This window comes from Aedes aegypti, chromosome 2 (genome assembly GCF_002204515.2).
Source record: "Aedes aegypti strain LVP_AGWG chromosome 2, AaegL5.0 Primary Assembly, whole genome shotgun sequence".
Lineage (NCBI taxonomy): Eukaryota > Metazoa > Arthropoda > Insecta > Diptera > Culicidae > Aedes > Aedes aegypti.
This window is the reverse complement of record NC_035108.1, coordinates 413,674,521-413,745,665: the sequence shown is the minus strand read 5'-3', so window position 1 is coordinate 413,745,665 and position 71,145 is coordinate 413,674,521. Positions and strand designations below refer to the sequence as shown.

Below are 71,145 nucleotides of genomic sequence, written 5' to 3'. Positions count from 1 at the left end.
TTAGATAGATGACGCGAAAAGAAAAGAAAGGTAACCTACCTTCTATGAATCCGCATTTTTAAATGCTTATTACTGTTATAATATTAAAAAACTAAAGAACAACAAACGCTGTTTCGTGAATCTAATAAACAAAATTGCAAGAACTTTTTCACCCATTAAAGGGTAAATGGACGGAATATATAAATGGGCATAAAATACCCTTTATTTCAAAAAAATAAAGTACCCTTTATTTGACGTTTCCATATATCAGAAAATAAAGGGTATTTTTCTCACATTAAAGGGTAATGCCGAGTTTACAGTGTAGATTACCGAAGGATTTACCGTTTTGATTCGAATCCCGGACAGCTTCAAATTCCGGACACTACTTTGTATGGGAAAGATTTCACTCGAAATGTTTCAAAATGCGCCGTCCAAAAGTTCCCAATTTGAATGATGAATTTTATAAACATTTTACATAGCAATCCATGAAAATTTACAATGTTTAACTAGTTTTGACGTCTTTCTTGCGGATTAATTAATGATTCGATTATTCTGATTGTGTTTTTCAAGAGCTGTCCGGAGTTCGAAACAAAATGTCCGGAATATGAAGCGAAAGTGTGGTTGTGTCCGGAATAAAAATCATGAAAAGACCTAACATTGTTATTGATTAAAGTGAATTAAAGATGTGAAATCCGAATTTTCGCCCACCAATCGAAATTTAAGTGTTTGCAATGCCTGATTACGCTAATGTTTTGTACAGAACGATTCAATTTATATGTGTAGTGATTAGTTGTACTTTACTGAAGCCTTAAGTGTCCGTAATATGAATCAAAACGGTATTTCGAATGGATATATAATTTTCCATATAATCGAAAGTTGGTTGTCTGTTTTGGGGTAACTTTGATAATGGAGCAAAATTCAAATAAAATTGAATGAATAATGAACATTTGTAGGGCATTGCATACCTCTAGGCGTTTAACGTTATATGGAAATTTCTGACTTGTATTACAAAAATGGTCCCAGTTTGTGAAAATGCTTTTCGCTAAGCGATTTGAGACCATATTCAAGTTCTATGATAACTAGGCTGTCAAAGATAAGTAGCCAACTATTCAAAACTACATCAAATAGTGAGCGTAGAACAGATTGTTTGTAAGCGTTCCGAAAATGCTAAAATTGTGTCAATTTTTAATATTCGTATAAAAAGCCTCAAATGTTCTTGATTCAAACGAAAACCGCTCTTACATGAAGCGTCATACTAATATTATTTAGTTTTGCATTCGTTTTGCTTAACTGATTAACAGAAATTATGATATTTCGTTTAGTATGTGGTGGGTTACGCATTATCAAAGTTACCCGCATTATCAAAGATACCCCGTTTTACGGTAAATGTAAACTTCAAAACTTTAAAACCTTATAACAGCAAGAAAAATGTGCTCTTCTATGAAAAATAAGACATACTTCGATATTTTCCAATTTTTCAACAGTTTAGTCATGGAAATCAATAGTTTTCATTGTTGGAGTAGATTCGTAGAAAAATTTCCAATCGATTGGTACAAGAATCTTGAAAATCTATCCGGGCGTTAGTAAGTTATTAACAGTCAAAATCTAACCACTTTTCGTGACGCGAGCGATTTTCCGTTTTTTGAAATTGTACCCCAGTATGTTGCCGTAAGACGTTATCCAACGTCAAAAACTATGGTCGATTTAGTTGCATTTTTTCACACTGGGTTAAATTTCTGACAACCATTCGAAGTAAACATAGTAAGATTCAAATTCCTTGAAGTGATTTGTTATGAATAAAGTCTTATTTATCACCCAAAATTCTATGAAATTCGTTCAGTATATTTACCTTTTGGGCTTAGTTTCATTACTAAAAATAACTGCTACGTTAGTTGGGATACTGAAATTACTGAATAACACACAGAAGGATATAACAGGATGAGATAATTTCACATTCGTAACGTTAATAATAATCATTGCTTGAAAGATAACTTAAAATTCTACTTAAGAAACTGATCCTTTCACTGCGATAGCAGCAAAGACCATTATCTACGATAGATTCATCTTTCCGCAGCTCTGATTTTCCCACCCATTTCAAAGCATTTGGCTTCCTCCTTAAAATCATTTTCCAAACACTAAGACAAGACGTTACCACCTGCGCGCAAGACGTAAAATCACCATCTCCATCACCATCCTATCGCAAATGCAGCAAACCTACCCTGGCAATGGCTACGAAGAACGCCGAATTGAGATTTTCCCACAATGATAAATTTTACACCTGAAGGAGCACAGCAATCAAAGCTACTACCGGCTTGAGATTGACTCATTTTTATATTCTCCAGAGGGGCTTTTCCATATCAAGTTGGGCAGGGCCCAAGATGACCTCTGCAAATTAGGTATGTACAATTCAAGGCAAGTCGTAATTACCCAAAAGAAAAGGAAGTCTCCCAGGACTTGGGAGGAGATTTTCTTGAGGTGAGGTTTAAAGCGACCAGCGACACGGTCGATAGCCGATGTGCGCAAACATACACAGATAAAAAATAATTAATTATACGTATGTTTTCATGCACATATTTGAGGCATCGAAATAAACGCAAATTTCAACTGCAAGTACTGTAATTCTAAATAGATTTTGATTCAAATTTACACGATCATGTTAAATTTATTTATTGTCAAATTAAATGTTTCTTTAAACTTGGATGATCGTGTAAAATCACATGAAATCAATTTATTTTTACAGTAGCTTTCATTTTATAGTTTGTTGAAATTTAAATATTTTTTTCTGTGTGATGTGGTATGGGTGGGTGACCAGTGGTATGTAGCGCCCTGGATGGAAACAAAACCTGTGCGATAGAGTAGTTTAAAGGGCTGAGAGAGGCTTCTCCTTGTTGAGCGCAGCAAGATGTAACCCAAGACGTTGAAGTGTGTTTTAATGAAAAAGGGAAGAACTAATTTATTTCCATGTGTATTTATGTTTTCTTTCACGCTTCATGAATTTGCCTTATATTTTTGCCAGCGTGGCCGCATTGCGTTCTAAGTGGGAAGTTTGCGTGTGAAAGATACTTCGACGCCACGCCGAATGAGAGAGGACGGGCAGTAGGGGTGTTCAATGGAGTCCTGATGTTTTAGATAAAATCTTGTTTTAATCAATGCCATGCTAGAGCGTATTTTTGCGATTATTTTGGAAATTTTCTTCACAAATAACAAATAATTCATAATAAATTTCAATTTCAAAAAAAATAGTTGAATTTTCCACTACTGGGTTTTAGTACTCCAAGCAGCATGAAGTTTTGCTAGAACAGCTCACAGCCTGAACTCATACAGTAATTGAATTTTTGAGAACCCTAGTCTGTTTTCCACGAGAGACAGGATCTGAAGGCATATTATATTGAGCAACGTGACTGACTGCGGAATTCGAGGCGCGCAAAAGGTTTTTGTTTTTTTGTTTGCTTCTCCCCAGTCTTTGGTTTCTGCATGGCGGTGGTTTCGGGGTTCCTCGCCGGGTTTGTTTATAGATTTATACTACACACATCCATCCAGGTATTATTTGACTCTTTTTCGCGAGATATCAGTCGGCTTTTCGAGGGTGGGGAAGAATGAGGCGGAGATTTTTTTTGCGTTATTTCAGATTGTGGGAAAGTTTTTTTTCTTCACTGGCCCCTGGTCTGTAATGACTGTCAGCTAGCAAGAGTAAGCAGTTTTTTTCTTTCTTTGCATACTCTTTTTTGACTAATAACGAAACAGTTAAATAGGAATTTAAGTTCCAATTATAATTAATTATTGTTCGAATTGTGATACAAAGCTGAACCACAAAGTAAACTATTTCATTTCAAAGAAGTAATACCGTTTTCTTTCAAATTCCGAACAAGTCACAAGTTCTAACACTATACTTTATTGAATAGTAATCCAAACAGAACTCTAATTTTTTCTCACAATGAACTAATACTTTCACATAAAATTCTTCACTTCGAAGAGAATTATAGTAATCCATTAACATAATTGTGTAAAGAATTTACGTGCGACCTTATTTTTTTTTTGTTTAGACGCTTTCTACAATATTTCAACATTGGATGTTGTATGTAGTTCATAGATTCCATTGCATGATGGTACCGTCAAACGGGGTGACTTGCAACGGCGGGGTGACTTGCAACACATTGTAATTCACAACTAAATTTCACTATAAAACCCAAATTTCAAAAGAAAATTTGTTTTAAATCGGTGCTTCAATACGTGTGACTCACAATTCAAGTAACGGCCACGATTAAAGCTGTTATTGTAAATATGTTTATAAATTAAACATAATTCTTTTAAATGTCTTGAAAACTGATACTTGATGGAAGTTCAAAATCGTGACCTGAAAACATGAGTTAGATTTAATTTACGAAAGTAATTATCTACATGGTGTTTCTATAACAAATTAGTGATAATATGACTAATTTTATTTTACTAAATTGTATAAAAAAATCATTTTTATATAATTGTACCTATACGGGGTGACTTGCAACACTTTATTTCTAAGCAATTTAGAGTTTTATAAAAGTTAAAAACTTTTTGTTAAGTCTTCTTTATAATTAAAAGAGTAATAATTCATCAATCAACTACAAATACCCGTCAAAAATATTGTTCAGTTAAGATATTGGACCTTGATGATTTAACGCCTCTTCTTCCCATACAAAAAAGCTCAATTATTTTCTTACAAAAAGGTATTCAGAATGGTCTTGTACTGGTTCGAATGCATTAAATATATGAATAACAATACTTAACAAGTGTGACTAATAAAAAATATCAACATTTTGTTGGCAAAAACTAAATTAGCATTGAGTGTTGCAAGTCACCACGCACAAGGACATTTAAAAAAATCCACCTTTTTGATGACTTTTGATATGACAAAATAATTCGATTCAATCTTCTGTCATTCCATTCTGTGGGCGGGCCGGCCACTCAAAGTTCTACGAGGAATTTAAATTTTCAGATGACGTTTAGATCATGGTTTTGGTTGATTGAAAAGTTGAAAAGTGTTGCAAGTCACCCCGTTTGACGGTAGTTTCAGAATCATCTTCAATTTTTTTTACTTTAAATCCTCTGCAGAGCATTCATTCTTGTATTACAACAGCTAGTTCAGTTGGTTCAGTAACAATATGGCCGGTCTGAAATACAGAAATTTTGTATATTTTTGTAATGTATTGCATGTAATAAACACATAACCATGTATCAGAATTTTGCAATAGTCATATACCATAATGTACAAATGGCGATTCTGGGTGTCTAAATGACCGCTCATTGGGAATTTTCAGACTTTTTTCAAATAACCAAACAACATATCCAAGTTTGAAGCTCTGTATCTTAGCTTCTAGCTGTCCAAATAGGATTCAATTTTAATGACCAATTACGAATAATATGAAGTTTTGTCTGTAGTAAATTCCCTACATTGCAATCATTTTTCAATGAGTTTCAGAGGGTTGTTCAAAGACAAAAGTAAACTACCATAGATTGTTTAACTCTCAAAGCCCCGGGACAGACCTTTTTTTCAATCGACTGGTGCTCAGAAACAAATAAGTTTAGCGAAATGCGGTTTTCACTATGATCGATGAGATGAGTTAGACTTCCTGCGAGTGAGGTTTTTAAACCGGAAATTCAGGTCTGGATATGTTTTTCAACCGGAAATAAGTGTTCCCTAGTCACATTTTTTACAACTTTAACAACAAAACCAATATTAAAAGATAGGTTTTAGCTATTTTTAGACTTTTAGTAACGGAACAAGGCAAGCATACATCATTTGGTTTATTTTCTTGCATAAGACGAAAGCCGGAACCTGTTGTTTATATTAGTTAGGCCCTTTGTTTGGTGTTATTGAAGATTAGGGTGGTCCACGTTTTCATAGAAATGGTGAAACTAACTTTCTTATTTGTAGAAATTTCTTTATACATGCTTCAGCAAAGTTGTAGACCATTAAATTTCAAGCAACTTTGCAAAAAAAAAGTTTTTTTAATATCTCTAAAATTGAACGATTTAAAGCTTTTTCCTACGGTGACACAGGGTGGTCCGAACAAAACTTGTTTTCTGGCTCTAGCGTTTTCAATTCAAATATCTCATCAAAGTAGTCTATAAAACACTTTAAGAGCTTTGAAAAATGCGTAACTTGGTGAGTGAAGAAACTCGCTATCTTCTTTTGTTTGGGAGTTATTGTTGTTTTTCTTACGAAAACATACCTACTTTGATTGATTGATATCTCTGGTTGAGGCAAACATAAAAAAAACATTCTGACGGCATTCAAAAGACAAAAACAAAATAAAATTGTATATGTTCTCAAAAAATTACAGATGTGTTATTTTTGTAACTCTAATGAAATGACCTAAAAACAAAGAATTTTTATCAAACAAAACTTCAATAATCACAATAACCACCCTGTGTCACCGTAGGAAAAAGCTTTAAATCGTTCGATTTTAGAGTTATATAAAACATTTTTTTTGACGTTGGATAACGTCTTACGGCAACATACTGGGGTACAATTTCAAAAAACGGAAAATCGCTCGCGTCACGAAAAGTGGTTAGATTTTGACTGTTAATAACTTACTAACGCCCGGATAGATTTTCAAGATTCTTGTACCAATCGATTGGAAATTTTTCTACGAATCTACTCCAACAATGAAAACTATTGATTTTCATGACTAAACTGTTGAAAAATTGGGAAATATTGAGGTATGTCTTATTTTTCATAGAACAGCACATTTTTCTTGCTGTTATAAGGTTTTAAAGTTTTGAAGTTTACATTTACCGTAAAACGGGGTATCTTTGATAATGCGGGTAACTTTGATAATGCGTAACCCACCACATACTAAACGAAATATCATAATTTCTGTTAATCAGTTAAGCAAAACGAATGCAAAACTAAATAATATTAGTATGACGCTTCATGTAAGAGCGGTTTTCGTTTGAATCAAGAACATTTGAGGCTTTTTATACGAATATTAAAAATTGACACAATTTTAGCATTTTCGGAACGCTTACAAACAATCTGTTCTACGCTCACTATTTGATGTAGTTTTGAATAGTTGGCCACTTATCTTTGACAGCCTAGTTATCATAGAACTTGAATATGGTCTCAAATCGCTTAGCGAAAAGCATTTTCACAAACTGGGACCATTTTTGTAATATAAGTCAGAAATTTCCATATAACGATAAACGCCTAGAGGTATGCAATGTCCTACAAATGTTCATTATTCATTCAATTTTATTTGAATTTTGCTCCATTATCAAAGTTACCCCAAAACAGACAACCAACTTTCGATTATATGGAAAATTATATATCCATTCGAAATACCGTTTTGATTCATATTACGGACACTTAAGGCTTCAGTAAAGTACAACTAATCACTACACATATAAATTGAATCGTTCTGTACAAAACATTAGCGTAATCAGGCCTTGCAAACACTTAAATTTCGATTGGTGGGCGAAAATTCGGATTTCACATCTTTAATTCACTTTAATCAATAACAATGTTAGGTCTTTTCATGATTTTTATTCCGGACACAACCACACTTTCGCTTCATATTCCGGACACTTTGTTTCGAACTCCGGACAGCTCTTGAAAAACACAATCAGAATAATCGAATCATTAATTAATCCGCAAGAAAGACGTCAAAACTAGTTAAACATTGTAAATTTTCATGGATTGCTATGTAAAATGATTATAAAATTCATCATTCAAATTGGGAACTTTTGGACGGCGCATTTTGAAACATTTCGAGTGAAATCTTTCCCATACAAAGTAGTGTCCGGAATTTGAAGCTGTCCGGGATTCGAATCAAAACGGTAAATCCTTCGGTAATCTATCGACTGCAATCGAGAGCTAGAATGCCAGTACTTGTTTTGAAAATATAAATTATAATTCTTTGAATCAGCATGCATAAATATTCAAGTTTTCTTCAAAAAAAAAAACTATCAAAGTCACCCCGTTTTACGGTACACGCAACTTTAACATCGATTTGAGCAAAGAGTGGAACATAGAGTTCGCGGTTCATGGAGAAGTACCTCAACCTCAAACAGGTTCGAAACTCACTAAAGCAACCAAACTTAGTGGATCATGCGTGGACCTGACGGAATCTTTGTTAGGGAGCAAGAGTTACCGCTCATGCTCCTTCCATCGACCGATTCTATCGGTGTTGAAGTGGTAACCGAACCAACACACAATGTCCATAATACGTCAGAATTGACTTGCAACAAATAGTATGAAAATTGATTGGATTTTTATAAGAAGAAATCTTTTATAAGTTCGTAACGGTCTCAAGCCCAGAAATAGAAGAAGCTAACTTTATCCAACGTCAACTTGGCGGTCGTATCTCGGAAACAACCTCTTACTTTTTTTTTTGGCAAAGTTGCTTGAAATTGAATGGTCTACAACTTTGCTGAAGTATGTATAAACTAGTGATCCTTTATAAGAGAGATACGCGGAAGCTGACGTTTCTGTCAAAGTGTGAGCCAATCGAGCAGCGAGAGCTGTCAAAGCGTGAGCCAAACGAACATGCGTTATGTTTGTTTTGAACTTTTCTTGAGGCGTAATGTAATCCGCTTGAAATTATTTCGGTGAAAGTTGTTTAGCATAGAGCAAAATATATGAAATATTCACCTTTTTTGAATGTTTGTCAATGCGATATTTAGTTAGTGATTTTTTCTGTTGTTTATTAGATTGGAAATGTAGCTCAAAGATCTATAACGAAACAAAATACACTTTTTGGCTATGAGAAAGTCATGTTCGTGTTACAATATTATTCTCGACGCCGAGCAAACTCAGCACTGCTGGTCTGTTGCCAAATCATTCCTTTTTACTTCCGCTAATCTCTCATATAAAGGATCACTAGTATAAACTAATTTCTACAAATAAGAAAGTTAGTTTCACCATTTATATGAAAACGTGGACCAAACTAATTTTCAAAGACATCAAACAAATGACCTAACTAATACAAATAAAGTTGTGGAAGACCGTTTTCGTCTAACGTTTCATTCTAAAACTCAAAATGCATCTTTCCACCTAAAACTGCTTGCTGGACCATAGTGCAGTGGCCAAGGGACACATGTATATTTGACTCAAAGCAACATATACGGCGACTTGCACGTCATGAAATCATCTCAGAAAGCCAATGCAAGACATCAACTCTCAATATTGTCAATTTAATGATATGGTCTACGCTGGGTTGTAGGGTCACTTCCGGTGAACCAGGAGACAAACATGAATGAAGCTCAAAACTACGCATGTGACTGTTCAAACTTCATGAAATACCCTCGGCGTTGCTGTAAGAAAATGCTTCTTGCCTATATGGACACCTTGGCTAGATTGCCAAACATTGGAAAGATTCTGAGGTCACCAGGACTGGTATATATGTTTATCTCCTGGTTCATCGGAAGTGACCTCAGAATCCGTTCATTTTCTGGTGATTTGGACGAAGTAACGATTCATGCAGGAAGTATGTTCTAACAACAACGTTATTTCAAAAAGTTTGAGTAGTCGCATGTCTAGTCACACCCTGAATCACCGGAAGTGACCTCAGAAGCCGGATATTGTCTGTTCATCTGGCCGAAGTATCAATACAAACAAAAACATATTGTTATAGCAACGCATGGGTTATTTCATGAAGTTTGAGCAGTCACATGGCTAGTTTGGCCAATGATCATATTTGTTCCTGATTCACCGGAAGTGACCTCAAAATCCGGCCATTGTCTGGTCATCTGGCCGAAGTGTCCATATAGGCAAGAAGCATGTTCTTACAGCAACGCCGACGGAATTTCAAGAAATTTGGTTCAAAATTTCATGTGTTCCTTGGTCTCGGCTCCAACCCGGAAAGTACTTCCGGAACCAAATAATGCAAGAAAATAAACCAAATGATGTATTCTTGCCTTGTTCCGTTACTAAAAGTCTGAAAAACATTGGTTTCGTTGTTAGTTGTAAAAAATTGACTAGGGAACAGTTATTCCGGTTGAAAAACATATCCAGACCTGAATTTCCGGTTTGAAAACCTCATTCGCAGGAATTCTAACTCATCCCATCGATCATAATGAAAACCGCATTTCGTTAAACTTATTTGTTTCTGAGCACCAGTCGATTGGAAATAAAAGGTCTGTCTCGGGGCTTTGAGGGTTAAAGATAATCTTAGAGTAATCTCCGATGAAATTTGTGTGAATTCTAAGTATGCCTTAATAAACTCCTGCAATGATCTCTGAAAGAACTCCTGGATTCATGATGAAAATCGTTCTAGGATTTGTTTGATAAATTGCCGAGATAACTAATTTCTGATAATTTCCTACAATACTTTTTGAACTTTTTTCTAGAAGAAATCCGGATTAAGTTGTGAAAAATCTGTGGAGATTTAGAAATGTTATTTGATTTTTTTTTTTGAGAAAGGTTTGAACCGCAGCAATAATATTTTATTTCATCAGAAAAAAAACCCGGAGAGCTGGAGAAATGCCGAGAGAAATTTGTGAATAATACCAGGTTGAATTTATAAAGCAATTCCCGAAAAAGTTTGTAGTAGATTTCATCGAATGCCTGAAGGATTTCTGGAGCAGTTACTGAGAGTAATTGTAGATGAATTAAAAAAAAACCTTTTTAAAAATGCCTAGAATAAATGAAATAATTAGCGTAGGTATACCTAATTGTAGGGTTTGGAAAAACGTTGAAACGATTTTTTTTTCAAAAATTTTGAAAAAAAAAACCATATTGGATTTGTGGAAAATTTCCTGGAAGTAACAACTGGAAAAATCGCTATTAAAGTCAGTGATAAAAACATCTGGAGGAAATCCTGAAATAATTGAATTCTTCCAGAGATCTCTTTGAAAATAACTGGAGGTAAGGACGCTGGAGTACTTTTGAAGAAATTTCTTTAAGCAGCTTTTGAAGAATGCTACCTGAAAGAGTACCTGGAAGTATTGCTGGAAGGAATCTCTGGAGATATCACTAGAATTCCTGCAGACTTGTGGAATAGTCGCGTAATAGACTCTGAAGGCTTCTCTGGAGCCTCTAGAATTTTGAATCAAGATTCACAGCAATCATATTAAGACAAACCTTACATCAACCTTACATCAAGAATAGGCATTTTAAAGAATAGATGACAAAATAGTTAAATGACTGCACATCGAAAGTAGCGTTTTAGTGGCGCAGCCAAAAAAATATAGGATTGTAAAGTTTTGGAGTCGCAAAAAGGACATATTCTACTATGCATTGCTAATTAAAAATAATTTTCTCGATTGACACTTATTAATAAAGTTCATAATATTTCTGATGCATTAAAGGTATTTTTGAGGCTTTAGAAAAGTATTGTCATATAAAATAAAAGAAGGATTCTGTATGGAGACAAACTAAACCCATATGAAAGTCCTATTCTGTATGCTTGGGGGATTGGATCAGTATTTTATACAACTTTGTCAACCTGTAGCTCAAAATTATGACGTGCTGGAACATTTCTGAGAGCATTTGAATTTGATTATAAGCTAAGAAAAAGTAACTATGATTTCGTATTGGTAATGATTTCGCAGACCTCCTGAAAAGTCTTCACGCCCGTTTGGGGTCCGCGCACCACTGGTTGGAAACCACTATGGTATTCATTACCCTGTTCTAGTTTTTCAACACAAAATGTAGGATCCAGCATTGTATCTTTGAATTATTTCTCTATTAATTCATTAACTTCAATAGTGGTAATACTTATTTTTTTGTGTTCAACTTGATAAAAAAAAAAAACATGAGCTTTTCACTTATCATGAGGACATCTAACTATTTTTTTCTACCCAACCACATTCGATTTCGCTTTGCCAGCATATCAATCAAGAGTATCTGTTGCTACTTCTTCACTTACCGATATTGATTCATGCCCTGCAGCCCATTCCACCCACCCAGCTATGAGGCGCATCCTACCGCACTTGAGTCCACCCCCATTACCCCATATAAGGAAAAGGGGCAAAATATACACGTCAGAGCTAGAGATTGCCACCACAACCCAACATAAATGATGCGATCGATGTGTGGTGGTGGTGGCTCGTATCTCTTCTCTGTTGCCGGCTTTCGGTGCACCCAGAATGTATGTTACCTTTTGCTTCCTTCCATCCATAGTCATACCCGAGCAGGAAATTGACACAAAACGAAAACATATTCTGTTATTGTGTTCTCAGACTGTGATAGCACCGGCTGCGTCCGAATGCAGGTCAATTTGGGGATGGGATGGAAATGTTGACGTGTTACTTGATATATGGAAGCCGAGGATTCCTCTGCACTTCCACAAGAAAACACTGGGAGCTTGGATATGGGGAAGGATTCGTTTTGGTAAATGATGAAGAAGTAATTTGAAATGAATACGTGAGCATATGCACGGATACCTGATGCCGATATTGCAATTACTACGTGAACCGAACATGATCATGATTTTGTTGCTCGCCGCCTTACAAAAGCAGTGAAACTTAGTTGATTGCATTTAATTTTCTTATAAATTTGATATAAAGGTATATAAATTCGTAGTATATGTGATATCGATGGAAAGAATTTTGTTATTTCAACATCTTATCAGCTGATTTTCGAAATCGTAATCAGTTAACTCATTCTGTTATAAACTGCTTTGAAATTAATATCTCAGGCTGTTATAATTTTTTTAACTGATCGGATAGGATTTGTTTGCAACTTCAAATTGTGATATCATAAATCAACTCGAGAAAGATATATCAAACCATATTAAAAACATGTTTTTGACAACATTATTTAATATCATTCTGATAATCTTTCGATTATCGAATCTGCTCGGGCATCCATCGAGTATCGAGCCATCCTCACTCTCGCAACCATGGCCCTCGCCTCTTGAAGAGGAGGAACACATTTACGTCGAAATCGTTTCACAGTTGGCTTCGTGTGGAAATATTCTTGGCCATATAAATTTACATTGTGGGAACCGTGGGAATTTCTGCCAACTGCGTGCTGGCTGATGTGTAAATGTATTGGCTCTGGTGGACCAACTATACCAGCAGAATACAGACTCGGCTTGCGAGCGATGGTTGTTGCATGAGGGACGACAAACGAAAGACCGCTTTGCGGACGGGGGGACGCAATGAGGAGGGTGTTTTTTGGATGAAAACTTAAGAGGACTCTGACAAGCAGTTAAAAGGGCACAGGCAGATATAAATACGTCGTAGTTTTTGAGCTTCCTTTCGGTTCCGTTCCGATGCAGGGAGAGTCAAGTTATATGTATTTATGAATAAGTAATACGGAAAGTGAGGGTTTTTAAAATTTAAATACCTTCATAAGGAATTTGCAGTTCAAGTAGCATCAGATTGCCATATATTCATGGGGATTGGAAACATTCTGTTGATGAATGGGCATTTAAATGAACAGGTTCCTTTGAAAGTAGCATATTGAAACTCAATGAACCGTTTGGACAGTTTTTTCTTAGAATCTGTTTATAAAAACGCAGCTACAAAGTAAGACAGTAACACTATACTGAATGGTAGGTTTCCTGCAAAATTGTTATGAAGGAGTAAGCTTAATCTGGTACAGACAATTTTGTAATCCAACTTTATTATTTAACCAACATTTAAAACGCACTTGTTTCCCTTCTTAAAATATTGGACTTTTTTCAAACTACCTTCTACCGGTTTCGATTGGATCACAATTTTAATTTATGACTCACTAGTCCAATTGGAAAATAAGTTATCAAGCATTCTCAATCAAAAGAACATTTTAGACAATTCTTGGATTAATTTGAAATTTCGTACTATTTTAAGAAGTTTAAACCAAAGGGTATGACAAAATCTTAAAAATCAGAAAAAAAATGTTGTTTGGCCGTAAATCAACAGAAAGCATTCAAAAAATTAGTAAACATGTGTTTCTGGCCTAAGTTTGGTACTAAAATTGGGACAGAGCTTCAGGACTCTACTGCATAATATAGTTTTACAAAATTAGGACGATACTTTCGAAACAAAAAGAGTAGCATATACATTAATACAGCAGACAAATTGTTACATTACCTAATTATGTTAATCGAGGATGACTTCGTTCGAATGCGACAGATTCGTGTATGCGAGGAGAGGCGTGGGAAAATATCAATCTTCTACACTTGTGCACACGCTTCACTCGCGTATATCCCGTTGTTGATTTGTGTTCCTTCCTGTGGCGATGACCACCAATCTGTATCGCCATTGTGGTGGTAGTGGCATTTTAGAGGATTGCCAAACTAGTACTTTTAATTTTCTTTGCATATCTTATATAGTCTTAATCGATTTTTCCCCTATGTTTCGTTAGTGCCAACCAAACCCGGTACACCACCAGAAATTGAATAAATAAACACACATTCCTACTTTGAAAATCGTCTACAGGGATACCAATAGCAAAAGCAATAAAACAGAACTTCTAAGTGTTACAAAACAGCATTGTTCATACCTATTAGCCCCTTTTCGATCATTTTTTGGACCTATACCTTCGATTTTTCGTTGGACCCGTTTTGTGCTTGTGCTTGTTGGACCCGACAATGTGTTTTACCGGAAACTTATAAAGAAAGCAAACTTCTTCTTATACATCTTGAAGAAAAGAAGCACATTTTTTTACTTATGACTACAAAACTGAACGTTTGTTCCAGGTCGTCTTGAAAGGTATCTCAAGTGACTGTAGGTCACCTGAAGAGATCAAATATAGAATATATTATTTTATTGGATTTTCCCCAGTCCAAATATTCATTACGAAAAAGAAAACCCAATCTGTCATTCGTCGGAAAGGGCTATCTCAAGAATGTTATTAAGTTCACTTTATCAAAAGTGATCTAAATAATATTGAAGCTTTATAAAAAGCAAGACTTATGTACGATGTTCGTGTGATATGGGAACATTTCCAGAAACCTGGAGGAAATTTACAGAACTTCAACCAATGCCGCTGGTGTCAAAAGGGGGGTCATGGTACTAAATATTGCCGTATGAATAATAAAAGCATGCTTTGCGGAAGTTTTTCTCACGCTAATGACGTCTGTTTGTATGCCCATATACTGACGCAAGAGGCATTGCAATATCAAAATGTGACGTCAAATTCGAATCCGTGATCTTAAACTCTTGATCCGTCATAAAAAAAATAGATGAGGAGAAGGCAATTCAAACGCGTTCGCTATTCTGCTATGTCGATCTGCAAAATTAAATCAAAAAAAGTTTTTCTCAATAAAGAAATAATATTTAATTTTGAGAATATTTTTTTTTAATTGGACCCTGATCTAAGCCCTTTAGGAGATACTCTAGGATTTAGAAAAAAGTAAGAGGTTGTTTCCGAGATACGACCGCCAAGTTGACGTTGGATAAAGTTAGCTTCTTCTATTTCTGGGCTTGAGACCGTTACGAACTTATAAAAGATTTCTTCTTATAAAAATCCAATCAATTTTCATACTATTTGTTGCAAGTCAATTCTGACGTATTATGGACATTGTGTGTTGGTTCGGTTACCACTTCAACACCGATAGAATCGGTCGATGGAAGGAGCATGAGCGGTAACTCTTGCTCCCTAACAAAGATTCCGTCAGGTCCACGCATGATCCACTAAGTTTGGTTGCTTTAGTGAGTTTCGAACCTGTTTGAGGTTGAGGTACTTCTCCATGAACCGCGAACTCTATGTTCCACTCTTTGCTCAAATCGATGTTAAAGTTGCGTGTACCGTAAAACGGGGTGACTTTGATAGTTTTTTTTTTGAAGAAAACTTGAATATTTATGCATGCTGATTCAAAGAATTATAATTTATATTTTCAAAACAAGTACTGGCATTCTAGCTCTCGATTGCAGTCGATAGATTACCGAAGGATTTACCGTTTTGATTCGAATCCCGGACAGCTTCAAATTCCGGACACTACTTTGTATGGGAAAGATTTCACTCGAAATGTTTCAAAATGCGCCGTCCAAAAGTTCCCAATTTGAATGATGAATTTTATAATCATTTTACATAGCAATCCATGAAAATTTACAATGTTTAACTAGTTTTGACGTCTTTCTTGCGGATTAATTAATGATTCGATTATTCTGATTGTGTTTTTCAAGAGCTGTCCGGAGTTCGAAACAAAGTGTCCGGAATATGAAGCGAAAGTGTGGTTGTGTCCGGAATAAAAATCATGAAAAGACCTAACATTGTTATTGATTAAAGTGAATTAAAGATGTGAAATCCGAATTTTCGCCCACCAATCGAAATTTAAGTGTTTGCAAGGCCTGATTACGCTAATGTTTTGTACAGAACGATTCAATTTATATGTGTAGTGATTAGTTGTACTTTACTGAAGCCTTAAGTGTCCGTAATATGAATCAAAACGGTATTTCGAATGGATATATAATTTTCCATATAATCGAAAGTTGGTTGTCTGTTTTGGGGTAACTTTGATAATGGAGCAAAATTCAAATAAAATTGAATGAATAATGAACATTTGTAGGACATTGCATACCTCTAGGCGTTTATCGTTATATGGAAATTTCTGACTTATATTACAAAAATGGTCCCAGTTTGTGAAAATGCTTTTCGCTAAGCGATTTGAGACCATATTCAAGTTCTATGATAACTAGGCTGTCAAAGATAAGTGGCCAACTATTCAAAACTACATCAAATAGTGAGCGTAGAACAGATTGTTTGTAAGCGTTCCGAAAATGCTAAAATTGTGTCAATTTTTAATATTCGTATAAAAAGCCTCAAATGTTCTTGATTCAAACGAAAACCGCTCTTACATGAAGCGTCATACTAATATTATTTAGTTTTGCATTCGTTTTGCTTAACTGATTAACAGAAATTATGATATTTCGTTTAGTATGTGGTGGGTTACGCATTATCAAAGTTACCCGCATTATCAAAGATACCCCGTTTTACGGTAAATGTAAACTTCAAAACTTTAAAACCTTATAACAGCAAGAAAAATGTGCTGTTCTATGAAAAATAAGACATACCTCAATATTTCCCAATTTTTCAACAGTTTAGTCATGAAAATCAATAGTTTTCATTGTTGGAGTAGATTCGTAGAAAAATTTCCAATCGATTGGTACAAGAATCTTGAAAATCTATCCGGGCGTTAGTAAGTTATTAACAGTCAAAATCTAACCACTTTTCGTGACGCGAGCGATTTTCCGTTTTTTGAAATTGTACCCCAGTATGTTGCCGTAAGACGTTATCCAACGTCAAAAAAAACTTTAAAGCCAATGGATCATGGAAGGTAACTCTTTTTGGCACTCATCGCATCAAAATAGCGGCGCCACCGTATATGGGATTTAACATTGTGACAGCATTGCTGTTCTGCCAAACACACAACACTACGGTGGCGCTATCTATGCTTTTCATAGCGGCCGTTTTGGTAATTTTAATGGTTTTGCCATCACAACATTGGAAGAGAAACAAATTATTACTAACTTTTTTACGAAAAAGCTCATGGTTTGAAATCACACACAATTAAAATATAAGACCCATTAGTCCAAACGATAATCGAATTACTCAAAGTTTCGCAAGCATTCTCAATGAAGAGAACATTTTTGACAATTCCTTGGAAACTGATCATAGGCATCATAGACAAATAGCCATCAGATTTGAGGCGGGTCAAGGCCTTTTATCATTAAAGATAATATATTGTATAGGACTTACATAACTTTACAATGCTTGTTTCCATAATATCTATGAACCGATTATATTGGCGTACTTTCATACAGAGGAATATCATAAGGTACCTCAGATGCGTCCCGAATTGATGGATGATCATTATGTTACTTTCATGAGATTTTGTTTTGTTTTATTTTGCCAAGGTGTTTTTTACCCAATCACATAGAACTCGAAAAAAAAAATACCAAGGAGACTAAATGCAGCATACACGTTTACCTTTCCAATTCAGTTTGCACTTCAGTAACAGAACCATAAAACAGGATGCAGTTTTAAATTTTCATTTGGTTGAATTTAGGTGAAAAATGCATGTGAATATTCAAAGGCAAAAAAAAAAAATAACGGAGCTTATACAGGCTTGAAAACTATGATTATTTGTTACTCAATATTTCAGCAGCAAGTGATTCATTTCTCCAAACTGAACTTACTGAAAAATGCTAATTCTTGAAAAACCATTAGTTTTATTTTTACCAAGATACTGGAATAATAGATGCATGGTCCTTCACATCGAAGGAAATTCATTTTTAGCCAATGAATAGTTCCGGTTCCGACATGGACATTTGACCAACTTTTATGTGTAACGAATTTGATTCGTTCCAACAAACCTAAAGGCTATTCAACTGGTCTTGCTTTTCTAGACCAGGTAAAACAAACACTTTTTTAAATGAAAAAGTTCTAATGTAAAATATTTATATGAATAAGGTAGAAAATAATTACATACTTAGGGCCCATCCACAAATTTGGGGGTGGGTTGATGTCCATCCCACAAAGTTTGTAGAATGTTCATATAAAAGTATTATAAAATTTTTGAATAGCCCTTTTATTTCTGAATACAAGCTGCGTCTGTAATTTGAGGTTTACATAGCATTATAATATTGTTATATATCCCTTATACTGTAATCAGCTGTTAGAGTTCATTCATATATTTCATAACGCTGATCATCAAGACTTGCTACAGTTGCAAACCTAACCCGATCCTGTATCAATTGTACTGAGGTTTTCCTGACCTTTAATTGACGTTTTTTTCATTGTGGTTCCAGTTTTATGTAGATTCAAAAATAGTATTTTACTCTAAACACTTCGAAGCAACGCATTGCACCAGGAGACAGTCCTGTTTTGCTCGGGTCACCACACTGTCAAAACACTCCTAGAAAGATTCGCGAATCAGGCGAAACTGACAAAATGTACACAATTTTAGAAAATATAGCGTTGAAATTGTGGCTTGATTGTCTATTCACTGCACTTGAACTTTTCCCCTATCGATAATTTAACTATTCAAAAAACGCAAATTTGTAGAAGGCGAAACTTCACGTCATGCAAAACCACACACTTTATTGATTACGCCTGTGTTTTTGTTTATCAAAGTGATGGGCGCATCTGAAATCGAAATCAAAACACGGCGAGAGTAAACGGCGACACTGCAAACAAAAAATAAACAAGGCGTACATGGCGGGCTTAATTGAAACCAGAATGTAAACACGGCGCAAAGTGACAGGCGACACTGAAAATAATATCGATTATAGGCTCATAACATTGGGCGATACTGGCATTCTCGAGTACGTTTTAGGCGAAACCTTTGAAGATTTTTTGAGTACGAAATAGCTAGGGGAATTGTAGGAGATGTGTGTGGTATTGATGAGGATTTTAAAACTAGGTTTATGAAATGTGTATTAAGGTGAAAAGGTTAAAGTTTGAGTATATTTTCTCCAATTGGGATTTAAAATTGTACATGAGAATTTCATTGATTATTTTCTCATTGTTATTGATTTGTCAGATAGGCCCTTATCGCGAATCTCTCTAGACTCTCAAACTTATCGCCGCAAAGACGGCAACAGTGCGTGGGAATCGACACAGGTGTTCATTCTCTCGTCATTCATTTCATTCTGTTGAGCTGAGCTCCGATCCGATGGCACAAACACATCCTTCACGTGGAGCACACGCACGATAGTTTTACAACCAACACCGTTTTGTGTCTACTGGCTGGACCGTCGTCGGAGAGCGGTATTTTATGCTGCGCAGCCGACGACTAGACATGGCCTTTGTTCGAGTGTGTGCGTGTGTTCGGAATGGTTGTTTTCACGGTGCTCGGAGTCGGAGAGAGGTTTTGTTTGGTTTCATGCGAGTTTCGAACCAAGGCAACCGAACGAAACCGCCACCGCTCCCATTCATACGTTATCGTGAATGCGTTGAGTGTAGTCGCGCGTAGACGGCTTTTGCGGGTTTCGGCTCTCACAAAACTGTTTTCCTTTTCTCATTGAAGTGAAAATAATTCGGTGGAAATTTATGCGTGTTGATGGACGGAACAAAAATTGTGCTGTGCTTACATTTCCCGGTGGTTTTCGGGTGAAACTTTGCTTTACTAATTGATGCAAACTTTCGTACGATTGTGGTGCCCTTTCCGCATCAAACGGATTATGAATGGATTAGTGGCCGAAGCCTTGAACTTGATCATTGATAAAATTTAAAAGTGTTGAATTTGTGCGTGTAAACATTGATTGCAGGAGGGGAACGCGGACATCTGCCGTCCGAATCCGGTGGTTGTGGGTTGGAAGCATTCCACTTTGGACAGAAGAAAGTTTATCGCCTACGGACGGAGAAGCTAAAGTTAGGTTATGTTGCTCAGTGTTTTCTGTTTATTTTTTACAATTGACACTCGACCGAAAGCTGCTGCGAGTTTTTGAAAGGCAGTGTTCATTGGTAAGTTGAAATTTATGTTTTCTATGTGTTGAGCTGAGGTGTTTTCGAGTAGAAATCATCTAGTGGCTCTGTTGAATGAAGTTCCCCGACGGGAGTGGTGCCAGTTTGCTGAATGTAGATGGTTTTATTAAAATCATAATTATCAAAGTAATATGAAAATATAATTTATTACATGTCTAATTGAGGATTTAGCATTCTATTTAACTTTTTTTGTTTTAACGATTTTCCGTAGCGGTAAACGCGCAGCTTTTTGGCAAAATGAGGGTCATGAGTTCGAATCTCGCCGGTCGAGGATCGGGTGGAAATTTTTTTGATAACTTCTTAATAACTGTGGAAGTGCTCATAAGCTGTGAAGCAGGCTCTGTCCCAGTTGGAACGTAATGAAAAAGAAGAAGAATGAAAGAGTTTTCCTTTACCAAAATTTTTTTCATCGAAGCATGATAGAAATACAGTCAAATCACCATGAGTCGATATCTAAAGAGACCATCGACTCATGGAAATATGGAGTAATGGAAAAGAAATGCTTTTGAAAGCTGTTTGAGGGGACCAAAATAGTATCCATGAAACTTTGTTTTTAGTATGGTTCGATGAGTCAATATCGAGTTACGGAACATCGACTCATGAAGGCTTGTATTGAAATAGCGTCGGGAAATTCAGAATTATTGGAGTTTTTTACACTTCTTTAGTGGGTAAAAAATATCATCTAGTCCGGTCTGTCTGAACACCGCCCATATGATGTTGAATACTTAGTTCAAATATGAATACAGTCGACTCGATATTCTGTAATTCGAAATAATGCGCGATATCTTCAATATGAGGCTCTGTACAAAAAACATTTTCTCTCTTTCACTCTTCCATGAAATTAGTAAACAACAAGGCCAGTAAACGTCGTGATTTTACAAAATCAAAACAGTGCAGAGGCCTGATATAGGACATATACATGCTCATATGGGGCACTGTACTGTATTGATTTTGTATGAGATTTTGACGTTTACTGGCCTTGTTGTTTACTAATTTCATGGCAGAGTGAAAGAGAGGGATTGATTTCTCATAGGCAGCGTACTCATGGGCGTAGCCAGGATTTTCACCAAAGGGGGCGGGCGACCCCAAAACATATTTACGAACTTCATGCAAAACAATCATTATACACACCTCTTTTCCCTTTTTGTAAGAAACGTTAAATGACTATCAACATTCACATATTTTTCCTTTCACAGTTAGCAAAATGGAGTTCGGGACGCGTCTATATTCAGTTTATTGTCTGAATAATGGGCCCCTTGTCGCTTTTAAAAACTCCGGAATGGAAAATGCCTAACGATTCGATTGATTAAAGTCCAATTGAACGGCAGTCAAGCCACGGGATATAAGGATTTTATAAAGTTGATTGATTGATTTGACTTTATTAACGAGATTTTTAGCCCTGGGCTAGTTCATCTCGGGACCAACGGCTTTACTTCCCTTCCGAAGGAAGTCGTCACTATAACTTTTTACGTCATAAGTGACTATGTCGGGGATGGGATTCGATCCCAGGTCCTCGGCGTGAGAGGCGAGTGTTCTAACCACTACACCAGGTCCGTCCCCATTTTTATAAAGTTCTTTAATTCCCAAAAATAGATCCCACATGCATTTCGTATAGGAATAACTCGCAAATTTATCCAGGAATTTCGTAACTAATTCTCCAAGGATTGAGACAGAAATTTCCCAGGAAATTGTCTACGGATTCATGTACTGATTTTTTCAGTATTTGGTTTTGATTTTCCCTTTAGGTGATTTGTAGTCTTCAAGAAGTTTTTCTAGAAACTCCTCAAGGTAATTTATCGAATTGGTTGCTTTAGAAACAGAAGGCATAAGTTCATAAGCTCCACATCAACATTTATTATGAGATTCCCACGTAAACTATTCCGATGTTTTTTTTTCTGAAATCCACCTTATATTTTTTCAACTAAAAATACATCTAATTTTCCTGAAAGATGGCTTCAAATTATTCCTCTCGAATTCATTTATTACTCTTAGTAAATTTGTTAGGGCTTTCTGACTTCCTTCGAAACCATTTTTTTTTTGAAATGCACCAACCCACGCTATGTCTAAAACAGCAGATTATGCAAATCGAATGTACCTCGGATTTTTTTCGGCTAGAGTTCAGTATTTGGGTTATATTTTCAAAATCAAAAGGTTTTAAAATGTTACATTGGTAAAAATTTGATTTTTTCCACTTTTTAGCTATTTTTTCCTATAAAGACTATGAAAATCAATGAAAACCACGTTTTCCTACACCGATGGAATATTTTAAAACCTTTCGATTATGAAAATATAATATTTGGGTTATATATGAACTCTAGCGGAAAAAAAAATCTGAGGTACATTCGATTTTCAAAATCTGCTGGTTTAGACATAGCGTGCAACCCAAGGGTAGAAATCTCTTATAATAAAGATAAAAATGAACCATTTCAGGGTTACAAACATTTTTTTTTTTATTCACACTTCAGTCGTCGCGCTGTTGTATTTTGTACAACACTGATGAAAAAACCTCGCTTTTCGATCACAACAGCAGCGTGGTGGTTCTGACAGTAGTCAACCACGCGACGACCGGAAGGTAAAGTATGTTCATAAAGTGTGTCGTAGGTAAATGTGCTAAATTTTTACTCTTATTTTTACGTTCAAATCTTCATTTCAAATAAATGAATTTCATAAAATAAAATAAAAGTTCAAAAATTGAAGAAGAAAATATGCTTTGTATATTGATAGCTTCCTAACTTGATAGTCCCTTCAATGTCGAGTTAGGAAGATATGACGGTATGTTATAATTTGTTTATTAGACAATATGAAAGCGGTATTTAAGTACACAGTTTCTCTAGTAGATCATTACAGCTATTTCAAATCGCGTTGCTGTCTTCTGTACGATAATTCCTAGATCATACAGGAATATTCACGCAAAATACACCACCACGATTTACGACGATCGACAAGCATTCTGAGAGAAATTCAAGATCACCGTCACGATAAGTAATCATGGTATATGAATTAGGATCTACTCTCCATAACTCGATATTCCAATTTCCGGAAAATCCCACGTGTTCTTGTTGCTGGAAAAAGATGGTTGAGAGAGAGCCTTATAAAATCATATTATATTTCAAGCATGTGCTAGAATAAGGCAGTAAGTCACATGATTGGTTTCTCTTAATCGATCCTCTCTTCTGTGAATAAAGATGACAAGATGCAAGTTTGCTAGCATGTTTTCACTTCAGACCGCTTGGCAGCCATGCAATCTTGCGTCCTGAGGTGAACATATGCTGATAAACGGGCATCTTGTCACCTTTGTTTACAGTGGAGAAGATCGATGAAGAGCTTGATTCATAAACCAAACTGACGTTTAATAACACTCTTAAACTTCAAAATACCGCTATTTACTTAATTAAAGGTTGCTGATTCCACCGCCGTTTTTAGTGATAATTCTGGAATTTTAAAAGCCTTTCTAGGAATATTGCAAATCTATTAGAAATTTGGCAAAAGCAATAGAATTCGAGTGGGAATGGGATTCCGGTTATTAACCTCTTGGAATTCTGTGAGTATCTTTGAGACGGAATTTCAGTAAGAATTTATGAGATTTCAGTGGGATTCCTGCGCATTATTGTGTGAATATTTTGAATTGAATTGATTTTATTCTGAAAATCAATCTTTGGAATTATTGTAAAAACCTTTGAGATTCCGTTGATCTCCAGTTCCGTTTGAATTTCAAAGCAAAGCTTCAAAACCTTTTAATGTCGGTAAGTATTTTCTAGTTTCCAATGGGATTTTTTGTGAAATCGATAAGAATTTTAATAATTTCAAAGGGAACCCTGGTGTTTTAGGGGAGATTCTCATGAAATTTGACTACCATCGAAGTCACTACAATTCCCATAAAAATCTCAACATGCTTCTTCTTCTTCTTTATGGCGTTACGTCCCCACAGGGACAGAGCCTGCTTCTCAGCTTAGTGTTCTTATGAGCACTTCCACAGTTATTAACTCAGAGCTTACTATGCCAATGACTATTTTTGCATGCGTATATCGTGTGGCAGGTACGAAGATACCGTAAAATCGGGTGTAATTGATCAGAAGGGTGAAATTGATCATCGTATCACACGATTTTATTTATTCGTAATGGAGCATAAATATCAATGTAAGCTGCAGTAAATGAATGTTGTTTGTCGTAACTATTGTTAAATTGTGTGTTGTGAAGTTTTTTGCGTTGAAGAATGTTTAATACTATGAAAATAATGTAAAATTTCAAAATGATGCACGGTGCAGTATTGACAAACACCTCTAAACTTCTATTTCTAAGCAAAGATTTGAACATGGTATAAACCTGAAAGTTTGTAAGGATGCTTGAGATATATCCCCAAACCAGATTTCATCACCAAAACTCGTACCAATTAGTTCAAATGGTTGAAATAATTGAATTTCTGTTAGATATCATTGAATTCCTTAGGAAATTGCATACATTTAGGCGTTTTCCGCGAAAATCTTGAAATTTAACTATTCGTTATGTATTTAAATATTGCATTGTTAAGAATTTGACAAGCATATTCTGATTCAGGGAGCTTAAATTTATCATGTAAAGTTGTTTTGAAAACTAACAATAATGGCATTGACAAGTGATCAATTTCACCCCGAAATGAGATCCCCTGATTTTTTATTTTAGATATATTTGTTAAAACTAATATGACCTTTGTTAGAAAATTTCGGTACCTGAGTCGATGAGGCTCACCTTCGTACTTGTTTTCCTGCATTTAGTTGTATGGTATTGTCAACATTATAGAAAACAGACTAGAAAAACCGTGAAAAATGATCAATTTCACCCGAAATTACGGTACTCTATGCCCAGGGAAGTCGAGAAAATTTCCAACCCGAAAAGATCCTCGACCGGTGGGATTCGAACCCACGACCCTCAGCTTTGTCTTGCTGAATAGCTGCGCGTTTACCGCTACGGCTATCTGGGCCCCAAAATGCTATATTCTAGAAATTTCAAAGATACTATAAGTAACCCCAACGAAACAATGAGAATATCACAGAAACACTTAAAATTTCCGGAATTCAACATGCTGTTAAGAAAACACACGGAGAGCATCAAAATTCTACCGCATTCTCACTAGAATCTCAGTACTGGTGCTAGGAAATACCTAATTCCTAGTTTGATAACTGTAATCTCAAGATCTCTTCATAGATTTTAAGCTAGAATTCAAAAAATCGTCAAACACTAGCGTTGGCGAAGACCGAAAACCACCCAAAAAATTCTTCGATGTACCATCATCATAAAATTATACACATAAAGAGAATACCAGACTAATCGCAAAATTACACCACAAATCTTGTCAAATTACAGCACCTTCATGAACTTGTGCAAATTGTCGCGTAATCGATTAGATTCCTTGCATTTCCTTCATATGCATGATTGTATTAATTTTAAGCGTCACTCTGAATAAATTTTTCTTGACGTGCAGAATCACTTTGAATGGATTTTTCTTAACGTTTTTTTTTCTTCTTTGCAGCATCAGTCACTGCTACTGTAGTAGAAGCTCATGTTCACTTTGTGGATATTGTTTTTGAGTAGATGCTACATGTAGTAAAGATCAACGCTTTTTATTCCCAATGTTTCAGTGGAGACTGGAGACGTAATACCTGGTAATAGTGGCCAAGAAACCACTTAGAATTTTACAAGGAATTCACCGAAATCGATTTACCGAAGCGATATCGATTCGTTCTGAATCGTTGGAGATCGCCTTCGCTGGATAAAGATCTTTAAAAAATTGTCACACTGATTGATTGGGTTATTGCTTAAATTTTTGTTTGTTTTTCTCATATCTTGATGATAGTATTGGTCTTCTTAAAATGAAGTTGTATGAGAAGAAGATACCGCACTAGCATTATGTTACCAATAAAAAAAACAACATCTTTGATAGTAGTTCCACGGATCTCCGAGAAGTAATAGTGACCACCGATTAAGAACCACTGTTCTAGAGATTTTTATTGAAGTTTTTCCATAAAAATCTACAAAAGTTAATTTCACGTTTTTTGAAGAAATTACTGGTATAACTCTTGAAGATGTCCCAAATGAAAATTTTTGAGGGAATCGATTAGAAAACCACTGGATGGATTTCTGGGTGACTTGGAACATTCTTAAAAAAAATCTGGAAAAAGTTCGTGGTGTAATTTTCCTGGAAAATATAATGAAAAAGTACATATTTTTCGGACCAATCGCTATTTTCAAATTGATTCCATTCTTGAACTAGTTCATATGCAAAATTATAGTATATTGATTACCAATCATTAATTGGTTCAAAACTAAATGCATTAGCATGATATGATTATCATATGCTTCCACATAAATATTTTCTCCAGAATTGCGTTCGTTATGTATATTTCAAAGAAGTTGTCACAGCGGACAACTTCTTAGAAATATGCATACCAAACGGAATTGATGGTCGTCACAATGGTTGATTTGAGCGCGTACTCGCGTTTTGAAGGCATTAAATTAAAGAAATAGCAAACCAATGAACCATTGCTAAGTACACAAACTGGTAATAAAAAAATCACTTTATATTTGCTTCCTTCGTGAGATTTGCGCGGTGGAAGTTTTGGTACCATGTTAAAATTGAGTCACACTGCACCCTTACAATAATTGGATGTTTACAGAGACTTCTGTAGATTTTTTTCTTTGTTGAGAGACTTCTTGTATCGCAAAATAATTTATCAGAAAACATTTCCTCCAGCTTTCTCCTATAATTTGCTAATAGCTGCAATACAACTATATTTAGACGTCAAATACAAATAGGTGGATAAACTGAGATGTCTTTCGGCTTCATAATATATAAAAACCCCGAACAATTATTATGCTTAATTTATAATATATGGCACCACTTCCTACGGCATGCATTTGGAACAAAATCCATCGGAGAGAGAATGAACTCGGCCGACTTCATTCAGCAGAATCGTAAAATGTTTTTCTCGTTCCATGTTTCTCTGCAGGTTTTGACAAACAACATTGGCCAGCATTGATTTTCACTGTGTGTATGCTCTGGGCTCCCTGCGCAACAGAAGCTGTGTAGTGTGTAGTAGAAAAGGACCCCGTCATCTGCAGACATTTGAGAACTCTAGTGAAGAAAAGTGTATTTTCCAAGTTCATAAGACTGAATTGAACTGATCTCGCGAGTGGTGTACAAAGTGCGAACGTAGGATTTTTTTTATGAATGAATAATAGTGGATTCTGTCATCGGCCAATACTCCCTGAACTGAAATGCTAGAAATGGTACATGTGAAAGCAACAGGAAGAAATTGCGATGACTGCCGATGCTGGTAGCGAGAAGCCATGATCCGGATCTTGTCCGTCTCATCGTGTCTTGGGTGTACATATAAGTAGTGTGTGAAAAAAGCAGGCAAAAGATGAATGAATGAGCAAAAATGTCAAAAGTGCTAAAATGCTGCTGATGGTGGTGGAATTCTTCAAGAAGACATACCAGTGAGATAATTTGCCATCGCTAGAGATCCATTAGTTTGTTCCCACGAACTGACAAGGCAATACGAAGTTGGAAGATAATCTAGAATAGCGGCCTTGATTTGGCCCCCTTTGCCCTCCATATAGCAGGATATAACAAAATAAAAAAAAAACTAGTTCAACCACACACATATACTCTCGCATTCCAATCTACCACCATGCCACATCAATACGGAATTCCGGGCTACGGCCAGACGCCACCGAGTCCACCTACGCATCACGGAGGAGCGCTCATTCCACGGCTCGGTGGCGGTGCTGTGATACCGGTTTCGGCCAACACGAACGCTGGAAGTATGGGACCATCCGGTAATGCGCTCTTCCGGGGTCCCATCGAGGAACGGCGACTGACACGGGAAGCGATGGAGAAGTACTTGCGGGATCGCAACAACATGGTCATTGTGATACTGCATGCAAAGGTAATTATTTATTCATCTCTCAATCATCATCATCATCATCAGCGATAGGCAGCTTCTCGGGTGGCAAGGGTATTTTGCCATTTTGGGGTGCGCGGTGTCTTTTTGATGTGAAATGTGCCTTCCCGTTACTTTAGTGTACTGACTTTATAGTAAATTACATAAAAAAGCTTTAGAATTAGATGAATGCGCAAAGAAGTGTATTATGATAATGTCAAGGTATGTCAAAGATAAAGTCCATAAGGTTTTGATAGCTTTGGAAGAACTTCACATTGTTCATGGATAGAATAATTGGAATATAATTATTAGCTATAAATATTACCCAAATTTGCAACTTTTCGATATTTTTAACGATGTTTGCAGTAAAAGAGTTTATACTTGACATTACGATACTGTCGAAAAGGTTCTCGGTGTTCACTGATGAGGCTATTGTTGGCGTATTATATATGCACATGTTCAATCTACGGCTAGCTCGAGCCTGGGTCAGATGGCTGATCCGCGGGGAATGGGATGATTTATATTTAATGACAGTTTTTGCTGTGTATCTCGATGCCAAAGCGAAAAGAGAGTGATGGGAGTCTACACAGCCAATTCAGATTACCGACCCCAGTAAAATTTTACTGGGTTTTGGAACTACGGATTTTTCGGTAATTTTAACGATTACCGAAAAAACCCAGTAAACCAAAATATGTTTTGATAGATGAAAATTACTGACTTATTCAGTAAAATTGTAGAGAGTTTTTACTGGCTTTCCAGTTTTCCATGCTTCACACTTTGCTCCTCCGGATTCTGTTTTTTTTTCTCCAAACACAATACAAATAAAACTCAGTCAACATGGACATGTCCCTTATTAAGCATTTTTCGTGAGATATTACGGTATGCTCGTATCTCAGTGGAAGTAATCGAAAAATATGTGACAAAACTATTATTATTTGATTGGTTTGCATACAAAAGGTGAATTTACCAACGTAAAAGCAGTTAAAACCGTGCTGAGCCATTTTGGTTGCTTAAAATAGTTGAGTTAATCACTAAATTTCGACTACTTACCACTAGAAAGCGCAAAATAGATGCAGGTAAAGTTTGGATGCCGTGGACGTGTCTCCTGATGGCGCCGGATGATTCTATAGCAGTAGATTCTCATTTGACACATTCCCGCATGCGCATCAGTTTGTTTTGATTTGATTTTAACGACAAGTCAGTACAAAAACATCAACTACTGAGTAGTCAGTAATTGTTTTTACTGACTTTTCGACCTGGTCGGCAATGTTGCAAAATTGGGTCTGACAGCTGCCGTAGTTTAGTAAAAAGTAAAAATTATTACTGAACCTTAGAAGTTTCCAATCAAAAAGCTGAAAGTTCGGTATTTTTATGATTTACAATTCGTACCCAGTATAAAAAAATACCAAACAAGCAAATCGTGATTGAGTGTGTTCTAAACATAATTTTAGTATAGAGAAACTTTAAAGTAGATGGAGTACCGTGTACCTTTTAAATTCCGCTCCTAAATGCTTATCTTTGACAGATACGCGTATTTCGACTACCACTTGCAGTCTTCTTCAGTGTCAGTTACTCGTATCCACTCGTATAGTGGATACGAGTAACTGACACTGAAGAAGACTGCAAGTGGTAGTCGAAATACGCGTATCTGTCAAAGACAAGCATTTAGGAGCGGAATTTAAAAGGTACACGGTACTCCATCTACTTTAAAGTTTCTCTATTTGAGATTCTGCTCAGAGGATTCGAACATTCATTAAAGAGTTGATAATTTTAGTGTTGGTGTTTTATATGAAATTGTAGTTCAATGCAATGTTAGAAAGACATCTAAGACGTTAAACAGATTGAAATGCTTGATAAGTATCAATGTATAATGTTCGACCAGATATTATATATATAAGTTTCGGGTAAAGCATACAAAATTAAAATTTGATCAGTTTCACATATCAGATCTATAAGCGATTCATGGTATCAACATTGCGATTATTGACGAAGTTGCACTAACTGAAGCTAAGTTTGTCCCATACAAAATGTATGAAAAATTGTCAGTAAAAATTGTATGAAATCCGTCAGAAAGAAAACTTCTAATTACGAAATGTTGGTCCATACCATGATCCTTTTCGATAAAATATTCGAGATACATGAACATTGGAAAATAATCCAGTTTTACATTCATTTATGCACAAAAATCCCTAACATTTTTTAATTTGCCTGAAATTTTATGTTTAAAATGTTAATGTATGTTACCGTTTTTATTCGGTTCAGTATATTGAATTCCTAAAAGAAATACTATTGTATATGCATTTTTAAGGCATATGCAAATCTCTTCTAAAATGGATCCAATTCCTTATGACAACTATTTTTTTGTTGAAACCCCTCGTACTCAAACGTGATCCACACGTGATCTACACTTTTCGAATGAAACATTATTTCAGTTCACAATAACTAGGGTTCGGTTTCAGATGTTACAGATCACATCTAGGCTAATATATTATCTATAAACAAACCATTCTAAATTTGAAACAGGGGATAGGCAAAATGATTGAGATAGGCAAAATTTTGCTTGAAATCAAATGCTTATAACTTTACGAAAAATTAATGCATCCAATGCATCCAGAAGCAGTCTACGGCAACCTGACACTGGAGATGTTCCGGGTTTTCCGAGGTCATGATCAAATGGCATTTTTTCTGTCGCTTGTATATTTATGCGATGTGAAGTTGCATAGATGTAAACATTTCTCCTAGAAACTAGACCTAATAGAAAGTTGAATGCCACCGCATTGAGATACGTTGAAAATCTTCAGAAATATGACCTCTTCCGTAACCTTGGTTCCAAGTTTTCGGTCAGTCATGTTTGTATTAAACCATGTCTATTTTATCTGGAGCTATATCCAAGCGGGCATCAAACTTCAAATGATGCTTCCAGCAGCATATTCAGAACCATTAGATGCACTGACCATTTTATAGTAGGTTCCAGATGTCCTGGGGGAAGTGAACAATTAGGAATATACTTGGAACCATATCAATATGAGCATCAAACTTCAAGATTTTTAAAGGTGTCGCTTCTGAAGCATTTTCAGCACTACCGACTGCCACGACCACTCTAGGCTAAATTCCAGTCCCCGGGGGATATGGCCAATTAAAACATGTCCGGAAACACATCAAAATGAGTTTAGACTATCAAGATTTTTGAAGGTGATGCTTCTGGAAGCCTTTGTAGAGCAACTAACTTCTTTGACCACTGTATTGTAGGTTTCAAGTGCCCTGGGGGAAGTGGCCAATTAGGAACATGTCTGGAACCATATCAATATGAACGTACGTCATTGCCTAAGTTTATAAAAGGTTTATGGAAATTGATTTTATTTAAAAAAAATCTACTCATGCTATCAGAAATCCACACAGGATTCTGTCAGGTGGCCTTGAAAGTTTTGCCGTGTCACGTTTTGGATTGCATGAGAGTGCTGTCCGAGATTTTGCGAATGTCTTGCTTGGCATTTAATTAGAATCATACATAAGATTATGTGGGAATTGTGGTTGGGATTCTGTTAGTATTCACTGAATGAAATTATCACGGAAATAAGGCGAAAATGATTGTTTTTCAAGTTACCCGACTATTCCTTGCTGCTTTTATCTACGAGAAACACATTTCGTGAATTGATATAATTGTTGATCATAGTTTTGACGATAAGCCAAGATCGTTTAGTTAATTTTCGATGATCCAACTTTATCGGTTCTAAACTTATCGCCACACATTACCAAAAATACCATACCACAAAAATTATTGCCACCGACGGGATTTGAACCAATGGCCAAAAGCATTTTTAGAGCGTGCGAACCAAAGCACGCGACCACGCTAGATGAAACCACGCTAGATGAAAGATGATTATATTTCTGATGATTATCGTCGTGACCGATGATTATCGTAGTGACCGATAATTTCACTCCCTGATTCCTTTCAGTGAATATGTGAAATTGCTTTCTACGAGTTTATAGAACTCTTGCTGATAATTCTTTACGAATCCCGTCAAAAATTATGCGAGGGTTATGTTTGCTTAAGATTTTGTAAGAATCTGTAGAAAGGTTTCCATTAAGCTTTTGTGTTAATCTTTCAGTGTTTGAGATAATTCTCTTCAAGATTTTGCTAGAATTTTTTCCAGAACTTGTTTTGTAGAATCCTACCTATAATTTAGATAGATTTTATTTGACCAATTTGCTCAAATTTCAATGAACTTAGCTACAAATCTAGTTTTTTTTTATAAAGAAGTAAAAAATGGGCTTCAAACGACCTTTTCAAGCTAAATTGTCATGAATAACAGTAATGCAAATTTAAATACAAGTGCTTAGAAAAACAAAATCGACGGGTCCGGAAAGATACAAATATTTCAGGGTGTCCATCCATCCGGGAAACCGGGAAAAGCGGGAAAAACCCGGGAATTACAAATGACCGGGAAAAATACGGGAAATACCCGGGAATTTGGAGATCACACCGGGAAATTGTGTATTTGTGTACAATCAGCTTCATTTTTTCAGCACAAAAAATATTCAAATCACGAAAACTTTTTTGTTTCTCAATATTTCTGCATAACTTTTCACAATTGAGAACTTTTCTATTTTTAGAATCATTACCGGTTTTGATCAATCCCAGATTTCTTGGGGGACCGACGCGTAGCTATAACCCATGAAAATATCTCAGGCTACATGCTACATTCCCATGTTCGGTCATTTGCTTTTCAAAATTATACTTTAATTAGAGTCTGTTGCGAAAAAATGATACAAATCGGTACAACCGTTTTTGGACGAGTAATGAATATGGAGCTTTTATGTTTTTTGAAACACTCCGGCCGTAACAAGGTCTTGAAACTTCAAAAAACTTTATATGATTTTTTACAGAGAAAATCCTCATTGCCTAATATTGTATAGACCACATTTTAGTTTTTTTTTGATAAATTCACTAAACATAAAAGGACGACCAAATAAACTTTATATGAGAAGTGTCGGTGCTTCAAGGAATAGAGTAAGGTGGGGCAAAAGTTCGACCTTAGTGGTATAATCAAAGCTTCTAGGAAAACAATAGCAGTTAAAACAAAATAAATACCATACAGTGAACCTTCTACATATTGGCAGTAATTTTGCTGAACAAACTTGTGTCAAAATATTTACTCATTTTTAGTAGTAACAGTTTCAAAATTGATTGTCTTATTCGAACTTTTGCCCCACTGGTGGGGCAAGAGTTCGAATCTAGTGTGGGGCAAAAGTTCGCTGGCTAAAACACAAAATATCGATCTTTTTATGACAGGCATGCCTTACACCAGCCGTAAACTTAAGTTTAACGAAAAATACACACTAAATTTTCATCAAAAAATTGTTCAAAACCGAGTTAATTGTAATATACTCAAAAATAGCAGTTTTTCGCAAAACTCAGTGGAAATGTAAAATTTTGGTGACAATTCTCACACGATCAGACAAATTTAACTAAATTTGAAGATAATATGTGGATTTTAGGCAACTTGCAAATTTTTCCGTGATTTTTACATGGGTCGAACTTTTGCCCCGCTGATTCGAACTTTTGCCCCACTAAGGGCTAAAAATTGTTTTCAAGCATTTATGCAAAAACTAATACACCTCAAAGCAACATTATGATAGGCCTAGAAACGCCCTTACATAAAATTTAAAAAAAGATTTTATCTTCAATTGGTTCCATGCAACGAAAGTTTGACCAAAAATTATAATATTCACGTCGAAAAACAACAAATAGCCATAACTTTTCCAAATCTCAATCGATTTTTATGATATTTGGAGTGAAAGTCTCTTACTTGAATAGCATTCGAACCACCATGACATTTATAATATTTGTTTTGAATTGAGCTAGAAATCTTAAAAAGAAACTCTTACCCCACTCGAACTTTTGCCCCACTTTACTCTACCGGAATATCTTCAAAACCAGATTATCAACTGTCAATGCTGATACAGATTAATATAGAATAGAGTTTTTTTTTGAGAATTTCTGAAGATTGTGAAAAAATGGTGTAAAAATATAGAAAAACAAAATTTGTCAAAACAACAAAAATGTTATCGCGATTTGAATTTTTTTTTTGTGGTGAAAAAAAGCTGCCGGTAGAAAGGTTAATTGAGATTCTTGAAATATTTCTAGGAACGGATTTAGGGATTCTTGACAAGGTTCTTTATGCTATGCTTGTTAGATTTCCATTTCGATTCTAATCTAATCTAAGCACTTACACAGCCAATATTGAAAAGCATCCTGGAAATACCTAAAATTATTCAGGTATTTTCTTGTCAGCATTAATATTTGCAGAATATCAGCGATATGATACAAATATTAAAATGGCCAGGCCCACTGTGCAGACTTTGGGGTTGAAGATAATTGAAAAAAATCATGACGATCAGGTTATTCACGCATGAATAAACTGATAGCCAAAATATTTTCAACTAATTAAAGGATGAAACGGGGACAACCGTACCAACCGTTTCAATTCAGGGTTATAGGTAAAGTCGTTGGGAGTGGCGTTGCTAAGAAAGTTAATGCACACTCCTTGTTGTTCTCCTGGGTTGGGACATAGGTAAAAATTTGTTTTGCCCCTTTCCCGTTATACACAAATCGCAACTGTCTCCCATAAATTTAAAAACAAATGCGCAAAACAATTAAAGTATAGAAGAACAAATAAAGTTTAAAATGGAAATCTCTCATCGAATTCCTCAAGTAGCGTTTACAATTTGAAGGCATTGGTGCAGCTACAGAAGCCTTCTGATGAAGTTTAAACTGCAGCACCAGCAGCTGAACCATTCTTGATAGGTAATTTCGGTCCCTTCTGTGGTTAGCTTCACTTCAACACTGAATTCAAATTCCAAGTAACTGCAACCGCGAGCCTTCGCAATCTTCATGACATTCAGTTCCAAAATTTACAGCCCATCTTTCATTATTCACTCACGCGTAACCGAGGACGGGAAAATCATATACTTTCCTTTCAACTTCTATCGCACACTGCATTGAAAATTTCCGAACAAAAAAAACTTATCGTACACGATTTACTACTTTTTTACTTGAGAAACGCCTAACTTCACTACAACTTCATGCTTGTACGCAACATGATTTTTCTTACGTTGATCGGTCGATAAGAAATTATCGGAGAACGAACAAAATCGTGACAGAAAACGAAACGCAGCCAACCTCGCGCACAGCTTGCTGCGATCGTCCGCATCCTTTTCGATCTTGTCACGGCCGCAGTTGTACCAAAAGCATAAAAGCTTAGGGGAACTGGGGGTAAAATGAACACCCTAAGCAATTTTCATGTTTTCTTGCTTATGAAGCTGTCAGATTCTTCTTCAATTGCTCAGAATTGAAGAAAGATGTTTATGCAATGTAACAAGTTGAAATATTATGATGGGAGTAGAATTTTATCAACATTATTATAGTTTTGAAAATGTCTTTCTACAGAGTCACTGTTCCAAACATGTGGGTAAAATGAACATACCATGGGGGTAATATGAACATATACTGAGGGTAAAATGAACATGTAGTGGGGGTAAAATATTGTTAGATTTCCATTTCGATTCACTACAAACTTTGAATGAGATTTTTGCTGGAATCCTAACGGTAATCGAGTCAATAGTTGAACAGTTTCTCAAAAGTTCTTTCTGACACTTTAAAGTTTAGTAAAGTAAAGTATATTACTAATAAGGTAACTATAAGGTAGTAATATTACTAATAATGTTTTTAGATATTCTAGAAAATATGCTTGTATGATTTTTTTTTTGAAATTCTTGAAATCTCTACAAAAGGGTTGACGAAAAGTTGAGCCAAAAGAATATTGTTCTTGGTGGATCTACTGAAGTCATGGATAGACTCATTATGAATTTTCGTTGCCGGATTTCTAGGGTTGTTGACGATACTGATTCTAGGTTAAGCTTTTTCTGGACTAATTTTGCTATTAAGGACTGACAAATTCATTACGTAGCCTTTACGAGATTTTGTATAGATTTTGGCAGATTTATAGTTTTATTTTTATTATTCCCAACAAATTACTTGTAAGATTATTTATGAATTCATATCAAGACCTTTGGGGATGAATAAATAGCGAGGTACTTTAGGTATACTTGCTCCGATTTTGTGATATTTATCATTAGATTCTTGGCTAAATCATTGATATACTGCTTAAGTGCTGCATTTTTTTATTTATGGCAAAAATTTCAACCAGCCTAATAAGAGAACAAGTAAATGTTTTTAGACATACTGTCCCAGTTACGGTTACCATATTTGCTCTTACCGGAAAGAGTACATTTTTCGAACTCTATAAAAAAGTACTTAAGAGTACACTCAACCTAATAGCTTCATATTTTGAAAATTCTTTTTTTACTCACGTGTTTATCTAAATTAACTTGTTTTGATCATTTTTGTATTATTTTTTAATCTCAAGTAGTTGCTCACATTATCGTTAATGACATTGATTCCAGGTGAATAGATTTGTTTAGTCGTTTTTTCATAATGACACATATCATAAAGAAAGCCTTTCGAGTTTTGGCAATTTTATAGTTTATCAATTATTATTTTAGTACTTGGCAAGAATGTTCTATACCAAATGGTTTGTACAGGATACTAGAACTGAGAAGAGTGCTTTTTCAAACCTTGGATCTGAAAAGAATTTCGAGTATTGTTATTAAATTAAGTTTTTCTAGGGAATTGTTGAAGAAATATAGAAGACGTAAGCTTGATTAGTTTAGTAGTTTATTTTCGTCTTTTAGGCACTATATTTTAAAGTTAAATCCTTCCATTCTCACAGCTGTGTTCAACCATTGGACCATCGGGAAACGACGCTCTAATAAAAGTGCCTGAGCAAAAGTTGTTCCCAATAGTTCAACTAAATCGATAATCAATAATGAACTATAAACTAAAAATCAATAGTTAGCTGATTTCTTAACAATAGTTTTACCGTTAGGTCACTTATATCTATAATTAGTGAGATATATGACCTAATGAATACTTGCTGATAATTATTGAGCTAATCGTACCAATTCGAATCAGCTATAATTTAACAAAAATCGTTGGATTCCTGTTTTCATGGGAAATTTCTGGTTTCTTCATAATATTATTTGATTTGTTCGGCAATCGTCAGCTATAACTAGAAAAGAGTATGATTGTGCCCATTTAGCAAAAAGAATAGTACACAATTTTTTAAGACAAAAAAGAGTACATGTACTCTAAAAGAGTACGTCTGGTAACCCTAGTCCCAGTGCATCCAACATGAGTTTCAACAGATCAATATTTTCTTCAGGAATCAGTCATAAGCCATATCTACCCCATAGTTTCGAAGACATTCTTAAACAGTAATGGGTTAGCTATTGAACTTTACTATTTTATGGAAATATAGTCGAATTTCGTTCGTTGCACTATCTTTAAGTGGGCTACGTTTTAATTGGGCTCCCGTTAGTTGGGCTATAGCCCACCTAAAACGAAGGCAAACGTCATTTTCTGACATAAGACGCAATTTATCAATGTTGATAGCTCTGTATTTCTTTTGTTCTATGTTATTTGACAGCTCGAAACTCAGCCCGATTAGTGAAAGTCTTTCACTAAGTGGGCTACAGTTTTAGTGCAACGAACGAAAGTTGACTGTATAGTCTTAATTAAGATGCACCGAGCAAAAAACCTCTCTGAACTTCCCATAGATCCTAGGAGGTGGACGGTCTTTTAAATATTTCAACAAATTGTGTGTATCTTTTTGTCCAAAACTCCTTCGAAATTCAAACCATTTTGAGCTCACAATATTTTATAATTTTAATCAAAAAATAATACATAAACAGTACTCCAAATTTGACCATTTTGTATTTAAAAATAAAACAGAAAATATTAAATCAAGAATCATTTATCAATCCGTTTTTTACCTTTTTGGCATCCGGGAAAAATCCGGGAAACGGAAAACTGATTTTGAATGGACACCCTGATATTTAAACTCTTCGCGGGCTGTACGTTGGGCAGCCCTGTTCTATGATATGGATAGGAACTAAAATAAAAATAATAAAAAAAGTATTGTTCAGGGATTAATAGTGAAAAAAGCCGAAGCTAAATTGTTTAGTTTCTGATTATAGCTTTCGTTCTAGTTATCAAAATTTCCCTTGAAAATAGCTTTAATTCCGCATGAAACTAAATGCTATTTTGCTTTAATATCCACTAGAGAAATATCACTAGAAGAATCCCGGGCCTGTTTTCAAATATCCATGCAAAATAGACTAAAACATATGAATTGGTGGAATTATTTTATTATAATAGAGATTTGCAGTTTGAGGCTGGCTCATCTCGGTAATTGGTCGAAAACTAGTGGTACTTTTCGTCTAGTGGAATTATTCTTTATTTAATTGAGTTTTCAATTTGAAGAGTGAAAAGGGCTCTTTGTTAAATATTCTATCTGAACATACCATTCAAAATTCTAATCCAACACTCATATTTGTTGTGTTAAAACATGTTTTGAATTTTGTATTTAGAGCCCTCTTAACGAGATCTAATCCGAGACCCCCGAAGCCAATATCCGACACTGATCACATCATTTAATCTCTGTGCGCAGAAGTTCCACCGTATAAAGTATGTTAGGTTGTTGTTACATTTTTTATTCATAACAGTTTGTAACATCTTCTTTTTGTTGCCAAAGTTTGTTGTTAAGTACACACTTAATTTCGATCAGAAAGTTGCCTAAAATGGGGTAATTGTAACATACCCTGAAATAGCAGAATATCTGTATTCTGTAAACTGTTATTAAACGTGTCAAGAATGGGGAGAATGTGTTTCTTCGAAATGCATGCTCCCTTTCAAAGGTGATGGTGTAAAGTTTAAATTTGCATCAAAGTGAGCAATAATTTCGATGTTTTAGACAAACTCTCCGAGAGACAAATTTAAACAGCCTCCTACTCAGGCTCTTTGATTCAAGTTGGAAATCAACGGATGCCGCCAATCGTGATGTTTTTTTTTTATTTGCTGGATTTAAGCAGGAGATCTTCGAGATCAACCAGTCAGTGACTTTCGATAGCGATCGATATCGATTCGTTATATTTCGTTGATGATCGCCTTCGCTGAATAACGATCTATAAAGAAATTGTAACATTGGTTGAACGGGAAAGTAAAGAAAGTGCAACATTTAGCTAGAATCCCATAAAGATTGTGAACTATTTCTCACACATCTTCCATAGAGAAGAAATATGTTATTTTGATTACGATGACAAAATTAAATGTTTGTTAAAGGTCGTGTTAAAAGATCAAAATTGTAATAAATGATTAAATTGGATTTTTCCCAGTCAAAATAAACAAAAACAGTAATGAAAAGGAGAGGCCAATCTGGCAATCGAATATCTTTAATTAACAATTAAAGCTAGTCCAGTTTGACAAAGGAAACTTATTAATACGAAATCTTTGGAAAAAGTAAATTATGTGTTATATCGACATGACAAACCAAGAGATGGTCGGCGTTAAGTCAGAGTGGACCAAGTGACATTATATTTTGAGATAAATGGACTTAAAGTTTAACACTTCGCATTTTTTTACTTCGTAAATGTTTTGGTTCTGGTTTGGCCATAAATCGAAAACAGTGGCATCGAATCTATCTTCTACCTATATAAATAAAAATGGAATGGTGTTTGTATGTCACGAAATGACTTGAGAACGAGCTATCGGATTTTGAAAATTATTCCATGGTTATGTTCCTAAAGTTAACCGACGTGTTTGTGTGTATAAAAAGCACAGGAAATTGAACGGAAGGGTCGGGAAAAACGGGAGTGTACGGAACTGTCATTATGTACGGGACGTTTCATGTCATTTTTCATCAGCCTACTTGATGGCAAGACAAAGTTTGCAGGGACCACTAGTTACGTAATATTTATTAATTAATATTAAATTAAATAAATAAAGAATTTCTATTGATGCTTGGAAAAGGAAAAAAAATCTGGCACATGAAATGTCTTGCATTTTCTCGAATTTCTCTGCGCGCTGATCGTTTTCGTTTTTATGGTAAAAAAAACACTTGGTCCACCCTGACTGCATATTTTTTTCCAACCTTTATTGATCATCCTAAGTAAATTTGTTACATAACTCTTCCAGTTTACAATATATATCAAATCAGATCAAAGTGAAATAAAGAGGAAATAATTTTGCATATAATGACAGAACAATCCTATTTTCCCAAGTTTTGTACTTGGTCCACTCTTAGGGCGAATGTAAGATGATCGATTTTTCTTTATCGATGCTCTCTTCTAAGAATGATGGAAGTTTTTTGGCATGTTTTCACCTCAGATGCAAGATTGCTTCGCTAACTAGCGTCCTGAAATGAAAATGTGCTACACACTAAGATTTTTTTCACGAGCTCGGCTGTGCGAATCTCGGTTTTCCAATTTTAACCCAGACTCAGCTAACAAATTGTACGGTAGCTTAGCAACGAAGCACGATTAACTGACACTCGGCTTCTATTTCCTGAGATCTTAAAAAATTTGTTTGCCAAATTTGGCTGTGCGAATCTCGGTTAAATTTGCCGAGTTTAATAACAAATTACCGTCCGCGCGTTGATAGCCACTGGGACAAAGCATGACGACTTCCTTCGGAAGGGAAGTAAAGCCATTGGTCCCGAGATGAACTAGCCCAGGGCTAAAAATCTCGTTAATAAAGATAGAAAAAAAACAAAGCATGCTTCTCTGCTTAGTGTTCTTATGAGCAATGTGCCGATGCAAGGGTTCACTATTTTGACGTTTGCACGGTGCCGTGTTATTCATGTGACCATGGCAACGAGTGAGTTTGGCACCGCTCAAACGTCAAATTAGTGAACCCGTGCATTGGTCCATTCTATAGTTATTGACTGATGGCTTGCTTTGCCAATTGACCATTTTTGCATGTGTATATCCGGTATCAAGTACAAGCATAGCAGTTTCACGAATGGTACAGAGGGTTGAGAGATTATCTTAGTTTTCTCAGAATTGAATCCCTGGTCAAGTACGAAGATACTCTGTACCCTGGGAAGCCAAGAAAAATTCCAACTCAAAAATATTCTCGACCGGTGTGATTCGAACCCAAGACTCTCAGCTTGCACTTGTTGAATAGCTGCGCGTTTACCGCTACGGCTATCCGGGCCCTCGAAGTAGCAACTGCGTGTTGCCAATCCTGCCGTTGCTCATTCTTATGATCGGCTGGATAGAGTTGAACTCATTTCGTCATTTGAAAGCAAAGTTTTAGATACTTTAGGTGTTTCTGTTGACATCCATTATTTTACATTTACATCCATGGCTGCTTTTTCGACTTTTCAATGCACTGTGCAGCAAGTTCATATATTTAAAACTGATTTGCGGAAATAGACCAACAATTAGTCAAACATTTTTGTCATTATTAAACGTTAAATCAATATCATCATGAAAGAATGATGATCTTATACTCTTGATCCGTCTTAAAAACGTGAGAATGCAATTTCTACTTACTCTCGAAATTGTTATGAAAATGATATGGCAGGATCTGCGAAAAGGAAATATGTGGCTTCAACTAGAGCTTCAACCCTTTTATGAAAAGTACCTAAGATTTTGAGAAAAAGTCTTAGAAACCTAAGCTGTTAAGTTTGTTGTAACTTCGGTTTTCTCGGTTTAAGCCACTTTAATTGCACTCCAGCAGCCATTGTTGCTCTCATTCATAATAACGATGACTGGATGTAACTTACACGAAAGCAGGAAGGTCGTTCAAGTGCGCGTGATGGTGAACAGCACCACCAGTCACACCAGCCTCACCAATGGTTTTCGTTACAGAGATCAAATACCAGACCGTACACACAAATCGTGCAACATCATGTGAATCAACGGGTCGGGAAAAGACGAGGGAAATGATTGAATTTGGTTTAATCACACTCCGCTTGGTGCACAGCCTACATACATGTACATACACAGTAAAAATTATCGGATGTAAGTGAATTCGATCCCATCAATTTTACAATAATATTGCGCTCAAAACGTAATCAATTTCGATCGACGAAAATGGAAAGAAACCCATTTCGAGTAACAACACTAAACTTGTAGAATATTGAACTCACTTTTCTTAGCGGGCGTGAGATGACCGAGAGGTATCGAAAGCAATTCTCCCACTCTATATCCGGAGACTCGAATCCGGGTAAAACTTTTATTTATTGTTTGTTAAATATTCAAAATGGTTTTATTGATTGCAAGACTACGATTTTCTGCAGTCGTTGATTGCTTTTATACGTTCAAAAGATGTAGTTGTACGCCATATTTGCAACGGAATGTGATGTGCAGCTAGAATGACGTGATATTACAATTTATTTTTCTCTGTGTACACATCAGCATCGGCGGCCACCAGAGAGATTGGTTCCCAGCCATCCAACCGAGTCTCATCCTCCATCAACCCATCCATCCATCTCTTTCGCTCTTGATTAGTTTGGAGGAATTTTCTCACGGTCGGTTCTTCTCGTTGTCGTCGTCGTCATCATCATTGCTCTTTCTGTTGGCCGCTGTTTGATCGTTTGGTGCTGTTGTTTGCTGTTGGTGTCGCGCTTTTGTTACGGCTTTCTGGTGTCTGACTGCTGGGCCCCATCTTCAGTACTGACTGACCACCACCACCACAGGGCTGGTAGCAGGTCTCTTTTCAAAGACTTGATCTTTATTCGAAAAAGTCTCTAGCCTCTAAAAAGTGTATTTTTTAATGTTAGTTCTCTGGATTAACTTTTTTTTCTTAAACTCCTTAAGGCCCAAGTAAAAATGGTGTAAAAGTCAAAACTGAAAAAGCAGTTTTCTCTTTTTAAATAGACAAATCGAAGAAAATAAAAACACACAGCTTTTTTTTATAAATAAAAAAGCTGTGTGTTTTTATTTTTATCAATTTGTTATTTTAAAAGGAGAAAACTGCCTTTTCAGTTCTGACTTTTGTGCCATTTTCTCTTGCGCCTTAAGGTAATCTTAAAGAAATTCCCAGCAAGAATCTTATTGAAATCTCGTTGAAATTCTTAGAAATCCTTGGAGCTATCTCTGTAATTAGTAAGTAATGTTTGTAAAAAAAATATAAATTAGCTTTTAAGAAACGGATTTTGAAAGAATATTTTCGATTAAATCCTAGATAAATTGATCGATAAATTGAATTTTGTAACCTAGAAATTACATGAAAAATTTCTGAAAGAGGTTTTGAAAAATTAGTTGTAGAAATTCCTGATGCAATCTCTGGAGTAATTTCTGGGACGATCCTTGGGAAAAAATTGACATAGAATTGTTGAAAGCACCTTGAACACAATATTTTGGGGGATTTATTTTGAGGTCTGTAAAAAATCACTAAATAAACTCCTAAATCTTTGGAAAAATACTTTGAACTTTGGAAAAATGCCTGATTTTATTTCTGATAAGGTTTCTGAAGAAATTTATGGAAAAATGCGTACTATAATACGAACAGTAATTCTTGTCATAGTTTTATGATGAATTATTATAAACTGTTAGAAATTAGAGTTTAGTCGTATTTTTTGAAAAATCTAAGAAAAACTCCTGCTTTCTTTTAATTTTTTGGTTCCTGAGTTGATCTCTTTCCGGTGTTTCTCTTCAGTTCTTGTCTAGTATTTTTTTCAGGTTTCAGGTTCCTATTCTTAAACCACTCAGTCGATACCAGCCATGCCACCACGATAACCCAGTGGCGTGTTGAAGTCTGATCTGCGGGGTGATGAGGTGGATCCCACACTGAAATGAACGACAACCGGCTTTCCGCCGGGTCCGGCTTGGATAGAGCAATAAACTACTTAAATTCGATTTATGTGCGGAACTTTTATCGTCTCAGCGCGTATTTTATGGGGAAAATATTTCGGTATTGTGTGAGAACGCGCTCGATACTGCTGACCGAGAGGTGAGAGTTTTGATGGGGGAAAATAGAGGAATCGCATCATGTATGCAACAGAGATTGTCGCTAAAATGTATATAATTACACTGCTCGCACTATTGTGGGTCAGCTAGTCACGATTATTACACAGCGTAACAAAAATTACATTTTTGCGTGTCAAGGATCAAATTATGTGTCTCTAGTAGATTTTGGGGTTGCTGAATCTGATGCCGTTCTCAGAAATTTTCCAGCACGTCATATTTTTTAGCTACAGGTCTCTACAGTTGTATGAAACATTGTTCTCATCGATGTTTACAAGATATTTAAAGTATGATTTATCAAACATTTTGTGATATAATCCGCCAAGCATGCTAAAAAGGACTTAAGCTTACATATCAGATATAATTTGGTTGAAATGGCACGAATAAATTTAAATAAAATCGATTTTTTCAACATGTTTTCAGTCTCCATACAAAATTCTAGGTTCCTTTTCTATGGCAAAATACAATAGTTTTCATAACCATCATAAAATAACTTCTGAGCATCAAGGATATTATGAACTTTGTTGATATGTATTGATCCCCTGACGTTTGAATTGTATGGAAATAAATTGTTATACAAGCTGTCAAACTTGCATGCAAGATGGCCGAAATTGACAAATTTTGCATTTTCAAATTTTCAACTTTTCTGTATCGCCAAAACTAGATATTTTTGAAAACAGCACTGGATTCAGATATCCTTAATTAAGTAAACAGCGGTATTCCACAGTGTTAGTCACTCTTTTCCACATGTAATTCATACGAGATCGACCCATAGTAGAGGGTGATCCATGGTGTAATTTCTGTACAAGAAATGGAATCACTTTCAATCTGGTGGGGATTGCTTATCAAACCTTCCGGTCCGCCTCATAGTTACGTACTATTTGGTGCTGGGTGTAGTTCTTGTTTTTCCAGCTGTATTGAAAAGCATGAGCCATAGTCTTTGGCATACAATCGGGTCTTTCTTTAGCAGAAAAGAACCGAAATGTCTATCGACGACCGGTGATTGCTAGCAGATATAGTGGAGAGCTTGTCTTGATACGTTCATCGCTTCAAGCTAGTTGAAAAACTGAATACACTGATTGCCTGTCGATCAGAGCCGAACTAGGCATAGATCGTCTACATACATCTGAATCTACATGTCTCCGATGTATTACATCGTTCCAGGTGGGAGTTATCTGATATGTGAATATGGTACCATAACAGAATTTTCCATCTGAACGAAGTGATAAATCATAATATTCCGCAAACTGTATCACACATCTACAGAATGTATTGCGTGAAGTTAAGACACAGCAGAGTATTGGGTACATAGGACCAAGTCCCTGCCGGGTGGCGCGAAACTGATGAGCGATAGACAATAGAATCAACAACACTGCCATAAGGGATAGTAAGCATGTGACTATTGTCGAAACTATGATTAGGAGGCAAATCAACATCCCAAGATCAAATTTTTGTTACAACCCAATGTAGGTATTATTAAATTAGGCTGTAGAAAATGATAAATATCTGATCACTTAGGAACCTTGCAACAGGTAATAAATGCCCGTAGTCTGTTTTATTCGAATACACATGTATAAATTGTTAAAATTGCCGAATCATACGCGGAATTTATTAAACGGATCATGAAATTAGGACTGAAATCATAATCAGGGCAGGCAATCGTCAGATTCGTCACAGTGCGATGACGAAATAAAAAAAGACATCGTCATCCAGTATAATAACTCTGGCAGGTCGTCGTCTCTTCATCGACGAAAGAATGCACGACGAACGTCAATCCAAAATCGTCAACGAACCTCTTTGTCTTCATTCCGTTCGCTCCCCTTCCTCAAATGAAGGAGGCGTTTATTGTATATTCGCTTGCTATGCACAACACGGCGAATGCCATCAGAGAATTGCTTGTATTGGCAATTTAACCCGTACTCCTCAAGCTTCAACAATAGCTCTGTTGGTAAGCGCGTAACGTTGACGATTCAGAGCTCGTTTGTTCAATTCCGGACGCGTTTTGCTGTTTTGTTTTTGTTTTATTTTTTCAAAAAAGGCTCATAATCTATCGACGCCACGGTTAATATTTTTAGTCGGCTCAGAGCTCTCGTACAAAGATTCGACCTTAATGAAAGAGGCTTCTTTTTTCGTCATGACGCCGAGCCCTTGTGGCGGACAACTGCAGCAAATCGTCATCCAACGCTGGTTGAGTGACGATGACGATTCTTTTTTTAGTTTCGACGACGACTTTTTCCATTTGAAGGTGACGATTGCCTGCCCTGATCATAATGATGATAGATTATCAACTTTCCTTTCGTCTTGCTATTTGTTACCGTTAGAATCACCAAACTGATTGGTTTCCCACTACTTACACCAATACAACAGCACGAAAACTGAAGTATTATAATCGCGCGTTGGAACTTTCAATATCCATATGTTACATCAATAGTGAATTCTTGTATGTAGCCAGTATAAATAACAGAATCATCAACTTCTTGAACATTCTTCAACTGAAAACAGGATGCTTGTTTTATCAAACATGCTCAATCTGCACCTAAAATCTCGGATCCAAATAGTTTTCTAAATAAAAATTGTATCTAAATAAAACGTGTAGGCCAACAAAACATAATTGAGTAGGAGTTTACAAGTTACTTAGCACATGAAAAGCAGTTTAAATTAATCTATTACTAGATCAACACTAATGCTCACATTTTTATATTCTCATTTCATCATGGTCCTCATTGCTCGAGCGGAGACGAACACCCTGGAGATGGAAAAATCGACAGCGCTACGATAAGGAAACGTAACAGATGAGAAACTATCGATACATTTATCAATTATAAAACCCCGTTTTAATGTTAACACTTTGTTTCTGTTTTTTCTGTTTTTTTTTCGTTTCAGCAATCAAATAACCGAACCAACTCTACTATCTTTTCGTTTCTTCTTCGTTATACTTATAGTCCTTCTGGCACTGAACCGAGTGGTGCGCCTTCCGCTTTCTTACTGGTGCTGTTTTTCCTGTACATTTGGCATAGTGTCGGAGGTGGTGTACTGTATTTGCTATACAACGCACTACTTTCGATATTGTGCTTGGCGTGTGGGGAAGCAGTACTAGTGGTGAAGCGGAGGGCGCCATTCGGTTTAGTGCCAGAGGGACTAAATCTATTTAATGTATCTGAAGCTTGTGGGACCGCTTTAATTCCGGCGCCTGCTTGTGGAAGATCCCGGTGTGCTAAACGGTATAGGACATGTTAACGGGGGAGGCTAGGTAGGTCCTCACCCAGCCCGTGTCTAGATGGGCGGATAATTGTCTGCCAGGGTGTGGATTGAGCAATTACAATTACAATTACAATTACAAGAAATGGAATCACTTTCAATCTAGAGTGTCTATAAACTCCACAGTTTTGTCACTGAAACATACCTTTACAAAATACAGGTATGTTCCGTTTTTATCACGTTCCGATTTTGTCACGCTCCGATTTTGTCACGTTCCGATTTCGTCAACAAATTGTTCCGTTTTTATCAACACACAAAAATTGTTTATTTTTTAATTTTCAAAATGTTTCGAATTTAAACTAAATACTTATTTTGAAGCAATTGAAATGCTTTTTAATAGCCTCAGAGTTGAATTTTCGACATTTTGTTAATATTGAGCATCTATGATACATGGTAGATGTCAAATCATATACGATTCAATAAAGTTTGACTCCTTCTTATGCAATTATTCAATTGGAGTTTTCAAACTTAGCAAGATCTGTTGGATAAGATTGGCCCATCCTTCAACAATCGAGAGTTGCTCGGCCCACGTCCTAGCAACACACTATGGGCGGTTTTCATACAGACTGGCGGCCAAAATTATTTTTTCCATCTCATTTCGTATTTATGAGTTTTGTGATACAAATTTGATGTTTTATTTTAAAATACAAATTTTCAACACTAACTTTTAAATAGGGCCTAAAGCGAAATAATAAGTTTTGTTACTTATGATGCATATAAGCCATTTATGCGATAAACGTTGTGCAAACCATTATAAATATTAGAACATACATAAAAATGATGATATGAAACATTTAGCGATATTCAGTTATTCTCTGTATTATATTTTAGCTGTTTTTATTAGAAAATGGTTAAAAATATTGGAAAAAAATCAAAAAGCCCTAAATTAAAAAAGTGGACATTTTGAGCAGCTAAATTGTATATGTAAAATTTAAAATATAGTTTCTTGCCCTGATATTCCAGGAATATCTCAATAGAAGTGTTTACTATGCAATGATGTTCAAGAGAAACCTATCAGAACAAGTCATTTTTTGATTATTGGCCACCTGATCGGCCATAGTGCAACAATTGGCATTTGTGATTAGTTGAATGCGTACTTAAGAAAGTTGCATAGACCTCTCCTTTTTCTTATATAACATGACATAAAAGAATTTTCCATGTAAATTTGATAAACATATATACCCCTTCCCCCTATGGTATGACTTTTTGTATGGAAATAAAAAATAATTTGTATGGCACTAAAATATCTCAAATACCCCTGCCTCCCCCCATAACCGCTCACATGAGTAATGGACGATCCCATATATGTTCAGTTCTTTTTGATATGCATCCCTTATTGTTATTGAGAATGAACTCAGACCATGAACCACTCCCCCATGAAGACTAAAAAGTTAATTAGCAGTCTTATACCAACAGCCATATGCTTATTCAAAAAACTTTACAAAAGAGTTTTTTTTTTACCAAAAAGTTCTTTTTCGGTGATGCATGTTCAAGAGTTTGTTCACTTTTGTGTTTTTGATGATCTTCAATATACATAAAAATGGAATGGTGTTTGTGTGTCACGAAATGGCTTAAGAACGGCCTGATAGACTTAAATCATTATTTCACTATTGCAGTGGTCAAGTGGTGGTATTTGAGTATAGGAAACGATTTGGAAAATTATCTGGAATAACTGGAAAAACACCTGGAAACTAATCTGTCATTTTATATGGGAGATTGCACAGCCTTCTTGATGACAAAACAACGCTTGACGGGACCACTAGTATTTAATATCATTTTTACTCAACAAAAAACTAGAACTTAAGGTTAGTTTATTGCCAGCCTATTTGTGATCTAACGTAAGGCTAAAAGGCGATGTTAGTTCTGTTCTAGATTGGCGATTAGTGCATCCTTGTCGAAGTTGGTAGTAATAACTTTAGAAGAAAGATCAGTAAAATTATTTTACTGTTAAATTTGGCAATTCAAAGCACAGGAAAACGTAAGTATTCATTTGAATTTGCAAAACTTTCACAATATAACTCCACATTTAATCATCAATCGGATGTGACCAAAAATGCAAAAAATGTACCTTGGCAAAAAAGCTCTCAGTCGATATCTGCGGAAGTGTTTATAAGAACACCAAGTTGAGAAGAAGGCTCTTTCTCAGTTGGGATGTAATGCCATATAGCAGAAAAAGAAGAAGAAGCAGAAGGATGAGGATGAACGGTAGAAAAAGAAGTTGTTTCTAGTTTAATATTTCGTATAAAAAAGCTGATCATTGCCCCACCTCCTTGTAGTTATTTCTACAAATATAGCGTACCTTGTGATGCAAAGGACATTTATGTGATTATCGTTTCAATATTCTACATTGCATTTATTGAAATTCTAACTAGGAAAACTAAAACTATTAATGATTTATTACAAAATCATATTGATTGATAGGAGTCTGCAATCAACTTTCAATACGAACCTATAAGAATGAACAATCTTAATGCTCCTCACAGCTCCTGAACATCAATACTGTGCATTTATATGATGAAAATGTGTATTATCATGACAAAACTGCAATTTTCATTTCAAATTTGTCAAATATTTTGTCTAAAAAAATTATTCCGTTTTTGTCACGGTTCCGTTTTTGTCTACTGAAAATCGTCGATCGTGTTGATAAAAACGGAACATATCTGTATAACATTAGTATGTTCGTGTATCGTTTAAGGCATGCGTCAACCCAACCAAGTATCATCGAGTACCATCGAGCTGAAGAAGTACACAAGGGCGTATCTGACATTAACGTTGGTACTACTATTGATGAATTACGATTTTATGTATTCAGCAAGCTATTCAGCAAGATCAAGCTAAGGCTCGTGGGTTCGATTCCCGCTGGTCGTAATGGAAATTGCCTCGACTTCCCTGGACATGGAGTATTTTCGTACCTGCCACACGATATATTAATTCAAAAATGGCAAAGAAAACTCTCAATTAATAACTGTGGAAGTGCTCATAAGAACACTTATCTGAGAAGCATGCTCTATCCCAGTTGGAACATAATGCCAGAAAGAAGCGTACTGCTGCATCTCCATGATTTTAAAGGTGACCCAAGTATGTTTATATAGAATTTACGATGGAGAAATTCTGAAAAATGTTCTATACACGATAGTACTTTAAGGGGGCAGAATCCGTCATCAATTCGAAAATTTTCAAAAGCAGTTATTTTTCTCAAAATCGTTCACATGAAAATGTATTCACTGTATTCTATTCTTCAACCAAAACATTTTCCTCGAATAAATATAAGTTTTGAACAAAAAAACTGCTGTTGAAGTTTCGACGATGACGATGATTACAATGGAGCTCCATCTACTTTTAAGTTTCTCTATTGAGATTCTGCTCAGAGGATTCGAACATTAATTAAAGAGATGATTACAATGATGGATCCTTGAACGTTAATGTGAGTTCAAACTTATCGTCTCATAGGAAAATCTTATTATTTAATCCATTATGAACAAAATTGCCGTAGAGATGTCCATGAATTTGTTTGCTATTATTTAGCTTGGTGTGAGACTGTAATTCATTTTACTTGCGTAAGCTTTCCAAAAAAGATGAGCTCAAAATTGATTAGTTTGTTTAGTAAGCTTCTTCATTGAAGCTTAATTCATGAGCTGCATTAATTCACACTGGCACATTTGGTTTTTCGTTGAAATTTCTGTACATACTTTCTTTGGCCACCTTTAAATCCTTACTAAAATAGTTGAAAATTTGACATAACTCTATTTTTATCCCAAAGATAATAAGAAAGATATGTGAGTTGATTTTTTCTAACTTTTTTGAAACATGAACCGCCCCAAAACGTCACAATTTTGTGTTAGCATGCAAATTAAGACCTCAACTTTCATATGAGAAATATCTGGAAATATCGTTTCATTATAACTCTTGAATATGTTTGCATCGTCCATACAAAAATCAATAAAATACTTTTTCGAACTCACATAATGTACCTTTCTAAATTGACACATATATTAAGCTGTTCGGTAATCCCATCCCCATGGCTTTTTTAAATTGGTTAACTCATTACGCGTGGTAAAAATGGATAACTTCTGGGTGAATTTATGAAAAAAAATCCACGTGCTTGGCTGGGATTTGAACCCAGGACTTTTGTATGCCAGATGAACGCTTTACCAACTAAGAGCTTAGTTGGTAAAGCGCTCGTCTAGCATACAAGCGTCGAATCCCATAGCAGGTGCTCCGCGGCAGTTTTGAAAATATGAACCAATGCCTTAAAATATATCAACTTTTTGCTTTAAAATACGGTTTTAATTATACACAACTAAGCCATATCTAGAACTTTCTTCTAGGATCACTGTTTTGTTCTCTAGATATATGCGCTCTTAAAAACTTAGAAGGTTTTAATTTATCTTCACCTTCACCGTTATGGTGGATGAAATAACAGTTTTTACGTGTCTTGTCAAAATATCGATCATTATGGAACATTCATGTACCTAAAATATTTTCACGAAAACATTCAAAATTTGGGCTATGATTTTGTAATTGGATGGTTAAACATATTCTGTCAGGGAAAATTTTCCCACGCATTTTTTTTGAGACAGGTTTAGCTGCAAAATTGGACTTTCTTGAATTTAGTATGGAAAACAACTCTTAAAAAATCAAATCTAATTTCCTTAGCATAGGATCAACCAAAATTTTAAATCAAAGTGTCATTAGAATCGTAATCTTATATTCTTTGAAGAGACCCCACGAAATTTTGGCGGAAAAATCTGGAAAGTATTCAAAATCAATAAAACAGTCAGTCAAGTCATCGTGCAAAAGTTTGGGTTCACCCCTCAGTATAGTGTATCGTGAAAAAGTTTGGGTACACCTGAACTTACTTAAATCTGTGAAATCTCAAACCAATCATGTACGCGCCATTATTTGCGTTCAAAATAGCTTTAAACTATTAAAATCGGTTGAAAAATGGCAGAGATATTGACAAAAATGATTTGCGTGCGGCTCAGGTGAACCCAAACTTTTGCACAATAACTTGACTGACTGTTTCATTGATTTTGAATAATTTCCAGATTTTTCCGCTAAAATTTCGTGGGGTCTCTTCAAAGAATATAAGATTACGATTCTAATGACACTTTGATTTAAAATTTTGGTCGATCCAATGCTGAGGAAATTAGATATGATTTTTGATCGTGTTTTTGGAAAAATGTAACAATTTTAAGTAAAAAATTAGTATATAAAATTCAAAAAATGTTTTTGGAAAAATACATACGAAGTAAGAATTACTCTTTGCCTTTTGAATGCGGCTTAAAGAGTTTCAATTGGACGTGTAATCACAGAGATATGGACAGAACATTTTTGTATGTTTTTTAGGGGGTGAACCCAAACTTATTCACGGGAGTGTATGTAGGCTTAAACATATTTATTTTGTTACAGAAAGTCACTTAATTGTTCGAACTCAAAACAAAATCGAAAAATTCAAAATCAAAGCAATTTGTTTTCAAATCAAGAATTTTAAAATATTTGACAAAAACCAAATGAAGTTTAATTTCGATTATTAGGTCACACTTTAACTTGAAGTAAAAATTTACTCAACGAAATAAAACTAGTTTGTTTTAGATAGAATTATAAGTTTTAAAAAATAAAAATTAAATACAGACGAATCGAAGCCAAACCTAACATTTGCTCGGGCTCAAATCTGGAGAACAGAAGAACAGAACTTGATCGATGAGTCATCAACAGCAAGTGCCAACTCAAACGAATGTTTGGTACTCCAAACTGGTGTTCTTGAAAATTTAAGGTTTGACTTCGAATCATCTTCACGCTAATAAAATATTAGCTAACCTCAATCTTACTCCACGATTTTCGTGGAAATTATAGGGTCGATTTAAGCTCGTAAAAGGCATAGTTTTCAAACGGTGTGATGATGGAGAACAGGTGTCCCGGGAAAAAAATAATTTCGAAAAGTGCTCCGCGAGCCATCGTAATGAGTTAATTAACAAAGACTAAAGTACTACAACCTTCGTTGATTCGTATTCTTTATTACCTAAAATCTAAATTCTGTAGCAAATTAGGCAGTTACATCAGCATACAAGCTGGTAAACTTACATACATGTTGGCTGAAATCGACAAATAATGCATTGTTAACAATCAATATCTCAAAAACTGGACGTGCTGTGACATTTTTGCGAACGAAATTGGATTTAGCGACTTCAAATTGAGTAAAATTTTGATGATTGAGAATTTGCCCCGCTGTGTTATTCAATAGACCCAATCGCAAGGTTTTTTCCATTTCTCTATCAAAGATTATCTTGTATTGTCAAACAGGAGTTTATTTTGTTTTCATCAGTTGATTAATGAAGCTTCAGCTTAGTGCATCGATCTGAGTGCATTGAAATTAAAAAAAAAGAAACATACTTATTCAGCTATAACTTTTGTGATCTTCGAAACATAATAACCATCCATTTTTATGATTCAGTGGATTGCTCAGCAATAATAGAAATTTAAGTCCTTATGTTCAATACATATTCAGACGATGTAGCTCGGCTAAGCATTGCAAGGGTCCGTAACAATAGGGGAAAGCCGTTATAAATATTAGTTAACGCAAATAGTTGCAGAATAATGATTCACAGCCCGAGTTGTAAATTTATTACGAAAATTACGACGAATATTGTAGAAACCAAGTTTTGCAGTGAGTTGCGTATAATATTGTTTTAGTATAAGGACATTCAAGAAGCGTTCACCATTATGTTAAAATGTCTAAAAATTGTTGTGTATTGATTCGCTACACAACTCAAAAGAGTTGTGAAATGAAAATGAGTGGCGTAATGAGCAGGGGTTGAATTCTGAGAAAATTGAAAGTACCTCTCACTAATCGCTCTCTGTAACAATCATGATCCGCTGCACACCATGAGAGTCTGTTTATCGGCTACTGCTAAAACTCTGATTATATCGGGGAGATAGCATTGCATGATAAAACCCATATAAATAACATGACCAATTCATTGATTCAACAAATTTTGTAATAGTTCCAGAGACAGTGGAGATGTGGTTTTGAATCGTTTTTCGTATGCTCAAAATGTAACAAAAGGGGATAAGGGTTAACAAGGCACTTAAACAATCTTTTACTTTGGGTTTATTGTCAGCTTTTGAGGCGGTTCTTGGCCTTATACATCTCTCAACCTCCACCTCCGTAGCTCACAGTGTCATAGAGGAACGAGACCTCTTGTGATGTAAGTGCTAGATCAAAAATTTCATCCTCTTTATACTAAGTTACCGTAAGCATGAGTGTGGCCGGGAATTGGATTATATTTGCACTGGTTTTGTGTTCTATAACTCGAAATCTCCCTAACTCGATAATCCCTTCAATATCGAGTTACGTCAACTCTCACTGTAATTCAATATTTAAGCTTATTCCCTACTAATAGCAAAAACGTGGCAGAACATAATTGTATGGATATCAACTGACGATGTGACAGTTATTAGAACAGTCAAATTTATGTTGTGATAATACAGCTGGGCAGTCTTGGCAGCAACAATTGGACCAAGGTCCTGAAAACATTCTGGATGAGATTATCAAAGATAAACATGACTGTTACTAATTTACGAAGTATACCGTAACTACGCTAACGCTATTTGCCATATGAATATCAGGTTGAATTCCTTGAACCACTTCAAGTACAACAAAAAGGAAACTTATGGCAATTAAATTTTGGTAGAGTTTCCTGGCATTTTTTTTTTTCTCAAATGTAGAACGAATTTCTTGCAGACCTCTTCAGGCAATCCTAGCAGGATTCTCGACAAAATTTCTTAATGAGGTATGCCGGCAATTTTTTCTACGTTGTTGCCAAAAATAATACAAATAGTTTCACCTGATTTATCTAGAAACTACGATATGTTCACCTAAAATTAAACTACAAATTTTGCTGCAAATTACGTATGTTCGGAAAATCTACTAGACACTTTTACAAATTCTAACGGAAATTATTTTATCATGACTCTAGTTTTGATATGTTTTCATTCCTTACTAGCAGTGCATTCAACCAAACATCATTTCATATAGAATTCAAACGTCAAATCTCAATGCACTCAGAATTCCGAAAACAACGCACCTTACTCATTCTCAATGCCCATCTATCTGCCGTTGCTAGTAATAATTTAATTCAATCAACCCAATCTAGTACTGTTTCCTCTGTTCACAGTTTCGTGGTCTCCCTACGCAAACATACGTCCCGCTAAATCCCACGTTGAATTTTACGTACAGATTCAATCAACCACAGTCAGTCGTGGCCCATCCCAACCCAAGCCCTACAATGTGATCCCTAATGAGATTAGTGATGCCCAGCGGGGGTATAATTTTCAATTCTATCTACCGGGTGGCCCACATGTCCCGATGCGTTCTGGATCCCCAGATCCGCGCACATGGGAGCATTATTTCGGTCGCCCAATTATCATGTGCCGAAAGCTAGGGGAAGAAGCATTTTTTTTCCTAAATCGCCTCGAAAATGACTTTGTAAGGGAAACGGGAGTTAATATGTCTCACGGATAGATTTACCACAGTGCGGTATCCTCCAAAAAATAGCAAAGACACGTCCAACCCGAAATATCACGATGCAGGCAATTTTTCAATTATTTGATCATTTTTCTTAATTTTTGATTGCTCGCATCGATGGTGGATAGATTCGTGGGAAAACCAATCTACCGCTGAACACGAAGGGGGTACCTATCCACAATCGGCTGGGTGCGAAGATGAAGAACGCTAAAAAGGTGACTGGAAGGGAGGAGAGAAGCCGCGGGAATCACGGGGTGTTTATGGCTTGGTAATAAAATATCTCGTTGATGATCACTGATGGACACTGTTTTTGGTCTGTAGTTTTGGTATATGAGATTTGGAAATGGCGACCTAATCACATCAAAGTGTTAAGCAAAGTCTAACTGCCAAATACCTTCACGATATTGCTGCAGAGTCGGAAACGTAATTAAAGCTAATTCTCTTATTAGGGTTTCCAAGTATTCCTATTGCTACTTTTTAGGCCATCGTTTTTATGATTAAGTAGCTAGTTTGAAATGATCACTAATAATTTTTTAACGGATTATGGATACTTGCTAATTGTTAACCTATAAAACCTTTGAGGAGAAATACCAATTCAATATTTTCTTCGAGAAGGAAGCGTGAACGGTTATCTAGTTCTCCAGATTTGTGCTCTTTAACTTTGAGGTATAATTTCAATTCATCTTCACCATAGAAATATTCCTGTATTCTTGTCGCAATTTTAATTCCTCATATCAGCAATCTATCTCAATCCTTTGTTCACACTTTCTTCATTAAAATGAGCACTAGAAGCACACGAAGAATAATTTATAAAGATAAATCCCAAGGACAATTCGAGAAAATATTTGGAAGAGTTTATAGAGGGGTGTATATTTTTAACTTAATTTTAATTAAAAAAAAAACATTAAAATAACCCGAACGTTTTTTTTTTTCATTTTTCCAGGTTGCCCAAAAATCCTACGGTAACGAGAAACGATTCTTCTGTCCGCCACCCTGCATATACCTGTTCGGCGAAGGCTGGCGATTGCGGAAGGAGCAGATGCTGCGTCGCGGCGAAAGTGAACAATCCACCCAACTATGTGCCTTTATCGGTATCGGCAGTTCCGACCAGGACATGCAACCGCTCGATCTGAACAACTCGAAACAGTACTGTGCCGCCAAAACGTTATTCATTTCCGATTCGGACAAACGAAAACATTTTATGCTCTCGGTGAAAATGTTCTACGGTAGTGGACACGACATCGGTGTGTTTCAATCTAAGCGGATAAAAGTGATATCGAAACCGTCGAAGAAGAAACAGTCGCTCAAAAATGCCGACCTGTGTATAGCAAGTGGAACGAAAGTGGCACTGTTCAATCGGTTGCGGTCCCAAACGGTCTCGACGAGGTACTTGCACGTGGAGGATGGTCACTTTCACGCGAGTTCGACACAGTGGGGTGCGTTCACGATACATCTGCTCGACGACAACGAGAGCGAGTCAGAGGAGTTTCAGGTGAGTGGGTCATTTCGGATTATAAATTTTTTCAAGCTGCCTGGTATTCTATAAGAATATGATTTTCTAATAACAACATAAATTTGTAGTGGGAACAAATTACACAGCGTAACAAAAGTAACATTTTTCCGTGACTCGAGGATCAAATTATGTGTATCTAGTAAATTTGTGGTTGCTGAACCTATCACATCAATTTGTCCATCTAATCCAATTGCAAATTATATGTAATGTTAGCTTTTCGGTAGTTGTTAAACTTCCACTCGGCTGGTTGGCCGTAAACCACGATTCATAATTAAAAACAAGTATTTATCGAGCAACGGACTCATGTTCCGTAACCGGTCGTTTGAGAACGTCGCGACCCATTGGAAGCCCACGCAATAGAAACCTCAGCCAGCGCAATTGCTGGCTAGTGTAGTGTGCTATTTCCATACCTAAAAAACAATGCGCTCTCGGGCTAGGCATTGGATATATACAGAAAGCGTTGTGTTTGGATGGGCATTTAATTCTTCCGAAAGAGGTGCACTTTGCGAAAAAGGACCACGTGATTATTGAGCTGAAATCGAATTCATGTTAACTTCTGCATGAGTCCTCTCATGGCGTAGGGGTAACGCGCCCTAACTAGAGATCAAGGAGTCGTGAGTTCGATTCTCACTGAGAAGACGTGTAACTTTTTCGCAAATCTTCACATCAATTTGTCCATCTAATCCAATTGCAAATTATATGTCATGTTAAGCTTTTCGGTAAATATTTTTAGTCAAATCTTACACCAACATTATATATTCCTCTACGGAAAACATGTTTTTTTAATAATATACTTTGAAGTTTTCACATATTGTCATGCCAAAATCCTGAACTATATATAAATTTTCGATAATTGAATCTCCTCCGTTCTAACTTTCCGATTTTAAACCCTCGCGTGATATTTTCCATACAATCTGATAGCACATGTAAAAAATAAATATATCAAATGTTGAGCTAAAAGTTAACGACAATGATGCAGTTTATAATATATAAGAAACAGAAGAATTGGGCGTTAAAATTTGTAATGCGAAAATCAAATGTTAGTTAATGTTGCTAGTTTAATTTTGAAGTGAAATGTCCAATTGTTAACATAGGATCTTAACGATTTCATGTATTTATTGATTTTCCAATGATATTTCTGGAGATCAATATGTTTCTTTTCTTAAAATTAATTGTACGACAAAAGAACATTTTTCAATTATACATAAGATAAGGTTCATCACTTTCATTGGATTTTATATTGGACTGCCGCACCATCCCTGTTATGAGTGCCATGCTTTTAAAAAGTTTGGGAACATGTGATGGACCACTCGCAGGCTTAAGTTTTAGCTTCTTAGTATAGACTGATAGCCAAGCCTTACTCTTGGACACAAATCGTCTCAGTTTCAAATTTAGTTCATTTAAACAAAAGCACACCAACCCATTATCGAAGGACGATTTGTCCTTTGAAGGAAGCACCACTCTAGACAACGGACTAGCATGCAACACCCAATGGCACAGTCGCAATATATTCCTGTTACTGTTTGGTAACATTAACCACACGGCCACGAAACCCACAAAAACTAAAAAACTGTACTGGTCAGAGCTGATACCTTCTTTAAGAAGAAGTTCCACTTCACTACATCAAAAAGAATAGCGATGTTGTAGTAGATCTCAAGATTTGTATCAACAGCACAAATCATTGATCAAACAATTCATCAAACTCAATTCGACCATCAATCTTCAAAATATGTTGAAGAGATGAGCCTGGTCATCTGAGCCAAACGGTTTGGCCCAAACCTAAGCCATTTCCAGGATTTATTTAAGCCACTTTGTTATTCTTTTTCAAAAGATCTTATAACTTTCAGTCATTTGTTAACAGTTTCATTAACAACACTGCGGAACTCGAGCAGCAAAATACCACTATTTTGGGTTGCTGAGTTCATTGCCGTTTTTGAGATATTTTCTGTTAAAATTACAGAATTTGACGATTTCAGCCTACTTGCACGCAAGCTTGTATGGCAATTTATTTGCTTTATTTGTCGCGTAATTCAAACTTTATCTGCTAAACAATACTTATCAACAAAGTTCATAATACTTTCGATGCTCAAAACTTGTTTTCTGATAATTTAGAAAAATATTGTCTTATGCCATATAAGAGAAATAAAGAATCTTGGTTGGAGATTTCTAGCATGTACGAAAAGTCGATTTAATCTAAACTTAATCGTGAAATTCAAACCAAATTATATCTTAAATGAAAAAAAAATGCTTCGTGTATTAGATTACTAAAAAGTTTGGTAAATCATACCTTAAACTTCATGTGACGTGCTGAAAAAAATTGAGAACCACATCAGATTCAGCAATCTTAATAATCTACTAAAGACACATAATTTGATCCTTGAGACAGGCAAAAGTGTCATTTTCTGTTACGCTGTGCAATTTTAGCTGTACAGTATGGTGGCCCATAATGATCAAACATCTCAAAAACCTCAAGCTAAACCCCCAATTTTTTAATTGGGCATCTAGAAGCTACTGTAAAAGTTTGTGCGGCTTCCGTCAACTCTAACGTTAAACGAGCTTGATGAATAAAAACGACGAAATATATGGGAAAAACTGTTACAACTACATTTTTGGGCACAGTAGGCTGTAGTCGATAAAATTATTTCGTTATCACGCTCAGTTGTATAAGTGCTCTAGTGTAGATGTGTTTGTGAAACTCATAGGAAAACAATATGCGCTCTGTCTCGAAAAACACCCAGAATCTGGGTGTCATTATATCAAATTGAGTAATATTTCCATATGCATTTTGATGAATTTGGAAAATGTGTGCAAGTTTCTCGAGGGAAAACAAAAACAAACTGCGTATGACTCGCGTATGCGAATGTTTGTGATTTCAAATGTCACTAAGCTTTATAGAGAAAAGACTGTAACCAACCTATACTCCACTGCACTGTGACGTCACGCATCAATTTTGACAGGTACTGGTCCTGTTGTTTACAGTTTGGACTTAGTACTTTTTTCGAATCATTCTTAATTTCGTGAAAGTTTGCTGTGAGGAGAGGTCAAATCCACTGCAGATACCCACGGATCGTATTATTCTATCTTCCCACCGTGGAAAATCGTCACCATCAGCATGCTGGTGATAGAAATGCGAAGATGAAAAAATGATGGAAAAAACAACTAAGTCCGAAACGTAAACAACAGGACCAGCAGCTGTCAAATAAGTGAGGTTAGGCTCGTCATATGCAGTGCTCTATACCTAGAGAGGCTTGGTTATGAGTAAATCCACTATGAGGGTCGTGTTGAGGTAATGGAACAAAATAATTAGTGCATTTAATAGAATTGAGGTTTTGTTCAATGTGGGATACATTTAGAATAATATAAATTCAAAATTTAATCTATAGCTCTGTACTAGCTGTTCAATACGAGCCGTTTAGTGGAATACCTGTAAATAAATGAAAACCGAATACCATTTAATTCCACTAGAATGACTAGAGTTTGTATCTTTTGACAGATACGCGTATTTCGAACTCAATTGTAAGATCGTCTTCAGTGTCGTGTACTAGCCTCGACCTAAATTATTAAATATTGCCATATTGTTTTCGTTATTTTGGTATTAGTTTGCTGTAAAAATAGTGACGCAAAGTCACCCTTATGGCCGAATTTCACCCCGCACGACAGTAGTGTTGAAAAATGGATCTCGATGCATGTTTTCCCCCACCCATCCCCTTCACCATGATGGAATTTGTGAATGGGCATTCAGTGAATTTCAGATCTATTCTTTGGAAAATCTGAATTTAATGTGTACGTGTTCCCTAAAATGACTAAATGGACAAATGGAAAAATACTGATTACACCTCTTTTTATTTAAAAAAATATCTCGAAAATAATACACAATCATAAAAAATCATCAATTTAATCAAGAAAGATTCTTGCTTGATTTCTTTTCAGAAAGTGCTCTGAATAGAACTAATGCCAAGATATAGAAGGATCTGTCCATAATCTTGGGAGAATTCAAAAACGTGATGATTCCAATTCCATCCAGAAAATTGTAAAGATTCCCAATTCAAGTTTAAGGGAAATGTAAGCGCTCAAAATTACTAACACAACCCTGCGATGATAAAGAGCCTATTTGATTCATGTGCTGACTTACATGGATTTTTTCAAATGCAAAATGAATGAAATTAAAAAAAAACTATCGCTAATGTTCATTTCCATTGAAATAATAGGCCAGGGGAAGTGGTTCACCCAGAGTGAATTTATGTCAGAGAAAAAGTAGATTTTGCATGAGAATTGACAGAAAAATGAATGACAAGTTCATCCACTTCTCCTGGCCTATTATTACTTCATACATATGTAAGGGTTCATTTAAAAATTTCATATCGCCAAAAATGATTATTTGTGACACCCACCCACCCTCTCGTAGCGCAGTTGGTATAATTATTATTCGATTCGAAACAGATTTTTATGACTATTCGAAATAATACATTGTGAAGGGCGGAAAGCCACTCAAATAAGGAAAAAAAATAATGAAAGGATTTCTCTGTAAATCCTAATAAAGGTTTCCAACAAAATCTTGAGAAAACTACGGTCTAAGTTCGGTTAGGATCCTCGCCAAAATTCTGCATGACTACTTAAAAGATCCTGTTCCGAAACGCGTATGTACAATAGTTAAAAAATCAATGCTTTCACAACGGACTCAAGTTCCGTAACCGGTCGTTTGAGAATGTCGCGATCCATTAGGTGCCCGCACTGTACAAATCTCGTCCAGCACGTCGTTGGCGAGTAGTGTGTGGTCTTTCAATACCTAATAAATAATGCGCTCTCGACTAGGCATTGCATTACATATACACTAAACCGTTGTATTTGGATGGGCAACTTATTCTACAGAAAAAGGTGCGTTTTTCGAAAGATGCCACGTGATTATTGAGTTGAAATCAAATTCAGGTTAACTTCTGCGTCCATGAGTCCTCTCTTGGTGTAGGCAAAACGCGCTCTATCTAGTGAACAGGGAGTCGTCAGTTCGATTCTCACCGAGGAGACGTGTAACTTTTTCGCAAATTTCACATCATTTTGTCCATTTAATCCAATTGCAAAGTATATGCAATGTTCAGTTTTACGGTAGTTTTTCAAACTTCCACTCGGATGGTTAACCGTAAAACCGATAAATGATAATTAAAAATTATAAATTTTCAGCATAAACGATTCATAAATTTTCCGTCTCTTTCTTCAACCTTCTGTTGCAGGTTCGCGACGGGTATGTACACTATGGCGCGACGGTCAAGCTAGTCTGCTCTGTGACGGGAATGGCCCTGCCACGGTTAGTGATCCGAAAGGTGGACAAACAGATGGCGCTACTCGAGGCGGACGATCCAGTATCCCAGCTACACAAATGTGCATTCCATATGAAAGACACCGAACGGATGTACCTGTGTTTGTCGCAGGAGAAAATCATCCAGTTCCAGGCGACACCATGTCCGAAGGAACCCAACAAGGAGATGATCAACGACGGTGCCTGTTGGACGATCATCTCCACCGATAAGGCTGAGTACCAGTTCTACGAGGGGATGGGACCGGTGCGAACACCGGTTACCCCAGTGCCAATAGTCAATTCGCTACACCTGAACGGCGGCGCCGATGTGGCGATGCTCGAGATTACCGGTGACAACTTTACGCCGTCACTGCAGGCGTGGTTCGGCGACGTGGAAGCGGAAACCATGTATCGATGTGCGGAATCCTTGCTCTGTGTGGTGCCGGACATCTCACAGTTCCGAGGGGAGTGGTCATGGGTAAGTGTTCTCTAGATTTCTATCCTTATGGGATTAAAAAACTTTGTTAGAATAGCTAATAAGCACGAATTAACTTTATTTGCAACTGGAAGAGGTAACTTGACGTAATATGATACTTTTTTACTGAGACTCAAAAGTTTCTTGACTAATCTTTGCTCTTACTCCTAACGGATTTTTTGCTTTTCTTCTTACCTCCGGTAACTCCCCCACCACCGCTCTGATTGCCATCGTCCTCCTCAGTTGATTTGGATTTGGATTTGGATTTTCTTCGCACAGGTTTGCGCCCCTTTTTGGAGCTGCCACTTCCACTGTCAATACTTTTCTGGTTCAGATCGGCCAGCATTTTGGTCGTCGCAATCTGCTGCTGAGAGTTGGTCTTCTGAATGGGTGGTTTCGGTGCTACCCGCGTGTAGAGGTCGTAGTTGAAATCCAGGCAGACTTTCCCATTACAGAACTCTTCGAGGCACTCGTTGCAGGTGAAAATACGCGACTCGATGATGCCGGATTTGTTCTTCACCTTACGTACCGATGACGCCAGTTGGTTCTCACGTTTATCACGCTGCTCGGTTTTGATTTGCAGCTTTCCCAATTCAATTAGTCTAGCGATCGTGTGATTCGTGTGAGAAATAGAAAAGAGCAAATTAGCCATTATACAGGAGATAATTATTTTTCATAATTTTATGTATACAGTCAGGCCTCCTAATGCTGCCACGCACTTTCATTCTACCGCAATTTTTCAGTAAATTTTAACTCTCTATTTGCCAGCATCCATTTATTACGTAACGCTAAAGTTTGAATTTTCCGGCTCCCTCCGAACCCTCTGTAACGCTTTTTGCATGAAAAATTCCAAAATTTTGTGTGAGTCGTAACACTTGAGCCTACCTTCGCACTATGGACGATCAGGTGGCCAAAAATGACTGTTTCTGATATGATTTTCATGTACATTATTATTATTAAGATAATTTTGAAATATAAGAGCGAGACCTTTTGTAGTTTTATTGATTTCTTATGTTTGTTTTCAAAGAACCCCATTTTGAGTAAAATCAACCCAATTTAAAAAAAAAAATCTTCCTAGCAATCGTGCAATAGTTTGGAGTCTATTAAACTTACTTAAAACAAGAAAATTCTGTTGAATTCCATACCAATTATGCACGTCCTGTTATTTATGTCAGAATATCGGAAATGGCCGAAATATGGTTTAGATATTAACAACATTGATTTGCATGTATCGCCAGTGAGATTTAATTTTTGCACGATTCATAAATCATACTGAGGGATGACCCCAAACTTTTGCACGATGACTTGAATGACTGTCTTTCTGCTAATATATTGCAACTGCTCTTCAATGAATGAGTATGGTTACGATTAAAATGACATTCTAATTAAAAATGTTTGTGTAATAAAATAATGACAAAATAAGCCTTATTGTTTATAATGATATTGAAAAAAAAATACGACTTCAACTAAAAATTTAGTAATTTAATTGCATAATTTGTTTTATCAGAATACCTACGACGAAGTAGCTCATTTTCTTTTGAAAGAGAGTTTCTGTAAGACGTGTGATCACAGAGATATGTTTTGTCTGTTTTTAGAGGGTGACCCCAAACTTTTGCATGGAAATATATTGAATTTTATGTGAATGTGCATTCAACTGCGCACGTGTTGTTGAAATACACAAAGGAAAACTAATTGTGTCCAATATGACACATATATGGAACATGAGTTCAATAAACCCTAAATAGAGCGTGCATCAACCTGCTTTAAAGACTTGAAACATTAAAAACCAACTCACTTGCTGAAATATTCTTCCTCAATCTTTGTTTTCGGTCGTTGAGGTGTCAACATTTTCCAATCGATTGATACACTGCACAGCTCCATAATGACCAAGTTCCTCATCTCCGAAGGTATTGGATCCATATACGCATACAGCTTGTCCCGGTCGCCTCCGTTCTTCAGTAGCATTTTGAGCTCCTTCTTCGGCATTTTATAGCTCGAATCCTTGTCCTTGAAGCGAATCTCGTCGTTTCGGACCTTTATGGGGCGCATCTTGTAGTCTGGAACTTTCTCGTACATTCTTTTGAACTCCTCTCGAGAGGCGGCCGTTGACCGGGAGAGGTCAAGTATGGGAACGACTTCTTTCTTCTTCCCGAATAAATCATCCATGTTTCTGCTTTTTCAAACTTAGAAACCACTCAGAGCCAGTGGGAAAACTTGGGAACAATTCTAATTCTTCCGTGCTCTGCAATGTAAATTATAACTATGCGGTAAATGGGGCCTTCGTTGGCGATGAAGATACCAAGTTTTTTTTTGTTCTCACGTTAACTTACCCTCGCAGGGGAAGGAAAAACAGCGTGGAAACAATCGACAATTGCTGTCGGAGGAAATTAAATATTCATAAGAGAACTTAGATCTAGTAACAACTACTTTGTGCAGTGCAGTAGTGTGGTAACGACGTTGACTGCGCTAATACTGCGTCTCAAAGGAAAAACACTCTTTCGCCGATAGTAGATAGTAGGTATTAGCAAAGGTAGCATTGTTGATGCGCCAAGTAGCAGCTGCCGGGACGGTTGTTCCGATGTTATCGATTTAATAATGGGAAAACCTGTTGCTATAGCAGTGAATGTATGGCATCCAAATAGGTTTATTATCAATGACGTCGCTGGCAGTATGCTACCGGATCAGGTCCCAGTTTGAACTTCAAGATATCACTGTAAAGTGCTCGGAAAACTGCTAGTGAAACTAGTGAAACTAATGAATAGATTTGAACGGTGGAAAATTTGACTGTATATTGTGTTTGAAGTCACTTCTGCCAAAAAATAGAATCGTTCAAAAAGATCTGTATGTATTAACTCATCCTCTAAATTGAAAGCATCCCCTTAGATTGTTGTCTTATCGAACTCTGTGCTTCGACTGTGCATATAATTTTTGATAGAATATGTAATCTCTCATTATTTTATTTTATACTAGTGGTCCCGGCAAACTTCGTCTTGCCATCAAGTAGGCTGTTGAAAAACGCCATGGAACGCCCCGTGCAAAATGGAAGTTCTGTTCACTCCTGTTTTTTCAACTTTCCCGTTAAATATCCTTTGCTTCTTATATACACAAACACGTCGGAACACTTCAGGAACATAACTATGGAAGAATTTTCAAAATCCGTTAGCCCGTTCTCAAGCCATTTCGTGACATACAAACACCATTCCATGTTTATTTATATAGATAGATTCTCATATGCCACCTAGACTCAATAAAAACAGTTGTAAATACTACCAATCGATTTAGCAGCTATTTACAAGCAAGAGATGCAAACCTATAACTTTCCTCATTATACAGCCGATATCACAGACATCCGAAATCTCGATATGGATCACGAACTTCAACTAATTTCATGATGTAATTAATCGAACTTATTATACAAGTGTGGATATTATGTGAATCTTGAACCAGTAGGCGTTCAAGTACTGATATTGCTGATAGTTTGGATGGCACATGATTACAAGAACACAGTGGAGTTTCACCCTTTTCCGTCTAAGTTTGGTAATTATATACATACAGCATAACAGAATAGAACGGTTCAAAATTACACTTTGGCCGGGTTCATCTCCGTATCTTATAATGAGACTCAGATAGACGGCTAAAATAGTTATCATATCATAAAACAAAATGCGGTGTGTAATCTAGGAGCACGCTATGTCTGAACCAGACGATTATAAAAATCGAATGTGCATCGGAGTTTTTCTCGCTAGAGTTTAGTTTTTGAGTTGTATTTTCATAATCGGAAAGTTTCAAAATATTCCATCGGTGATATTTTGATTTTTTCCACTTTTTAGCCATTTTTCATACTAAATCCCTTGAAAATCACGTTTTCGACTCATAAAACCGATAGAATATTTTAAAACCTTCCGATTATGATAATATAGACCAAATACTGATCCCTTGCGAGAAAAATCCGATGTACATTCGATTTTTATAATCGTCTGGTTCAGACATAGCGTGAGGAGGTATTTAACCTTTACGTTACCGGCCTCCGACAAGGCATTTTCAAATAACTGTCATTTCGTCAATTCTCATTCGATTTTTTTGAAACCACCGTCAGTTTGAAACCACCATCCCGGAGATCTTCCGGGTTGCATTCTTACAACATGCCCCGCCTAACGCATTCTTCCAGCTTTTGTTAGGTTCGCCGTATAGTGCAGCGAGCTCGTGGTTCATCCTTCGCCGCTACACACCGCCAAAGATCGTCCTTCATTGTTTCTTCTTATTCTTCAGGAATTCTCCCACTAATTTGAGCGATCCTTCTCGGATTCCTCCGGCGGTTTCGCAAGGGATGTCAAAACAAATTTCCTAAATAAATCAATCAGCAGTCAAATAATGATTTTTTCCGTAATTTTGCATAAACTTCAAGGGATTTTCTCAAGAAATTTTTTACAAAATTTATAGTAGTTACTCCACAAAGTATCCCTTGACAAAAAAACTCGCAAAGATGTATTCCAGAGTTGAAGTTTGAAGAAATTCATTCGGGGATTTTTTTTCTGTTAATACTATAACAATATATCCAAGTATTCAAGTAATTACTCCAGGTCTTCCTTAACAGAATTATTCCATGATTTATCAAAAATATCGTCCCGCGATTCTATATGAAGTTCTTCAAGAAGGATTCTGCTAGATGTTTCTTCAGCATTTCATCCGAATATTTCTGAAGAAATCTATCAAGTAAACTTTCCAAAGAATTTGCAAAAAAGTATATTGGGGAATGACGTCAGGAAATGTTACATACCTCAATTACATTATCTTTGCACTATTTTTCCTCCCTACAGCTTTTAGTGGTTTCTCTCGAGAATCTTTTTCAACAATGATTCCATAAATTAACCTTCAGACTCCTCCAGGACTTCCACAAGGTTTCAAAAATACCTTCTTCCAGGAGTTCATTAGGTATTCCTCTAAAAGTTTCACCAAAGAAAGCTATTGAATTTCCTTTAGAAGTGCCTCTTGAATTTGTTTTTCAGGAATTATATATAATTGGAAAAATTTCTATGAAATGAATTCCTGTGAAAATCGAAATGATTGGAAAAATTCCAGGATGAATTTCTTAATATATCTATTTGTGAAAGAATTTTTGAAGGAATTTATTAAATAATCTCTGAGTAAAGCCCTGGGGGTATCTTAAGAATTGTTCATGGAATTATCTCTAGGGAAAAAACCTTAAAAGGGTCTGCAGAGGGTACATTGCAAGAATGTTTAAAGAAATCCTAGGAGCAATTCCTGAAACACAAATAAGAGCAATTTCTGTAAGAATGTTACGAAAATTTTAAGAAGAATAGCAGAATCTCTGGTTATTTTCATTCTTGGAATGTTAAATTCTTAAAAAGTGCAGAACGAAAACGAAGGAAGTCGTAGGAAAATTCATGGAAAAATTGCTATTTGCTGGATAAATTTATTGACAACTTCCTTGCCAAGATTTGGAGAATTTCTAGAAAAATTTCTGAAATAATCCCAGAAGGAGTATTTGGAGTTTTTTTTTCTGGAGGTATCGTTTTGGGTTTAATTATTAAATCGATTGTAAAAAAAAACAATCTTAAAGAAATATTTAGGAAAATATGACATATTGGTTGAACTTTCGCCACTGGATAAACTTTTGGAAGGCCGAAGTTTTCCTTAGCATGTTTTTGGAAGAATTTTTGGAAAATCCAGAGTAATATCTGATGTAATTTCACTATGATTTTCCAAAGAAGTTCTGGTTAGAATCCTTAAGTATTCCTTATTAAAATATTAGGAGTCCCTGTTTGATATTTTGTTCCTGTTCAGTCTCTCATTAGTTTCCTTTTTATAGGCATATGGACTATAAAGTATTTTTTCCCATAATTATTCCAACCCTTTGTGTACAGAATCCTCCAAAATTTGTTCAAGGATATAGAGTTTTCTTCTGTGTTTTTTGCAGGAGTACTTTCCGACTGGAATCTTATCAGAGATTACTATAGGATTGCCCTTAAAATACCTCCCGGGTCATTTTTTAAAGGTGATGATTTCTATATTTAAAAAAAAAATGGAATTCCTGAAAGAGTTCCTAAGGTAATCTCAGAAAGAAGCCTAGGAGAAACTCTAGAACAATTATAAATTCTGCACCAAAAATTCTAAAAAATCCTATGGAAGTGCTTGGAAAATACATTGAACACATTTAAGAAAATATCTCTGAAAAAAAATCCTGGCGAAATTTAAATTTATTTTTGGGGAAATTTGCAAAAGAACTACTAGTAAAAATCCCCAAATAAAAATTCTTGGAAAATTTCTGTAAAAATTTGGGTATATTTTAAGAGTAATTACTGAAGAGGTTCTAAACGAAAACCTATGCAACTTCTTAGATACATCATTGAATTAAATCCTGATCTTTGGAGAAATCCATGAAATTATTTCGGGAGGAGTTCTTAGAAGAAAAAATCTGATTCAATTTTGCAGTTTGATAACATTACTGGAGAAAATGAGACCCCCTTCCACACTGCCGAACTGGGTCAATGTTCGATGAAAGTATATTTTGGTTCCAAACGGAGGATAACACTTCAATTTTGACGCTATTTTAATGTTGTCCTAAATACTGCCGGTACATAAACGCATTAATGACACCTATCTTTTCGTTTCCCCCATAGGTCCGCCAGCCCACGCAAGTGCCTATCTCGCTGGTACGAAACGACGGTATCATCTACGCTACGGGGCTAACTTTCACGTACACACCGGAACCGGGCCCGCGGCAGCCATGCTCAGGAGCAGAAGACGTTCTGCGGCGGAACAACAGTGCAAATAACAACACCAACAACAATAGCACCAGCGCGAACAGCGTAACGGCGGCGGGTGCCGGTCCTGGTTCAGCCGGGTCCCTCCCGCCGATCTCGGATGTGGCCTGGAGCACACATGGTGGCGGAATTCCGTAAAGCAAAAAACAGCCGTATCTATCTTTCCGGTATCCAGGAAACAGGAGAGGGTAACAACAACTATTTATTGTTTTATACTTTTGGTCCTGATCCGATTCGGGGTCTGTGAATTACCTATCTTATACATATTTGCTAACTTATATACAGTATTTTACGAGCACACCGTATAAGTAACACAAACAGTGAGTAATCTCAAACTTTTTTATTCCTACAAAACTACGAGAGTCGTGAATGCAAGAAAGTATGTATAGGTCAATGAACAAATTTCTATATATTTAGTGTGTGCGTACAGGTGAATTGGACACATTCAAGTATATTTTTCCTAAGATATTTTCTCTCGTACAAGCGATGAGAAAAGAATATGTAGACTATCATTTCCTGTTCTATTTTAAAAGGAAAGTCGTATTTTGACAGATTTTTTGTAAGAGGATTACTATTTTTAAGACGAGAGATTACGTGATTGATCACACAGACAGACATTGAAAACAAGTGATATATGCAGGTTTTAAAGATTAAACAGTAAAAAAAGTATTTAAAATTGAGAATCGTCGGAAACATAGTGACTATATTATTATTAATATTATTTTGAGAAGAAACCATCTGACAACGAACATTTTTTCTATAAAGCTAGCGTAACTATACTAAGAAAGACACACTTTTACCGTTCAGATAATCGTTCTTTTCTAGATAAAAGACATCCAACTGCAAAATGTCTAAGCATTTTAAACTGGGAATAAAATTGCCAAAGAAGTAGAGACAAAAACTATCTTTTATGCACTGAAAGAATTTTTCTGTTTTGTTACACCGTTTGCTGTTTCTCCAATCTATCTTCCCCCTCGCAACATCTTTAGTTTATTCATTTGTCCCCTCCTTTCGCAATAACTCGTAATGTACGCTAGTAGGCTTTCAATCGCACGCAATTATCTATTGTTGATAGCGAGAGTGCTGCATTCTCGCGAGACTTAGGGCAGGGTCGACCAGAGGTCAGGTGAAGTTTTTGCTGAGTATATGCCATCCGCGATCTTTCGGGTGAATCGCTATGGTTGTAAT

The 71,145-nt window shown here is 36.0% G+C and overlaps 2 protein-coding genes across 4 annotated transcripts; one reads left to right on the top strand and one right to left on the bottom strand.

Annotated features, from left to right (window-relative positions):
* Positions 1-19,730: 19,730 nt before the first annotated feature.
* On the top strand, positions 19,731-70,845 carry LOC5567981 (suppressor of hairless protein). The gene is made up of 5 exons (XM_001657752.2): positions 19,731-20,296; positions 27,301-28,242; positions 56,838-57,386; positions 62,633-63,175; positions 69,814-70,845. Exons 2-5 carry the CDS (start codon positions 27,985-27,987, stop codon positions 70,093-70,095), a joined length of 1,632 nt encoding a protein of 543 aa, XP_001657802.1. The 5' UTR covers positions 19,731-20,296; positions 27,301-27,984; the 3' UTR covers positions 70,096-70,845.
* LOC5567982 lies at positions 63,186-66,172 on the bottom strand. 3 transcript variants are annotated; one of them, XM_021847369.1, is made up of 3 exons: positions 65,503-66,172; positions 64,968-65,432; positions 63,186-63,774 (listed from the first exon to the last, which is right to left on the bottom strand). In XM_021847369.1, the coding sequence occupies exons 2-3, from the start codon at positions 65,336-65,338 to the stop codon at positions 63,321-63,323; spliced, it is 825 nt and encodes a 274-aa protein (XP_021703061.1). In that variant the 5' UTR covers positions 65,339-65,432; positions 65,503-66,172; the 3' UTR covers positions 63,186-63,320. The 3 variants fall into 3 exon arrangements, with proteins under 3 accessions (XP_021703061.1, XP_021703059.1, XP_001657803.1); XM_021847367.1 differs by having other exon boundaries at positions 64,968-65,414; XM_001657753.2 differs by having other exon boundaries at positions 64,968-66,172.
* Positions 70,846-71,145: the final 300 nt, after the last annotated feature.

Coding starts and splice junctions, on each gene's coding strand:
- LOC5567981 (XM_001657752.2), top strand. CDS start 27,985: ATGCCACATCAATACGGAATTCCGGGCTACGGCCAGACGCCACCGAGT. Junction 28,243..56,837: donor TTGTGATACTGCATGCAAAG/GTAATTATTTAT, acceptor TCATTTTTCCAG/GTTGCCCAAAAATCCTACGG. Junction 57,387..62,632: donor GCGAGTCAGAGGAGTTTCAG/GTGAGTGGGTCA, acceptor CTTCTGTTGCAG/GTTCGCGACGGGTATGTACA.
- LOC5567982 (XM_001657753.2), bottom strand. CDS start 65,338: ATGGATGATTTATTCGGGAAGAAGAAAGAAGTCGTTCCCATACTTGAC. Junction 63,775..64,967: donor GAGGAAGAATATTTCAGCAA/GTGAGTTGGTTT, acceptor CACGATCGCTAG/ACTAATTGAATTGGGAAAGC.